Source organism: Coloeus monedula, assembly GCF_965178545.1.
Source record: "Coloeus monedula genome assembly, chromosome: 1".
NCBI classification, from domain to species: domain Eukaryota; kingdom Metazoa; phylum Chordata; class Aves; order Passeriformes; family Corvidae; genus Coloeus; species Coloeus monedula.
Genome location: NC_138781.1, coordinates 123733849 through 123805937, shown reverse-complemented (window position 1 = coordinate 123805937; position 72089 = coordinate 123733849).

The window sequence follows — 72089 nt, the reverse complement described above, 5'->3', positions numbered from 1 at the left end:
CTGCACAAAAAAATTTAATAGATCCTACAGCCATAACGGTATAAACTTGAATAAATGGTAGATTTATACATGAACAAGCAAAGCCTCTCATCATTAAATAGTACTTAGTGTAAGTGGATCAGTAAAGCTGTTTGTGCGTTTTTGTTTCTTTTCAAAGGATTGTAGTTAGGGGGTGCCTAAGTGTATGATTCAGAAGGGAAGGAAAATCATTTATTGCAGCATGTGGACAGGTTTGAGTGAGAGCAGATTTCCATGCAGGAATGAAATATGAGCCAGGGAAAACACCCCTTTTTGAACACACTCACAAGCCCTGATTACACGGTCCACAGCTGGAGCTAATCCAGATTCCTGTTTAATTAAATAGTAGCAGGCATTCTGCTGCCTTACATCAAAATGCACAAGGATGGAGGTGAAATGCAAAATGTGGCACCCACCTCTCTTCATTTCTCCTGAAAAAAGAGAAGATTTATTTTAAATCTTTTATTAAAAATCTATTCACTGTGCAGGACAAATTTTAAATGTGCAGGGTGAATTCTAACTGCATAGAGAAATGTATATGATGAAGTGATGGCTTGGTACTAACATACCAAATTTACTTATTGAATAACCTCCCTAAGAAATAACCTGTGCTATAATTTGTTGTGAGACCATCCTACTCTGTGCCTGCAACCTGTTTCTGAAGGAGAATAATCCAAACTTTTTTTCCTTTCATAGCAATAAGAATAGAACCTTCAGCTGAAGGATATCTATATGAAAAACTGTCCCATTATATACTGTGCCATTTTAAAGCTGGGCACTTAGTGCAGTATCTATCATGTAGCATCTATATATCTATATTCAACTTTTTCCCAGGTGAGAGTGGAAATTTCATCAGTCTTTGGGGAGCAGGAACTCATCTATAGTGCAGGTCAAGTGAGATGTAACAGGCACCATCCAAGGTTAAAGGGTATAATAGAAGTAAACAGGTGACAACTTTCTTACAAACTTAAAATAATATATATGTTCTACTTCTCCCTAAAAGGATGGTCTTTTCTTTATTATTCTGTTAATTTATGACACAAGTACACTGATTCCATTTCGTGACAGAGGCTGTCTGATTTAAAAAACACAGATACACTCAGGGAAACACAGAACATGTATATTTGCTTTCACTGAAGAATACATTTTTTTCCAGTGTATCATCCCATGTAGGAAACAATAAAGATACATATTATGGGGCTCTGTATTTTTATAGCATCATATGGTAAACATGGATAGCATCCTTGATGAAATAACAACAGCAACAACCAATACCCTCTTGGTTTTCTCCTGTCAAGAAATATAAGTGTTGAGTTGGCTTTGTTATTTGGCTGAAGTCAACAGCAAAGAAGACAGTTGACCATAGACAGCAAAGAGGTTTTGGCTCCTTGAAGAGAAAGATGGGTATTGGGGTGGTGAGCAAAAAGTGGAGATTAGAGAAGCAACATTTTCCCCACAAACACGTTGGCCCAGTCTTTAAAAAAATAGTTATTTCTATACTTTTCCTTAAAAGCATAAAATGGGAGCATTAAATGAACCTGAATTGCAGATACTTTAACAGTGATCAAAGTTTAATGTTGTCTTTATGTAACTCCTTGTTAACTAATATAACACCTTTCCTAGATATTACTGAGCCAAAAATCAGCAGGATTAAGCAAATATATAAAACATTTCTGTGCCTATTGAGAGCATTCACTCATGTTACATTAGAATAAATTATTTTCTAACAGATGAGTACTACTATCTGTCATAGATTAGCATAGGTTAGCATTAAAGGAAATGCCCTGACTGCCTGCTTATCTTGGCTAGCACATTATTTCCAGTGCAGGAGATGGCTTAATATGCATTTTTAAACCTTGCTGTGACATGTCAGAGGCCAATAAAATGGACTGTTGGTTTGATGTGGCATGGTTATTCCTATATTCCTTCTGATGGTTCTTAACTTTGTGTCTGTTTTAGCATTATTCCTCTCATAATTTAGACACATCCTTGAGCACAAAAAAAAAAAAAAAAAAAACTTCATATGCCTTAGCTGCCCCTATCCCATTTCCCTCTGTGCCTTCTCTGGCAGTCTGAACACACATTCTCTCCCCAGAGTCCTTTTGTGTGTTTCTCCTTAACTCTTGACACCTTTCAACTCTGAAAAAACATGTAAAGACCAACCTAAAGGCTAAAATACTAATTCATCTCGTCTTTCTCTGCACCTTAGTTCCATAGGTTTGTCACTGTGGCAGGCTTCACAGGGGTGGAAAGGATGGCAATAAAAGCATTCAAGGTCTCCTGACATCTAGAAAACAGAGCAACAATTCAGAGGAAGAAGATGGCAGCTCTAAATTTAGCTTAACATATCTGCAAAATCTTTTCAAGGTGGGTACCTGTCTGGTTTCCAAATCCAGCCTCGATTTGCCTCTTTCCTCTGTTTTTTGACCCCAGGGTTGTATCCCTCCTCACACACGTGGAAGAGAGTCCTCAGAAGTGATGCTTTGCTTCAGGTTTCCTCTCCCAGGCAGCTCTTGGGGGCCGGGGTGCAGCTGGCCTCAGCTTGCACTACCCCACTGCTCCTGGCTCCCATTTCACCCTCCCTGATGTTCCTGGAGATGGAGCTGTGTTGGAAACAGGCTTCTGGGCACTGTGCTCTGGGCTGTGTGTGCTAGGATACAAACCACAGGTAAATCATGTGCTCTATAAAATGAAGCATTTGGATCCAGGAGTAGAGGGACATCATTTGCTTGCCAGCCACATCACAGCCTGTGCAATACATTTACTTTATGACATTTAAAAAGGGTGAGGATCTGCCATCACAGCTGCTTCATCTACATGCATTTTGTGTGTGCTCCATACATGTATGGTCTGCAGCCAGATCAGGACTCCCAAGAAACCCTACAGGGGTCCCGTGATGGGATCATCTCCCCTGAGAGATGGTGGTTTTTTTCTGGCATGGGGATGCAGATCACATCCCTTCTGCAGGAAGGCAGGAGAGGCAGGGATGCCCCAGACTGGTAAGGCTGCTCAGTCCTATATGCTGGTGCTACTGGGGGATGTCTGGAGCACCCTCTCTAATTCGTGTTTTCTCATTGCATCATGGCTGTTTTAGATTCAAGTTTTTCCTCTCTGCTTTTTTTTTTTTTTTTTTTTTTGCTTCTTCAGACTATATTTGACCACCTTTACCACTCTCCATATATTACTCCTACTTGCTTCCTTTTCCTGCCATGGTCTTATTTTTCCAGCTCTTTATAGGCACATTTCTGCCCAAAACAGAGAACTGAATTTTTTAAAGGAAACAAGCTCTAATCTGAAACCTAGTTTTTTTTGTTTTCAAAATGGAGATTCCATTCCTCGTGGCAATTTCCCTCCTTCCCCCAAATTCAATATTAAAAATTATTGGAAACATTAGCCAGACAGGATTAAAAAGAAACATTTTGGTAAAATGTCGTTTGGGTTTTGAATGACAGAGCAAGGCTGTGTATATAATATACTATAAAAAGCCTTAAACACCAGGATATTATGTGAAAAAGTAGCAGCTATTCTTTGTGAAGGTGCCATTTATCAGCATCTGAGGAAGTTATTTGAGTAGTTTAACAAACATAACTAAAGTGTAATGTTTATCAGCTGTCCTGTTTAAACAACATAGAAGAAGATGGCTCTTAAAAATGAAATGGACATCAATCAATATACATTGCCAGTTTACATGAGAGGTTGTATATAGCCCTATAGAAACAACGCATGTGAAGTGTGCTGCTGGGGGTCACTCCACCAGGCAAAGGAGAGAGGCTGAATCATACACCTTGGGCAGGCACAGACAAGCACTCTGTCATTTTAATAATGCTCTCATTGCAGAAAGTTTCACCAGTTATGGCCATGATGCTTAATTGCTCTCATTTATCTCCCTAATAAGTGATGTCATTGAGTTAGAGCTGTTGAACACATACAACTGGCAAGTCAGTAAGTAAACCTGATATCCACACCTACTGATGAGAGTGGGGGGGATAAATGGGAGTAAGAAATGCAGCAAAGGCCTTAAAACTACACATAGTGAAATTTAGAACAGCAAAACAGATATTTCATTGTCTTATTTCTCTACATGTCTGAAACCATCCACATTTATTGAGAGGTTAAAAGCCAGAAATACATACACAGAAACCCCAAATTCTCTGAGTATAGAAGCAAACCCATTTGTACTGCCAGCTTGAGAGTTTAAGGGGTGACAGCTGTCCTTTGGTCCTGCTGCATCTTCATGTAGGTAGAGATAGCTGCAAGTCTGCACAGTGGATTGTCACTCTGTGCATAGAAAAAAGAAAGTGCTTTCAGCCCCATATTTTCATTTGTAGCAAGGCTTTAGTTTTGAATGATGTAGATGAATGAAAGGAATAAAAAGAAAAAAGCAGTCAAAAAGCTTCCCGCATGGCTTTACTCAAACTGAGGGAACAAATAGAGAAAAAACCCAAATACATTCTTAGCAGTGACTCTGCGTTATCTCCATAGGGTACAAATCACTGCCATTTCCAAGTCTTTATCTCCCTTGCAGAGGTTACCACCTGCTGCATTTCCAGGAGGTCTGGATGGTGTTGCTGTGGCCTGGCCAGGGGCCGTCAGTACTGCTGTGCTTAGGCAGGATGATCTGTGAGCATGCAGGAAATATGTCCACGGTGGCTGGAGTTTTGTTTGTTTACTCACTTGTTCTCCTATACTTCTAGGTGAGGAAACGTTCTCTGAAAGGAATCTGTTCTGACAGAGCTCAGCTTTTGGAGCCAGTCTGGAGTTTCTTCTCATCTCAGATTTGCCCCTTCATGGGGGAAAACGTGAGGAGGCTGTTAACATCCGCCTAAGAAATTCTCTTTTCCCAGTCTCAGGAATTAAATGGCTGGAGTTTGACAATTAAGAAAAGTTGCTTAGTCTCTGTTAACCTTTGTGTCTACAAGGGCAGAGAGCAGCAGGACTTTACAAGTCTGAGCATGCTAAAAGTGGTCATGCAAGATGATGGGAGTCTTGGGGCGTCCTGTGCTGCTTCATGCAGGAAATTAGGTGATTATTGGAAATCAACTTCCTGGGAATTGCTAGGAAAGCATAAAGGGAGTGAGGGAGGCAGAGCATGAGCCGAGAAAAGCCAAGGGGCTTCTGCAGGACCAGAATTAGGTGAGTGCTTACGTGAGAAAATGAGAACTAGAGCAGGGGAGGATCAATGACCTGCAGCAAAGCCAGTCTCCTCAGGCTGCTCCTTTCTCAGAACAGTTTGTTTCTCTTTCTATTATTCCATCCTTTTCCAAACTGGGGAAAATTATTTTTAAAAATGCTTCTTGTTTATGGCATGGCTTTAGATTTTTTTTTTAAGGTCTTGCACCTCTATCTAGAGCACTTAAACTGCCTGTGGGCAGATAGCTTGCCACCACAGCGCCGAGAGACTTCCTCAGCAGAGTTCACAACTGTGGCTAACAGTTTGGGTGGTTCTACTAAAAATACATTACACCTGGAGATACTTGATGACTCTTTTCCCAGAGCTGATGAAAATTACTGTTACTTTTTTGAAGGGAATTTTCAGGAAGTGTTAAACGTATCTATAATAAGAGGAGTTGGCTTTAAATGTAATATTCACCACAGCTTTGAACTGTTGGTAAATCCAGTTTGCTTCCTACAATACCCCCACATTTCTTTATGGAAATAACTTCACACAGTTGGAATCTGTGAGAAAGAAGGTGATACGGGTCATGAAATTATACCAGATTTTAATTTCTACTGTATGAAATTCATAGCGTGCAGGATCTCAAACAGCAGCTACCAAGTTAGATTGTATTCTTAATATAGACTCTCAAACTCTTTTATGATTAAACATTGACTTTTCCTACATGAAAGCACAAAAGGTTGATGCTGTGTAGGAAGTTCAAGGTACCCAGATTACAGGGTGTAAAAATAAGGAGAAAAGGGATTTTTTTTTCATTTTAGAGTCCTTTTAAAATGTTGGAAAAATGTTCCAGGCCATTTCAAAACCAGTGTTTTTGAAATGTTGTTAGCATGATGAACTGTTAAGAAAATTATGGGATAAAACCTTTGTTTTCACTGGTGTTAAAGAGAATTTTAAACCAAGAACTAATTATTACAAACCCACAAATGCAAATTTATGTTTAAAATGCTGAAGAAAAATACTTCAGTATACCTTTACAACATTTTAATATTCCTAAATGAAAAATTTAGTAAAAATAATGCAACTTCACAAATGTTTGAATTTTATTGACACAAATTTGTAAGAATTTCACACAGGTGTCTGGTAGAGACAGACACTTGGTCTGTGAAGGGCTAGGGATTTACTAGGACCAGAAGACTGCAGTAAAAGTAGAAAATAGAGACATGAAAGAAAAAAACCCTACTGCACAAGTCAGAAAGTAGTGGAAAATGGAAATGCCAAGAAGATAGACTTGGGGCATTGACCACCTCCTTTGGAAGCCTGTTCCAATATCTGACCACCCTCTCAGTAAAGAAATGCTTCCAGTGTCCAGTCTGAACTTCCCCATGTGCAGCTCTGAACCATTCCCATGTGTTCTGTCACTGGGTACAGCGAGAAGGGATCCACACCTGGCTCTTCACTACCCCTCCTTAGGAAGCTGGAGAGAGCATTGAGGTCACCCCCCAACCTCCTTTTTTCCTCCAAAGTAGACAAACCCAAAGTCTCAACTGCTCCTCTCAGTCTTTCAACCCTCACACCAGCTTTGTGGATCTCCTCTGGACTTACTGAAGGATGTGACCTTCACATCCTTCGTAAATCATGGGGCCCAGAACTCCAGAGAGTATTCAAGGTTTCTCATGTCTGTGCCTTTTGGGGATTTTTTTACTCAATGTGTAGATAATATAAAGCAATAAAGGAGAGAGTTTTTAATGAGCTGTGAACTAGGTATAGTCTTACCACAAATGAAATATCAAGGTATGTTTTAAACTAAAAGGACCTTTTAGAAAGCAAAAGGGGCTTTTTGCTGAGTTTCAGTGAAGTTGTTCTTGATGCCTAAGTAAATATCACAAGGCAATATTAGCATAACCAAGGAGGGTATTATTTGAATCAAAATATAGATATATACCAAACGATATGATTCAAAGAAAGCTGCTTTGAGTGATATCAGGGTAATGATGTTGTAAAACATTATTCCTGACTGGTAACCTTATCTTTCACACCCTTTGCAAGATATCTAAGATGCCATATTAAGAGAGTTTTTTAAATAAATAATTTCTTCTACTTCCTGAAGTGACGGGCTTTTCATCAGAGCATAAATTCAGTATAAAAAATTTTAAAAAACCCCTTTGCAATTTTTCTGCAAAATTAAACACTGCTATCTGAACCATTGAGAGAAATATATTTACATATTTCAGGCTAAAGATCTTTTGTAAATGTTTAGTTACCACATTCAAACCTTTCAACACTTCCCCCGAAATCACATTATTCTTATGAAGATACAACAAGAAGTCAAAGAATAAAATGTAAAAAGCTCCACTTCAGTAATATGAAGGTTGTGAAATGATCTGACAGCATCCAGGAAGCTCAAAGTTACAGCTGACAGCCTGTCCTTAACTCATGCTGTGTGAAAAAAGCAAATGGCATTAATGCATATTAGCTGAGCCCAAAGTTTGAACCCCTCAGCCCATCCCTCCTTCTCTATTTGAGTTATGGGAGCTGTCGTTTTGAGGTCTGATTTTCAAACTTGGCTTCAGTGTTGCTGTTAGAAGGCGTGCATGGCACTTACACACAACATAAATCTTTGCTCAAAAGCTCTGTTTTGTCCAGGCACGTGCCAGTGCAGCAGCCAGGACGCAAGATGTTACTTACAAACATCAATGTGTATCTGCAGGCTTTGAAGACTTTACCAAAGGCACAACAGCTTGCTGTACTCCTCCTCAGAAAACATTTGTTTGACACGCTTTCTACCTTTCACCCCGCTATAGTTTATTGGCCTTGTATGCATTTCTAACTTGTGATGCTCAATAAGGATAAATTTAACAAGTGCACCATGTATGTTTACAACCTCTGTGGAAAGCAGAGATGATCCATCTGTGAAATCTCTTTCTTTCTAGAATCTGGTTGACACCTGGGACAGAGAAGTCTTCCTACACTGGCTCCATTCCCAAAGTCAGCTCTGGTGGTGCTTGGGGGAAATAACTGCATTTCAACATACTATGTAGCCAGCACAAAGGAAGCAGGACAGACTTCCACTTATGACTTGGGAATTTTAAGTGTAGAAACAGGTTCCTTGAAAATTGAGTAAAGCAATTTTTTCTAGTCCACAGCCTAAGAAATCTCTCTTGCCCTTCCTAATATACTACCAAGAACACTTTCAGGTAAAAAGAAACTTTCTCAAACTGTTTAAATCCTGCTATACCTTTTAAAAACAGAGTTTAAGACTAAACAAGGTGGACAGAAGTCTGTGTCTATCTTCTAGAATTTCTTTTTTCCAAACGATCAAAAATTCAGTACCTGCAATCCATAAATCTGAAGGATCCCACATACTTCAGTATAAGCAAGGTGTCTGCAGGATTCTGATGATTACTTTCTTTGAATGCTCCTTTTCTTTAGTGATGCTCCCAAGATATTGTGCACTGGTATTGCTGTGCTCTTGTGCTGCAGATTAATCTGAGCAGTTTCCGTAAGAGTGAGCTTTGACAATGTTCACCGGTCTTGTGGGATAACACATCAGTGACCCCTATTTGTGAAACCTTCCTGCCCATTTCTGACAATGTCTCCTGAATAAACCTGAGCTCAAACCACTAGTGGAAGGTGCTGGTAGCAGAATAATAACAATAATAATGTTTTTTAAAAAAACCACTGACCAGTCCCCAGACTAGAGAAGGTACTTAAAAAAATTAGAACATTTGAGATAAAAAGGTGTAGAGAACATGACAGTCTGTCAGCAGAAGTCTGAGCTGATAAAGGCAGCAGTTTGCTGAAATGTAATGGCCTTCTACTAAAATGCTAGGAGAGTAACAAGGCACCCATGCAAGGAAAAAAAAAAGCTGAATGAACATTTTAATTAACTCATGTGCAATTTTAATTAAAAACATAATGTGTCAGGAAAATGAATAATGCCTTGGGGCAATAAAATAGCTAGATTTTCTGTTCAGTCTTCTGCTTCATATCTGTTATGGAAGAAAGATATTATTGTTAAAATGAAAAAAACACTCCTTCCAGCCTCCTGCCCCTTCTCCACACACATCTAACAAGAACACTTAATGGTTCAAAACCCAAAGGTGTGGACAAAAGGAACAGGATTAAATCAGAGCATGGTACAAAATATTCTGTGTTACCATCATGTTGGTTGTGTCACTCTTCTGGCTTTTAACAGAAAAACTTTGACCTTCAATTTCAAAGTTGATGTTTTGGTCATAATAAAATATGCTCAGAAAATTCCGATGCCCATATTTTTTTATGTGTGAAAACTTGAAATATTTGACTATTATCAGGCCTTGATGACAAAGTGGTACAGATGAAGCCATTTTAAGCCATTGGGATTCTATAACCTGAGATTCCAGTAATCACATGACTTTTTAAATGTGAAAAAATAAGGCTGTCGAATATTAGAAAGGCAAAGAAATAAAATAAAGCAAGGGGAAAACAAGTTGAGGAAATTTAACTTTCCTCAATGGAAAATGTATAATGTCCAAACCTATTTATTTCTTTTTTTTTGCCCAGATACCAGTCACTGAAAGAGATTTGAAATTCTAGCAGCTATAGCATAGCCTGGGGCAAAGGCAGGGTCACAAGCACCATCATGTAACACATTTTAAAGGCTGTCAAAGATGTTTCTTCAGTCTCTGTGTCCTCAGCAGTCCCAGAGTCACTGGTTTGCTGCAGGGACTTGCTACCTGGTCATACCTTTTCTGTGGCTCACATCATTTTGACCGTAACTCACATTTAAACTGTGAGAAGGCTGTTTGCCTTAATGTGCTCTGAAAGCACATGAAGCTTTGTGTGCAAACAGTCCTGGGCCACATCCAGTCTGCAGCACGTTTTGCACAACTCTGGTCTCATGGGCTTCCATGAGAAGTCCTGACACCCAGGATCTCCTCTAACCCCCGCCTGTGTGTATTCAAGACCCTCACAGGAAAGAATTTTTTCCTTATATCTAATATAAACCCACCCTCTGTCAGTTTAAAGCCATTTCCTGTTGTCCTATCTCTACATGCTCTTGTAAAATGTCTCTCTCCATCTGTCCCATAGCCCCTTTAGATACTGAAAGGTGCTAGAAGATCTCCCCAGAGCGTCTTCTTCTCCAAGCTGAATAGCCCCAACTCTCTCAGCCTGTCCTTGTAAGAGAGGTGTTCCATCCCTCTGCTATTCTTCATGGCCCTTCTCTGAACTTGCTCCAACAGGTCCACATCCTTCTCATGTTGGTTGCCCCAGAGCTGGACAGAGTACTCCAAGTGGGGTCTTCCAAGAGCAGAATAGAGGGGGTTAATCATCTCCCTCAATGTGCTAGTCATGTGTAGGTGTCTTTAAGGTGTGTTTTAATTCTTGTTTTCCTGCTTCGATTTTGATTCATAATAAGTTCAATTAATTTCCCCAAGTCAAGTCTGTTTTGCCCATGACAGTAAACAGTGAGTGATCTCTCCCTGCCCTTATCTCAACTCACAGGCCTTTTCTTAAATTTTCTCTCACCTGTCCAGCTGAGGAGTATTAGAGCACCTTTGGTGGGTACCTGGCATCCAGCCAGAGTTAAACCACCAGATCATGCTTCTTTTGATGCAACCTAGAAATGTTCAGGGACAAACAGATGCAGTTTGATTCAGCCCCAGGGCAGAGGGTGGTGGGAGGCTCATCTGATCCTGGTGCCCACCCAGCAGAAGCACCTCTGCCTCTGGAGCTGCAGTGGTGTCACTTGCACCCTCAAGCATCAGCACATCACCACAGCTCACAGACCAAACTCAAAAGAGCAAAGCCAAGCTGGAGTTTTCGGTCATCCAGAAAATAGTGGAGGGCTTGATGCAGAAGCATGCAGGGATTAGAAATTTAGAAATCTAACAAACAGTAGGTAAAAATCAGCCTTCAAACAGGTGCCTCTGCCTTTGAGGTCACTGCATTTAGAGTGTGCATATGTCTGCATTTGCATAAAACACTGAAATTCCTGAGTGCAGTGTTGTAATGTTTGTTTTCCAGAGCCTGAGGGGAATACCTAAACTGATTTTAACTGTACAGAGGATTCCTTTTCAAGAATGCTTTTTTTAATGCCTCCTCAGACCTGTTACTTGTTTTTTCCCCTTTTTGTTTCCCACCAAATTTTAGGCTGTAGCACAGATAATAAATAAAAAGTGTAATTCCAGGTTGCATACAATATCGCTGAACAAATGCATTTTAACAATATGCCTGCCTGCCAGTTATGCGTGCATCTCATAAATGAGCTTGCTTTGTCATGGCAGGAGTGCCCACCATAAGAGTTAATTTATGCAAATTCTGGATAATATTTAAGTTTAAATCTCCTTTTTCCCTTTCTTTTTCTCCCAGTCATTCACTTGATTCTAAGACTGTCATTCACTGAAGGAATAGTAAAACAGCATTTGATTTAGGAGAGCAATCACAGTTCATGTTTCAAATCCTGAATATTCACAATAAGCTGAGACAAATTATTACAGAATTATTCATCAAATTGCTTTGAATAACAAATAAATGTTGTGGAATTACAGTCTGAAAGCAGACTTTCACAAAAAAGCAAATACAGTAAAATGATTTAAATAAGTTCTTCAGTGTTAACTAGGGTTTAGATTGCTATACTCCCAGATCCTATAAGCTGCAAGTTCCTTTGTAACTTATCCCATTGATTTCAAGGGGATGATCAGTACTGGTTCAATTTGCAATATAAAAATTTTGCTGTGAAAATGCCTAACAATAGAAAAGAAAAATAATTTGACAGCTTGGCCCAGTATCTTTGTTTCTGGCCATAGGCTAGAAGACCTGAAAAAATGTACTTACTCTCATGAGCCATAAAGCAAATTTATTCACTTGGGTCTTGAGTCTGTTTAAAAACTTACACCAAGTGCTAAGGAGCTGGAGTTTGACCACTTAATATTGAATTCTCTGTCCACTTGGCCAGCCTTACAGGACTGGGAAAACCATGTCCTTGGGTGAGCTGGGATGCCCAGTCTGTGTATATAAGACACAAGCTACCTCTGATAACAGCAGCTACAAGGATTTGTACAGCCTGAACTAAGCAGGCAGGGACTGAGCAGAGGCCCAAGAAGGCTAATTCTGGATACTGGCTGACAGTTATTTTATCTAAATTCCTACTTAAATCACTTTGGTTAAAAACTATCAAAACAATTTATTTGTATTTTGCTTTGTAAGGATTTTTTTTGCATCAAAACTGGAAACAAAATTCAGTTGGTCACATTTATTTTGGTAGAAGTCCACATGGGGACACTGCTGCAATAAATCTGCCTGGTTTTGAGACAGATCAGTATTGAAGTGATATAAAAGTACAGCTAATTGCAAAATCAGATCTTTTCACTGAAGTCTTAAAAAGGTAAAGGTATTTACAATTAGTCTGCAGCACAACAAAACACAGTGGTCTTCCAGGTTCCAGCAGCAAGCTCTGTTGATCCCTCTTAAATTTCCCTGTATCACAAATACACATAGTCAAGAAAAAAAAAAACCCGACAAAACTTTTCAAAAATTCAGAGGAATGAGGTTGGTGTCGATCATTAAATGTTCTCTGTTGCAGATGCAAAGATAATTAATGTAATCTAGCACATCTTGAGGTAAACTAATGTGCATACAGATATAAACAACAATTCCAATCTTTTAAAGAGTGCAAGGCTGGTGCTTATTAGAAGAGTTCATAATCATTCCTATTTCAAGTTCTGCATGAGAATGTGCTGTAATGAGGAATTTAAAATTTTCTAATTAGACATGATTTTATAAAACAGACATAATTAAAATGGTGAGGATTACACAGAGAAGGATGAGAAAACACTGTAAAACAGACAGAAATGAAGAAAAAGGGTATAAATAAGGCAAAAACCCAAAAAGCATCACTGATGTATCAAATTTATCCTGCAAAATTTGTAGTGTACTGCAGTTTTAGGTTTCATGGAGCAAAAAGCTACTATCAAACATTTTTTATAAGGTTACGCTAGCATAGGTAGATTCATACTGACAATTTTATTTGATTAAAGGATGCTTAGTAAGCCTTGGAGTTTATTTTCATAAGTTTTAGCACTTCAGAACAGGAAATTGAGGTCTATAGACCATTGCTGTTAAAACTGATCAAAACACATAGATAATAGATCTTAGCTGTAGAGCCATTTCAGAGCTATTTACCCTGATTTGTATTCAGTGAGAGATCGGAACAAATCAAAAATATTTTCTATATAATTTAAAGAAGGAGGGTGATGTTCTTCTGCTAAAAGATGGGAAGGGGGAAGAAGCTGACTCTACAGTGAGCAATTCTTTCTCTTCCACCACCCAGTGTGGGTGCCAGGTGGGATGCTGAAGGCTTGTTTATTCCCCAGCAATGCACAAAAACCACTCTACAGAACAGTCTGTTTGAGAAGGAAGGTGACAGAAGATGACTAACCCTTGCTAGCAGGATATATTTGCACCCCAAGGGAAGAGTGGTCCTACTTCCTTCTTTTTAAGGCATTTAGGAAGATGAGTTCATTTTGCCTTTGTAGAGTTAACACAGACATTTTTAAAGGCTTGGGAATGAAGCTTTAACTGGGACACTCATTCTGTTTTGTGTTGTCATTGAACCAGCTGATTTTCCACAACGGTTTAAGCAATTTCCAGATTGTAACAGGGGATGCCACACACTAGATAGATACTGAGCAAGCGCCTCTCCACAGAGTCACTGCATTTCCAAATGCTCCATACCAGTGGGAGAAATTCAAGGAAGTACATATGTTGCTTCTAGCTTCCACAATATTTTGGGTGTGACTGACTAGGCTCATATGTTCCCGTATTTCACCAGCAGATAAGTATTGGACTCAGAAACAATTCCACCCTATCAATATGAAAGTGATGTGTGAAGCCAAGAATGTTATTACTTAAGATCTTGCCAACTACCCTTGATCAATAGATGAAGGTCAGCTCACTCAAACACATAAAACTATTTCTGATCAACCAGTTCTAGCTGCATAGCTGGGAAATTGTTTATTATTTAGGAGCTAATCTGCATATATAAAAGCGCAATGTTCCTTTTACTGATAAATAAATATCCATCAATGTTGGAAGTGATAATGTTTATTTTGTGAGGATTTATCATCTTGACTAAATCTATAAATGATAGCAAACAGAAAACATTAAAAACTCATCCCAAAGTGAACTTGCTGAGTAAAGAGATCTTAGTATGATGTTTTGATGCACTTGTTCAGCAAAAAAATAACTGATTTGTTGTGGCAGATAAAATCTATCTTTCTTCTTCCTCTTGCAAATAAAGATAAAAAATCTTGCTTTGAAAGAAAAGTCTGAAATTTGGCTAAAAAAGACAATAATAGCTAAACTAGAACCTCTTGAAGGAAACCAAAATGATGTGGAGGAAAAGATTCTTTCCTTTTTCATACTGTAGCAGGTAAAAAGTAGAGACATTAGACATGACAATAGTTTTACTTTTGACAAGGATGTAGAATTTCATGAAGCAAAGTCACCAGCACCATTTTCCCCCATCTGCAAGCTAGTACTGACTTGCCATTGTCTTTTCTCTCTTCTTTCCTCATCTGTATACTGAAAGGATGTCTCTGGCTTCTGACACTTTTATCTTAAGCTTCAACAATAGAATTCCTGTACAGATCTGGTATTGATGCTGGTTAAGGTGTAAGCAGTGGCAAAGGCCACAGGTTTCCATGTGTGCAGTTCAAAGGATTGATGTACATGTTCAAAGGATTATCCCATTTTCAGTGGTCAGATCTTTTAGATTGTCTTAGTTGTGTGTGTGACTGTACCAAACTCCATCACAGATTGCAGAAGTACCATCCGTTTCTGCTCCAGCATGATCTTATCAGGGATGCCTTCTTATGTCATCTCTCTTCCTCAGAGAAGGAAAATAAAGTGGTTTTGACCAAAACTGAGATAAGAAAATTGCTCCTTTACATAACCTTAATGCCCTTCAGGTTTGTCAAAAGTGTCAGAATTTATGGACATTGAAATTTTCTGAGGCACTGAGGTAAGATGATACTTGCCCTGGCTCAGCAGGCTTTAATATGGAGTAACTTGAGGTGTGGAGGAGTGGTCTAACAATGCCATGCCTCATTCTGTCATAACAGGTGGATTCTTGTATTTGATTTCTCTATTAAAAGAGTCTTTCTGCCTCAAAGGGCAGAACAGACGTGTATCATGTGTATCTACTTCTCTCCTTGTTGCTGAGATGTATCTACGATGGCCTTTTAGCAATCCAGGCCAGGTTTCAGTGGCTTGCTCTTCCAATATGCCTTGGTCTAAAAGCAAGTGCCAGGCACCACCCTGAGAGCCATAGTTACATGCTCTTCAATTTTCAAAATGAACATTAGTGGCTTTAATCCCTAGAACTCAGAGATGCCTCACTGGAACAGGGGCCATCCAGCTTGACCTCTATGTACAGATGTGCAGGGCTGACAATGACAAAATCCTTCCGCTATCGAGAGATGCAAAATATTTCTATATCCAATTGATACTAGAAGCTACATCTGGCTGCACAGGGATTTTTGACTGATGGACCAAGGAAGGGAACTACCTAAGACAGAAGATGGAAGGTAGAAAAGACAATCAAAGATGTGTGATAAACTGCAGTTCTCATAATGTTATGGTTTATTATATTAAACAGTGTGTTTATGTGGTAGGAAGAGCACAAAAATATCATCCTTCAGTAAAGCATTGTTCTGCAATACTTTATTTGAGAATTTCATCAGGGCCAGTGAGACCTAAATAAACCCCAAGATGCAAACAGCTCATCTGTGGCTTGTACTTTAATGTTACAGTAGCATGTGCTTTTGATGGTGTTATTTTATTAAACAGAAGGTGAGTGAATTCTTGTTTCTTCTTACTCAAATGCCAAAGATTCATGAATTAAGCTTTGTTCAAGGTGAACAATAATTTCAAAATTGTTTTTCTCCTTAGTGAACATCTGATCTGTTCCTGTCAAAATGCATTCTTAAGATGTCTCTTCCTGCTTTTTCCCAGTAGATGGTTTAAATTGGAGTATGCTTTGAAAGGTTTTCACACTATAGATGGGCTATTGGGAGCTTTAGAAGGTAAGACCCGATTATTGAATACCCTTGGAGAATGTGTCAGCTCCACATGGAGAAGAAGAAGGAAAAAAATACCAAAGTCCTCTGATAGAAATAATTTGTAAGTAGAGAGACTGGTGAAGGATTATCTAAGAAAGAAAAATGTTGAGTCTTGGACATCGAAAGTCATAATTTCACACTGTAAGCAAAAAAGGACTCTGTTTTTTAGCAGAACAGAGAAGCTGGCTTTCATCACTGCTGTAGTCCCCAGCTAGAGAGGTGTGAAATGTTTACTTAGGAAGTGCAATTTTTCACAAACGACAATGTAAAAACATTCATACCTATGGGAAAACCCCATTTCCATACATGTGTGAATGTATCTAAACATCATGAATTCTATCCACTGGGTCTGCTGCAGGAAGAAATATTTCCTGGACTGACGTCTTTCCCTGCATCTCACTGGGGACATTGGCCCCACAGATGAATTCTGATGTGGATCCCTGTTGCTTCTGCTCCCATCAGGAGCTCCTGATCTTGTGTGCCATCCCACCACAGTGTGGCCCTTCTCCTTTCCAGTTCTACCTACCCTGGGGCCAGGATGATTGTCTCCATCACTGATTCAAAAAAGTACTAAGTGTAGGCAAAACAATAAAAGGCAAACACTAAATCAAGTTTGGCAAAACTGGTGTCCTACCCATCTGTTTGCTTTAGACCTTTGGAGAGCAATGACAACCCAACTGGCCTTGGATTATCCATTCAGAGCCACATCTCACCTGATAATTGAGTTAAACAACTAGTTATTCCTATAGCCAGAAAGCATGAACGGGTTGATAAGGGAAGACTGATTTATGATCACTTGGTATCTGAAAGGTGTAGCATTCTATTTAACAAATAGTATTCCTCTAGATTGGAAAACATCATAAACACATTGGAAAGCCTTCAGCCCAGACCCATCCACCACATGTGTTTTTTTAACATTTTAATTTAGCTATCTGTTTTGGATTACATAAATTTAAAAAAATGAATTCTGTATTTTCTTTCTAAAATAAATCAATTCTGCTACATTGGAATTACCGATTAGATTGAGCATTAGGGAATGTATAAAACTGCATCCTTAACAGACACGACAACATTTCTCAATGAGAATCAAGCAGTTTGCAGTGACCTTCATGTTGATCAGTGGGGGGTCAGTACTGGCATTAAATCATTTTGATTCACAGATGAGATCAACATATTCATATTTGTTTGCCAAATGTGTATTTTAATTTAAGCTTCCTCTGATTGATGCATGTAATTTATGCTGCTTAGAACTAAGGCATCATATTTTTCTTTTTTCCTAACTAACCGGGGGAGACTTTCTTGGAAACAGATAAAGGAAAGAGTCCAGTAATTTGTAGCAATGTGACTACAGCCACACATGTTCTAGAATTAATGTTCTTCATTAGGGTGAGGAGTATCAGCTGTATATATACATCAGGATTTTAATTAACTTGGTCCCCACAACAGGACACATGATTCAAACTGCTTTTCCTTTATTTTGCATTAGATAAAAAAAACCCCCAAAATCAACATGAGGTAAAGTTAAAACAGGAAAACAACAAAAAAACCCCAAACCAGCGCACATGCAAGAAAAAGAAACAAAATCTAAGAGTTTTAGTCAAGGTCAAGAATATTTCTGTAAATCAGAGTTAATCCTCAGGAGTAACTTGGCACTGACAGCTCACACAGCAGTGCTCTGACTGAGAGGTTACCAGTTCTACCTACCCTGCGCAGCCCAGTCTCACACAAGAGTAGTGACTCATTTGTGGGATTGTTTAAATCTTTTTTATGTATGTTTGGGATGGACACAATTTCATTTACAAAAGACTTGTAATTGGCTACAAAGACTTGCAACTGCCCTGTCCTCTGACAGATGGGTTGCCTTTTAAGTGAGCTCTGAACACACTGTTCAGGGCAAAATGCATCTAACACTGCAAGTGACTGGCTCATATTTCCCCTGACCTCTGTGTAACCAAACTGATGACTAGAGTTGCACCCGTATTGGACAGGGACACCTTTCACTAACCAGGTTGCTCAAGGCCCCATCCAGGGCCTTGAACACTTCCAGGGATGGGGCATCCACAACTACTCTGGGCAATGTTTCAGTGCCTCATCACCCTCACAGTAAAGAATTTCTTCTTAACACCTAATGTAAACCTACCCTTGTTCAGTTTAAAGCCATTACCCTTTGTTTAGTTCTAGACATGTTTGCACGTGTGTGTATTCAAGAGAGAAAAACAGATAAACTCACAGTCCCATACAGACCCCCCCAGAGAGCACATATTGCTGGGTAGAGGAGGCAATTCAGGGTGAAGCTCCTTGCTCGCTGAATGCAAGGATTTGCATTTGAGGCTCACTGGTCTCAGACCAGCTCCAGAGAAGGTACTTCCTTCTCTGCAAAGATGATCTTTATGCTTCCAATAGAAATTGCTATTGTGCTAAAGGATTCTTGGGCCAGGCACTAAGATGGAATTAGCTTAATTTACGCGATTTGTGTAATATTGTTGGTTGGGAGCCAAGGCAAGGTAAGCTGAACTGTTGCACCTTTTATGATTTGTGAAAGAGCCCGTGTTTGAACACAAATGTCAGCACTGGTGTGGCTGTGGTCCTCACCTCTAACAAGGATCGCATCGCAACAGTGAGACACAGTTTATTTAATTGAAGAAATTCAAAATACATGGACAAAGTGTTCATGCATCTAAATCTTTTGGAGTCAGCTTTGGCATAATTTTTGCCTTCTGACACAAATTCAAACCAGAGTCTGACTTTTGATTACATACCTCCTACCCCATCTATTTTAGATATCCAAGATGTAATTCTGAGCAACTAATATCCTAAATTCTTTATACAATCAACAGAACAGCTATATTGCTGGAAAGAGGTAGATTTAATGCTAAAATTAGGACAGATTCCCATAGGTCTGAACCAGTGGAAAATACATACACTGCAGAGAAATGTGAAGGATCCTAACATGCTGACAAAAAATCCTAGGGAGCTTGGCAGAGACTCTTAAAGAGTACAATTCTGGTAAAAGAACACTATTCTTTGTTTATTATTTTCTGGTAAGTCTTTTTTATTTGTGTGTAGTACCTTAAACTGTCCTGATAACCAGAGTAATAGAAAAGATGACTTTTATCAGTCTGGAGACACTGGAGCCAGCTGATGCTTTAAATCTTTGCATTTCTGATAAGATAAATTCCATGTTTAAAGGACAAAAAATTACATACAATTATGTTTCACTATGTTACAGTGATTTAGAATACCACTTCACATTATTCACTTTTTAAAAATAATTATGCATTTTGCTATTATAGCACACATTTTCAGTTGACAATAAAAGAAAAGCTATTTATTTTGGGTTTAACAAAGACGTTTGAAGCTTCTCTGAGAACACAGCACTCTTCACTTTATTCTAGGGGAATAATGTTATTGTTTTGATGGCAAGAAGAAATTGAACTGGGTGGTTATGTCTGTTATATAATAAATCAAGATGTTACAGTAAACCTTCAGTACATCTAGAGATGTATGCCTGGAAGCAGATCTGGCAGCCAAAATCCAGGTCGCACAGCCCCTTTGTTTATGAAAATCACAGGTCTTCAAAAGCCTGCCTATTATCAAAGCCATTTATCAGCTGATTACTCCCATACCATTATTTCTTGCATCATTCTATGCACCAATAAGTTGGAAATATTGACAGATATTTCTTAAAAATAGAAGCTCATGCTGTCTCTGCAGGTTGATCAGATGAGCTCTCTCTCGTACATTGGAAAGCTGACTACTTTCCAACAACTTGATTTCACAAATGGAGAAACAGCATCTGTTTTCCTGCAGCTCCACATATGGCTCTCACTGTTGCTGTGCGGAGCTAAAGCAGGTAGTCCCCATGAGCACCGCCCTCCGGAGCCCTGCAGCCCCCCGGGACTGGCCCCGCCACTCGGCTGCGAGGGACACTGGTTCCCCGGGCTCCTGGAAGCCTGTACTTCATCAGCATATGCAAAACATCCCTCCCAACGTCATCTCGTGGGGAGAAATGCTCAAAAGTGTATTTAGGACTCCTGCGCTTGTCTATTTGGTGTGGTGATTTCAGTGTATCTACTCCAAGACCTGACTGCTCAAGGACTTTAAAAAATGTCTAGCTGTCATCAATGGAGCATGAGGGGACCTGAAATAATTTGCAGGCAGAGGGGTGTGGGCATGTGGAGAAAGGAAACAGAGTAGCTATGCTAGAATTAAGATAAAAAGCATGTATTTTTTCTGCATGGCACATGATTATTTTTGGCTCTGTAATATATCCAGCAGCTCTTCATGGTCCATTCAGGAGTTTGAAGCTGAAGGCAAATAAAAATATCATGGCTTTTTTTTGCCTTTTTTTTTTTTTTTTTTTTTTTACCTTTTCATAGGCTTTGTGTACTTGTGAAGGTCAAGGGACTGGCAGCATCAGAAATTGAATTTCTGAATACATCCACAGTCCAGGTATATTTCAGACAGATGCTCTCATTCTCAGACTGCCCTGCCAGTGACCTTAACCCTGATTTGGAAGGACAACTCAATCTACTATAAAGAGGAAAGGTGATTTAGTCTCCAGCCATGCTGACAGAGTCTTGGACCTCTCTGAACACAGTTTGTCATTTGTGCTGAAACATCAAATCATTTGGTAATGTGAACTATCTCCCACTAGCGATTAAACTGAGACTAATTACTAGTCTTTCCCTCTAAAATCTGGCTCTGAATAATCCCAGTGATAAAATTTTTCTCTCTGTATTTTCCATCTCTATAACAAAATGTAATGCATAACTATCTATTTAACCATCTATCTATTTTTTCCAACCATTGCAGGCAAGACGCAAGAAAAGACAAGACAATTTTCTGTGGGCATTGTTGGAGACTGCATTATATCAGGTTAGAACTTAACAAAAACCTGATTTGTTCAAAACTATCATTCCTTTCTTCAAAGCATTTATCCACATCTTCAAACCCACCAACTGATCCCCAAAATCTTAAAAGCAATTTGGGTAAAATCTAACGTTGTTAAGTAACTGCAAACCCTCTGGTGAGGTGGCATCTCAGCTCATGGCATAAAAAAATCACCATCGTCCAGAAGAAATGCCGACACATGGCAGCAGCAAGGCATCTTTAAAGGAGAATAGCACAAGCTTGGAAGCCAGATGCAGTCCACCTTTGGGGAAGGAGGAAGTAAATAAAGCCCATGGTTATAGCTCCCACAGGAAAAGGACTGCCAGCAGCACCTCAGGAATGACCTCAGACAGACAGGGCCAACAAGTGGGTCTGGAGAAGGTAAAGGCAGTCAAGTAAGAGATTAAGAAAGAGCGAACATGAAGAGAAAGTGGAAAGGAAAGGGAAGACAGAAGAAAAAAGAGAGGAAAACAATGGGATTAAAATCGGTGAGGATGGATATGGGAGAAAGATAGTGTCAAATGTGCTATGTGGAAAATCAGACAATTCCTCCAATCTCTTACATCAGCTGAAGGAAAACAAATTTCAACATGATTTTGTTTGATGCAGGGAAAAGAAACAACCCATTACTGAAATCTGTGACAGGCTACAGCATTATTCCACTCTTCTGTGTCAGGAAAGAGCTGCTAGTGTTTAACCAGTCAGGGGAGACATCAGACTGTGAGGGACAGGGAGAAAGAGAAATGCCAGCTAGGCTGCTGTTTTGCAGGAAGGTTAAACTCTTCATTTTCAGTAAGGCAGGAAGCTGAGAGAAACTAGATCTTGCCATGGCTCCATGGCAAGAAGACAGATGTATTGCTTTGCTTGACTTCTTGTGGCTTTAATCTCACCTTAACTTAGTTAAATGTGTGTTGTGAAGCAAATGGTCTCTGCATTCTCCACAGACTGGGGCAGGTGAGGAGTCCGCTGTTCCCCGAACTCAGAGGGAAAGACAAGTTCGGGTTTTAGGGGGTTGCACCCTCTCGTATTTAGGAGGTGGCAGAGTTTTCCTATCAGTGTGTAGATATCTGGGTACCTCATTTGGAAAAATACCAGGACCTACACTGAAACTGAAAGGCCAGGAGGGAAGTAGAGTCCTGGCATGTTCTGTGCCTGCCACAGACAGGCACTGTGGCAAGCAAGCCATGGGTGTCTGCTTTGCATGGCTGCTGAATATCTTCTAGTGAACTGAAATACTGACATATGGAAAATTGTTGGAGCCATTTAATAGTGACCTTCAGCACTTGGAGAGTCAATGCACTGTACAGTAAGTACAGAAATCCGGTGCTTTCCATAAAATTTGCAGAATAGCACAAATGATCATTGTACAGCTGTCCTCTAAGTGCCAAAGTTTCTGTTTGTTTAAAAACCTCCATTGTGAACATATTCTTAAAGATATGTTTTTATTTGCTTTGTGGTAGAGGTGGCAAATGGAGACCATTATCTCTGTCATGCCAGTTTATCCTCTTTGAAAAGAAAATATCCAGGTCCAGTTAAATATAACAACAGATTATAGGAAAAACACTGACACATAAACAATGTAAAAACAGGCACTGCAATAATTTTAAAAATCTGATTCCTCTTTCAGCACTGAGGTCTGTGTTTTTAGGTTGATTCAGGCTTACATGTAGCACTCCATTTCACTTAGTGAAATGTTGTGGATGTATTCGAAAAGAGAAAATTTCTCCCTTAGAGAGCAGTAAATTTTCAAAGTGTTTGCAGTTGGTTCTTTGCAGATGGATGAAAAAAGGAGGGAATCCACCTCAGAAATTATTAGAATACTGTCATAGTATCATTCATCTTGGCAAAAGTTGACTGAGCAGATGATGAAGATCCACTTAACTTGGACTCAATCAAAGGTTTTGCTATTTTCATTTCACAGGCCAGATGTAGCTCATCACCAGTTGGAGCTGATTTCAGAAGAGGTGTTAGAGTTTGCTGGTCCAAGAGACGATCTGATCCAGGCATCAAAGGGAGCCACGAGAGAAGTGTGTACTCTCCCCCCTGCCTGCAATTGTCTGCGGTGCTGCCTGCTCGTTCCTGACAGCTCCATGCCACCATCCCGGAGCAAGGGCTCCTTCCCTCCCCACCCCAATGTACCGTCCTGCTGGCAGACAGCTAAAGAGCACAGACTTGGTGCCTGCACAAAAGTGAGAAGGAATTGCTAATAAACACAGTCTTGTGCACTGGGAAAATCTGAAGCCAGCTTCCCGCTGTGTGTTCGCTTGACTCATCCACACCCATACACTGAGCAAGGAGGTAGCTATCTCCTCTCACTTCTCCTTTGTGCCTTTCAAACTTTTTCACTCCTTCATGGGAAACACATTCTACCTTATCTGTGCAGCATCTGTTGCCTGGTCTTTCTGCCCTGTGCCAGAAGCTTTACTAGTCTAAAATGACTGAAATGCTTTATTGTGATGCCCACAGCATTCAAGATGTAAAAGCTTGATCAATACCCCAGCAAGATGCAAAAAGTGTGTGAAAATTTTTCTTACCCTTTCTTATGTCCTAAAAAAGTGTGCCTGAAACATTATTTATGCCTACTCTCTCCTATTTCTATCACTGATTCTAATCAGACTTCAGTACATTTCTTGAAAACAAAAGCCCTTGCAAGCAGTGATAAATTGATAATGTCAATTACTGTGCTGTTGATGCAGTAGTGTTGTTATTTTCCTTTTTTAGATTTTGATTCAGCTTTATACAGAGGGTCCACCTGAGACACTATGAACTTCAGAACCTAACCAGAATTTCTCTGGGATTTACATTTTTCCTGATGCTTCACACAGGGTGACTTTTATCTCTCTCATAGATTTTCTGTGAGTGGGTCATGGGAGTCTCAGACCTGTTTATAAAACATTTATAAGATGTTTATAAAAAGCACTAGTAACTTAAATCTTTCTATCTGATAATGTTTCTACTATTTTCAGTCTCTGACCGGATAATCTTAAAAAATCTGGAAAACTTCATTAGGATGTCACAATCAAAACAGCTGAAACAGCTGTTTGGGTTTTCCAGCATATTTCCAGCACAGATTTATGCTGGAGTCAAAAACTGTAGTCCAGTTGCAGACTTTGCCTGGTTATAAAAACAGACTTCATCATGGTTTCTCACAATGTTCTGTTCCAATAAAGACTATTTAAATCTACCTACTCCATGTGTGTGAATGGATGAACCAATCGAAATTCCCATTGTAACAATACTTTATAGTATATTAGAATAGCAAATATATGTATCAATGTTAGAAAAGATGGGCTGTCAATTTTGTGCTTCTCCTTCCACATTTCTTCATTTTCTTCCTTATCATCATGCCAACGACAGCAACCAAAATAAATTCAAAAAACGAAAAAAACCCAAGTCACCATTGCCCCAGCAATCACCATTTGGAAGATTTTCATAAATGTTCTTTTTAAGACATGCCCTACTCAATGAAATAGATGCCTGAAATCATGCATACTTCAACGTATTTCCTTTTCACATTCCTTCTGGACGTGTATTTATATGCCAACTCGTCTTCATAAATTTCAGACTGGCCTTATAATAGCACAAATTAATGATGCCACTAGAAGAGAACTCAGCTGCTTTCAAAGGAGCAATAATCATGTCAGAGGTGCAGTTGGCATGAAGATGATTGAGTTGCACCTCTTCTCTGAGATATTTTCAGGGATGAATCATCCCTTACATAACATACAGCAATGGACAAATTTTCCATGTTACTCTGATACCTCATGCCATCACATTTAATTGTGTAACAGTCAGTCACTACTGCATAAATTTGCTTCCTCAATGATTTGTTGTAAGACCATGGTAGATGTGTTTACAGTAAGCAGATCTGAGATTTCAGGAGACACACATCTGACCCTGCACTGGATTGCAGGAACTGCTGGACAGTGATACACCTTTCTGGAGACAAACTCTCCTTCTGACTTTTTGATGTGAGCTAATTGGAACTCCTCTCTTGAACATTAACTCCTCCATTGTGAGCACTTAAATGGGAAAATTATAGACAATAAAAAGTCACTTTACTCTAAATAAAAGGTCCTTATTACACACTTTGCCTAACAGACTTTTTCATATCCTCATATATCAAAATTTTGCTTTACTGCTTGTGACATTTTCCAGGCTATGCCTTGCATCTCTCTTTAAGAGAAGTTTAGATTAATTATTCATCTAATATTGCAGCTAAATACACCCACCAAAAGCCAAATGCTCTTTCTGTACCACAGTGCAGCTACAGCATTGCTGATGTGACACAGACTATTATCAGCCTTTCAATTTGGTCTGCTAGAGCATTCTTTGGCTTACTGGATATTTTAGTAAGCCAGAGTTCACTTTACACCATGAATATTTTTATGGAAATTTTGCATTGTGGACTCTGCTGAAGAATGAAAATACACAGAAGAAGTTTAAAATCAATAGTTTTATATTAATTAGCTATTATTTAGGTGGGATCCATCCCCGGAAAGGCCACAAATATTGGCCTTCCTCAGAGAAATATTTTTGATAGGAAACTGTTGATCTGGCACGGTGCATCAGACTGGTGTTTCACACAGTGCTTCACAGAGTATGGAATACTTATCAACCACCCATTCTTCAGGTCTCACGTCAGCTTAGTGTGTGACACCCAATACGCCAGGGAGTTTCCAAGTGTGTTTATATCTACACTGACTTTTACCTTACTGAGGCCAATTCATTCTGTTTAAGTTTAGACTTGTAATTGAAGAGACTAAGTTAGGAATCGGTGCCCTACAACTTAGGTTAATTGAGCCTAGCTTATCTCAGTGAGGTGCCAAAAGCTACATGGGATAACTTAAATTAAAATTCAGTGAAATTCTGAAAAAAAGTTAAGATCCTGTAACTATTAAAGGAGAATGCCTGTTAACAACTGAAATACCAGATCAAATCTCCTCTGATGAAGAGGACAACTGATTGGACTTCTACTAACACTGATATTTCAAAATCTTCAACAGATACCAAGTTCTTTTTACCAGGGATGTGGGGATACACAGATACATTATCTAACATGTTCCACTCCATATACACCTCCATGAGAGGTCAGAGATGCTATCTAGTCCTGGTAGACATTTACTCTCCATAACGATTTTAACATAAGCCTTTACTGAATGAGTACTGAACAGAGTTCAAACGAGGGTTTATCTAACCTACAGCAATGCTGGAGAAGGGAAAATCTATAAAACATTTACACAAGATCTTAGGAAACCAAAGTCGTTCAGTGTACATGGGATCATATGTCGAATCTTTTGTATATCTCTCTGGATAAGCAGGGAGAACCAAAGCTGAGTGATGGTTACAAAAGACATCTGACAGTAACTCGTTACATAAAATAAAAGGCAAGCAAGCAAGCAGCTTCTTCACTTTTAAGTTGTTTCTAAAGTAATAGACAATTGCCTCAGCTGGCCGTATTCCTTTGATAGCTTGCCCACAAGAACAATTTGAGAACAATTACTGCAAATGGTTGGACAATATTTTTCTAAAAACTATTACTTGAAGAAACAATCACACTTCTACAAATGACCAAAATGATTTTACATTCTCTGTTTAGATAACCTGCTTTTCCTTTTTTTCTGAGTGTCCTTCTAGGGCAATCTGGTCCCAGCAGATGGAAAGATCACATATTTCCATATCTCTGTGAATAAAAAACCCCCTATTTTATCTTTTTAAAGCAATAAATTAGAACAGGGTTCTGTATTTTCACTATAATGCTTTTGCCTGTATAGTGAAACTCAGTAACTTTCTATTTTTATGTCTTAGTGGATGTTACTGCATGCAGAAAGCTTCCTAACTTCTAAATACTATGGATTTTTTGGCTTTTAGTGCATTTCTTGACATGGTAATCAATTTTTTATTCAGTTTTCTTTTTAGAAAGAAATGAGGACTTTTTAAAGAAAAAAAAAAAGAAAAGCCAAACTGAGTTAAGGTCTGGATCCACACACAATTTTCTTTGGGGTAAGGATGAGGAAAGACATAGGGCCTGAGTGACAGCTATGTTATCAGATGTGTGAAATGGGCTTCTCTTGCTAGACTCTCTCAACCCAACTGTTAACCTCCCATTGCACAAATATTCAAACTGGTATGTAAACAAAGCATGGGTTATTTGTTTCATGTATTCTCTCTTCTTGGACAATCTATTTCTTTGCTTTGGAATTTACTTTTGATCTTTATAGTCTGTCAGTTTAACCAATATATTGAAAGAAGTTTGTAATATCATCTTTGCATAAATTTACCAAAAACTTCAGGTATCTTATTTCCTTTGTTAACAAATATTCTGGTACTAAATCCAAATACACAGCACTGTGCCAGATGCTAAGAAGAAAACTAACTCTGTCCCAGATGAAACCAGAACATTCAATAAAAAGAACAAAACATAATGCTCTTTGGCAATGCAGCCTCCTCACATGGCCTGCAAGACATTGAGTATTTCTATCCCCAGTTTGCGGAAGCCTGCACAAACTGGTAAGCTGGCATTCAGGATCTGATACAAGGGGCTCAGTGTTTATAATATTAATTAGGTTTTGAACATTCCAAGATGATTTTAGGGTCTTAAACTAGAATTTATTCCTTTGGCAACCCATCATCTGCATTTATTTAAGCAAAAGTATATAAAAAATTGTTATTCAAGAATTGGAAAGAAATGCTTCTTTTTCTCTTTCCAAAGAAAATTTGCATTGAATCTATAATGTGAGCCTTATTCAAACGAGCTGGTTTTATTTCCATGGAGAAATAAAATTTTCTATGAATATTTGTCACACAGTAGGTATTTTCCCCACTGTGGTGGGTTGACCTTGGCTGGAGATCAGGAGCCCACCAAGACACTCTATCATTCTGCTCCTTGGCTGGATGAAGGTGGGGAGAAAATAAGATGGAAGGTTTGTGGGTCAAGATAAGGACAGGGAGATTCCTCAGCAATTACCATCATGGGCAAAACAGACTCGACTTGGGGAAAATTAATCTAATTTATTACCATTCAAATCAGAGTGGGGTAATGAGAAATAAAAACTAAATCTTCAAACACCTTCCCCCCACCCCTCCCTTCTTACCAGGCTCAACTTCACTCCTGATTTCTCTACCTCCTCCCCCTCAGCGACACAGGGCGATGGGGAATGGCAGCTGCAGTTAGTTTATCACACATTGTCTCTGCTCCTTCCTCCTCACTCTGCTCCTGTTCCAGCATGGCGTCACTCCCATGGGAGACAGTCTTCCCTGAACTTCTTCAGTGTGAGTCCTTCCCACAGGCTCTTCACAAACTGCTCCAGTGTGGGTCCTTATGGGATCACAAGTCCTGCCAGCAAACCTGCTCCAGCGTGGGCTTCTCTCTCCACAGACCCACAGGTCCTGACAGGAGCCTGCTCCAGTGCAGGCTTCCCATGGGGTCACAGCCCACTCTGGGTACATGTACTTGCTCCATTGCAGTGTCTTCTGCAAGCTGTAGGTGGATCTCTGCTCCCCCATGGACTTCCATGTGTTGTGGGGGCACACCCTGCCTCACCATGGGCTGCACCACGGGCTCCAGGGGAATCTAAGCTCCAGCGCCTGGAGCACCTCCTGCCTCTGCCACTTCACTGACCTGGGGGCCTGCAGAGATGTTACTCTCATATAAGCTCACTCCTCCCTCCAGCTGCTCCTACTCCATGGTTTTCTTTTTCCCTTTCTTAAGCAAGTTATCCCAGAGGTGCTACCACCATCCCTGATTGGCCCAGCCTTGGCCTGCTGCAGGTTCATCTTGGAGCCATCTGGCATTGGCTTCTCTGGACATGAGGGAAGCATCTAACAGCTTCTCACAGAAGCCACCCCAGTAGTCCCCCTGCTACCAAAACTTTGCCGTGCAAACCCACTCCACTCCCAAAATTTCAAAATAAAACTGCTGTTGTATACAGCATATAGAAGTCAAAAAGCACTCAGTTGTTTGGGTTTTTTTTAATTGAAGGCTAGAACTCAGATAATACAGCATTGAGTATTTTGAATTAGGTTTTTGTTAGAGATGTGACTCTAACAGCTGGGTAGCTAGCTGCTTTTAATCATATTATTCTCACAACTTGTGTCAGCATTGCCCAGAGCCGCAGAAATCTGCTCAGTATTGTAGAGATTCTAGTAAACAAAAATGACTGTAAAACGTGAACAAAACTACACCAATGCGGAGTTAGACAAAAGGAAATGGGCAAGGGTAAACTCCTACTTACCCTTTAACCCCTGGTCTGCAAATTAGAGAGGGAAAGGGATGCAACATTGCAATGGGCACCACTGATGGACAGAAGTGAATGTGATTACAGAAGCAAAGGTAAATGGAGGAGGGGGGGAGGAACGTGGTAGCAGGGAAGATGAGGAAGCCAGATCCCAGCTGCTGTGTAACCATGGGCAACTACATGGACTCACAGGGAATTTCAAAGGTGCCAGCGCAACAGTCTTTGGGGTCTGCCAAAGAGCCAGATGCTGGTGTAGAGTGAATATTTTAGACTGTTTGCCATACTGTTTTCAGAATTCTACCTGATCATCTTCCCGTCTCCTTTGGAAAACCCAGTGGTATGTTAATTATCAACTTCATAAAAGAAAAAATATCCATGGTAAGCTTAATTTGTTTACAGAACTTTTGCTTAAATGCAAGACAAAAAAATAGGACCATGTTACAGCGTGTTAAAATTCATGGGCAATGTATAACATTCATGGCCTCTTTGATTAAAAATGAAATTCCTTCTTTCTGTAACACCCAGGGATTTTCATTAAAGCAAAATGAAGATCTTAACTGCAGCTACTAAAAGCAGCAGCTGGCGCTGAAACTGGTAGATCTATATGGCCTGTGACATGTTCTTTCCCTGCTTCTCACCTCTAGTGAGGCAACACATATCTTCCCCATCTTCCTTTCTTCTGAAACCCCTCTGACCACTGGAGAAATATGAGAGTCCTGTAATAATTCGCGGTTAAGTTACTCTGATGAGAAGGGTAAACTGAAGGTATAGATTTGCAATTGGTAGATGCCTGTCTGTTGATTAGATATAACTGTGTTTTTATTTCCACCTCTCCTCCAGAGGATATAAAAGCACTCACCTGTCAACCCAATCCAGCAATGAAATTCAGCAGCCTATTGTCCCAATCACTGCTTTCAATCACTCTAAACGGTCTCCAGAGACAATCATTATTATAGGACATGTTCCTAAGAGTAGATAAATGGAGCTCAACCTGCCAGCCTGCATAGGGAAAGATGGACAGTCTTGGCCAAAAATATGAAAGGGCCTGGAGCTTTATTGACATTTACATCAAAAATAGTTAGCAATGAAAGCAGCTGTTGTGGAGAGCTTTCACCACAACGTGTTTGGAATATGCTGTGAATTGAAATACAGACCTCCTGACAAGCAATTTACCTTCTGTCATTCTCCATGTGCTTGCAGCATTACTGGGTACTTGCTGTGATAGCCCACTTAAAGCTGCACATGTGTACAGTTTGGATGAAAGATTAACTGCAATTTGAGGCAGGAAGTAACGAATTGTGGAGTGTCATTCATAATGGCCGACATTGTCATCTGCAGGGTGACACCACAGCAAGAAGGTGCCTCTGTTGTGATGAGCTTATAGATTCAGATGTCATTCATCCTAATGAAGATCTGCCTACAGTTCTAATAAGCAGAGTGTGAGACAGCTCAGGATTATAAGCATTAATCTGCCTTGTTTGTTGACATTAACATGATGACTAAAATGCCATTATGCAAGAAATTCTTTTGAAAGCTATTAAAAAGGGGCAATCTTAAAAGGAGTATTACAGCCCAGAACAAAATATGTGCCAGGAGTTAATTTGCATGTTTACTCTTTTTATTTTCTACGCTGTATTGATTTTTTTTCTCCTCTAAACATCTTAGGCTGCACAAAAGTTTTTGGTATTTCATGAGCATAGTACCACTTACTGTAGCTGAAATACAACCCACATGCTGGTTTCCCCTAATGCAAAACGTAAATCCATTAACCCCTGGTGCTGATGGCTGATTATGTTAAATACAAATAACAATGCAATAAATATTTAGCCGGTATCTTGTGAAAATAACAAACCCAAATCATGCCAAGAATACTTAAAAGGAAGACATATGATAATATTTAATTTAAATAATTGACCTAATATGTAAGTAGATTGGATTTTCTTTTCAGGCACAGAAATAAGCCATTTCAAACTGATGTGGTGCTCTTGACTATGGGGGTCAATGGAGAACTGCCAAGGCTGATTTTTCCAAAGACATCAAGGCTCTTACAAGTCATTATCAACTGGAATTGAAATAAATCTGTGTGTAAATCTCTGTTTAAAGAAGGCTAGAAGAAGGATATTAAGGATTTTGATCTTTATCCCTGCAGAAGTGGATGACATACATAAAAATGGATGTATGCCTGTCTTCTCAACTAAGCTCAAATGAAAACTGTATTCACCAGCAAAATCCAGACAGCAATCTAGTATATGCAGATATGGCATAAGATATTTTCTTTCTGGCTGCACCTAAGAGACCCAGGGGACAGGTTTTAAAGGACAGTGATGTAGATGGGGGATCTCTTTGCACTTGTAGATGCTTCAGCAATTTTTTTCTTTACACCCAGCCCTTAAAACCAACTTGAAAATTCTTAATTTTTAATTTTTATGTAAGACATTTAATCAGAAGATAGATATTTTTGCTGTCTGGATGTGGAATAAATTACACTCAGCAGTAGGAGATTTGGATTGGGGATAGGTTAGTAGAAGATCTTCTAAAAAGGTTAATCGAAATCTAGTGGCAGCTATTACCTTTGTAATGTGTTGGTGGAGGATAAGGTGAAAGATTTATCTTGACATATGTTTGCCCATTTATCAATGGATACAGGTGAAGTAATTTAAAAACAAGGAGGATCTGGGAGACATGCCAAGGACCAAGGAAAATATGGACTGCATCTTCTAAGTCTTTTGTACCTCTGTGGAACAGACAACACTAAATAGTCATATCTACCACAGTTTAGCAAGAGAAGGGTGGAAAATAAATCCATGTTATGTGTGGGACCACTGTAGGCTGCTTCTAATGTGAGTTGGTATGTGGGACCCTTATTGCATTTCTGTGAGTTAGTGACTGAAAACTGCATTCAACAGCATGGATTTTCATTCTCCCTTTGTACAAGGGTTCTTTTTGCTAATGCGTCAGGACAGCCTTAGAAAGATCCTTTTGTTACACTAATCTAACCACATCTGAACTGGAAACTAAAATTACCTAAGAGTGCATTTATTCCATAGGAGATCCAGCTTCCTTCAGGAGGTAAAAGAAGTTTCTGTTTAAGGTGAAGGATAAACTGCCCATTTGTATCAGACTTATATTTCTTGGCCTACAAGTCAAATCCAGTACAGCATCTAAAAATGACAGAAGCCTTCAGGTGGGGAAGACACTGGACTCCAAATGCAGTAAGTGGGATGAGCCGAAGTCTTGGAGAGGTGTTTAAAAGGGACACAGCTCAAAGTAAGGAGCTGAGAGAAGTCATGGTGCAGTATTTTAAGCCCAGACAAATAAGGGAATCCCATGGATGGAAATAACCCTAGGCATTAGGTTACAGAGGTCTCTAATGAAAGCAGAGATCTGGTCTCCTTTCGAACAGTCAAAGTGAGCATAGGTTTATTAAATGACAGGATCTGGAGAAGGTGGCACTTCCCTTCTCCCCTATTTCTAGGGCAGAGTAGAAGCTGGCAAGTGTGAGGTTCAGATCCATCACATTTCCCTTATTTGATGGATGCATAAATTCCCCCTTAGACCTTTTGGTTGGTCAGGATTTTTGGTGTGGACTCCAGTCTTGCTGCACATGCTTGGGCTTTTTCTTAATAGGTGAGAACCCCATTTCAAATGAGAAGGTTGTGCTGAATGGGCTGAGCTGCCAAGCATGAAGCTACCTTGTGCCAGGAACTGGCAGGAGGGCAATGGGGAGAGCCTAGGGGGTACACAGGGGCTGCCCCTGTCTGCCTCTCGTAGTCTAGGTGGGCTACACTCTGAAGGGTCTGAAACACAGGGCTGCACTCACACAGAGTGATCCAGTGCTCCTCCTTGTCTTCTCCATACCTATGCACTGTGACTCCCCTGGCAGCACTGCCAGGCAGTCCCCACTGGCTGTTTCAGCAGGGTGGGACTTCTGGTTCAGACAGCACTAACTCCCTGACATATTTCTGACTAGAGATATGCTCAGTCCCGAGGGGAATGCACCTCGGAGAGCAGCTGCTTGCTGCTCGTCCTACCCCCTGCACCAGCTGCACATCTCCAGAGCACCAGATGCACACAGGAGCTCTCATGGTGTCTATGCAGTGATCAGAACATTTTCAGTACTGAACCATTTTCCTGTTCTATTTGAACAAGACTACTATTCATTTCTTAAGCCTGTGTCAGGCTGATGAGGACAGCACACAACTACAATTTCAAGTCCCCCTGAGAGAATCTCCCTCTTGCAAAACACTGTGCTCCTTCATGGTGGTTACCTGCCTGTTCAGTATCCTAGAGGTAAGCGTGAAATGCCAGTTTTAAGGGCACTTCTAGACCTTTTGAAAACTATCTCACAAATTTTTTAGGGTTGGAAGGGACCTCTGGAGATCATCTTATCCAAGCCCCCTGCCAAAGTAGGGTCACTCAGAGCAGGTGACACAGGAATACCTCCAAGTGGGATTCAAATGCCTCCGGAGAGACACGACCATATCTCCACAACCTCCCTGGGCAGCCTGTGCCAGTGCTCTGCCACCCTCAATGTAAAGAAGTTCTTCCTATTGAAATGGAACTTCTCTTGATTTAGTTTATGGCCATTGCTCCTTGTCCTGTCACTGGGCACTGGCTCAAGGGAGTCTGGCACCATCCTCTTCACACCTGCCTTTGAAATATTTATATGCAGTGATGAGATCCCCTCTCAGTCTTCTCCTCTCTAGACTAAACAGGGCCTTCTCCCTCAGTCTTTCCTCACAGGAGAGATGCTCCAGACCCCTAATCACCTTTGTGGCCCTCCCCTGAATGTAATCTCAATCATGTGGCCATGAGAGTTAATCTGGCCCATGGAAACCCTGCTTAGGCTGCCTGTACACCAACGTGTGGGTCTCTGCCCACACCAGTGTCCTGCTCCTCCGCGCAGGGGAGGTGCTCTGAAGCGCACTGTGCATTTTGTCCAGTCTCTATACACAGGTAGCCTTTGGGGGTGGGGGTGTGGCGTGTGTGTGGAAAGAGGCTCTGGGATGGCAAGGTAGAGAAGATGAAACCCCCTGAATCTCACCCAGAGAGAGCCAGCTCGCTCTGGGAAAACTGCCTGGGTGTCACAGGCTGGGCAGAGGCCTGCTGAGTCCAGGCTGGCTCCGGGGGTCTACACACACCCCTTCACCAAATAACAGGCACAGCCCAAATCCAACAGAGTCACAGGATCTCAATTCAGTGGGAATAGTATTTATGGATTCAAAAGATACAAATATTTTCAGAACCACGTGTTGGAACTTTTTTTTTAGTTTATTACATATTTGTTATCAAAAAGGCTTTTGAAATGTGTACACACTTAACATTTGTTTATGTTTTTCCAAGGAACAAAAAGAAACATTCCAACATTCCAAAAACAGCTGAGATTTGGGATGAAATGTTTCTTTTCTGGGAAGAAATGAGTGACATATTTTTATTTACTGGTAGAATATAGCTGTCCAGAAATGTCCACAAGTTTTAGGTTTAGAAGAACTGAGTCTGCAAGAACAGTATTCTCACCACACTTTTAATTCTGGACTCTGAGAGCAAAAACAGAGTTGATTAATTAGACACTTCTAGAAATGTGAGTTAATTATTGGCAGCTAACTACAGATTTTGGTGGCATAAATTTCCCACGGATCAGACTGACTGAGGAGGTGTGAACAGGTTAATAATATCCAAATTATTGATTACTTTCTGTATTTAAAATAAGAGAGTGGAACATTCTTATAAGGCAAAGAAAAATGATAGCTGAAAGTGTGAGGAGAATTTGAAGGACAGATTTAAAAAAAAGTGAGCAGGAGATTTTTTTTAAATAAAAGCAGATAAAATACCAAAGTATATGTTTTTGAACAGACCCGTAGTATTTTTAACTGAGAGTTTAATGTTTTGAATTGATTCACTGAATAAAAATATTGCCTTTTTAAAGAAAATCCTGATGCAGTTTTCACAGAGCTTGGCAAAATTTCCATCAGATCACTTGTGTCTTTAATTAGGCCTTTTGCTGGGAAGAAGCTGACTGTGACTTTAGGGGTCAAGATGGAGCATCTTATTTTTAAGAGAGAATAATAGTGGGTCATTGAACTGCTGAGTATGTGTTCAGAAGGCAGGAGTGTTTGAAGTTTCTACTTGGATTTAGGAGTAAATCAGAAAAATTCCATGAACCTGGATGGAAAATATTTAAATTTGCTGCAAGGTTAAGGGAGGCATGTTTAACCAGATGACCTCCAGGACTCCCTTCCAATCTCAATCATTCTGTGAGTCTGTGAATCTTTGAAGTAACCAAGAAAATTCTCCTGGTGAGAAGACTGATCTGACAGAAATTCTGCAAGGGCTTTCTTGAATTTTTTCACATCAGAGAAAAGTACTGGCCTTAATAATGACAGGGAAGAAAACCAAAACTAAATGTTTGAAAATTGTTTCTTTTCCCACAAGTATTAGGAGGACCAGCCAAATGAATGCACTGGAGGATTATTTTTTCTCTTCAGAGTGCATTAACTTTCAGCCGGAGCTATGTTGGATTATTTCTAGCTCAGAAGCTGGACCTACTTTTGCCTTCTCTAACACTGTCATTAAACAGTAACACTATCTGGCAGCAACAAACAGCACAAAATAAGTCTAAGATTATCCAACAGCACACACAGCTGAGAACATTCAAAACCAGCTGGCAAATGTTTGGAGTTACTCCAGATTCTCATAGTTGTCTTCCTTAATGCAGGCAAAGGTAACAAATGTGTGAGAGGGGCCAAAGATCTCTGGTTTGCTCCCATGCTGTGCTTTCACAATCAACTCAGAATATCCGGTGGTTCTGTGAAACTGATTATTGGGTTAGTTTTGCTAACAAGGACATTCAGCAATTTTCTTTCCTTAAACCCTTGAATTCTGTTGGATTTCAGCAAATGGTAGAATGAAGTTTAAAAAAACCAACATCCATGAGCACAGTGTGTGACAGAAAGGAAACGTTCTTCCTACATATCAAAACCTTGCAAACCCGTTGTGTGACTTTTCTTCATTCTGCTCAAAGGACCATGCAAGACCAGTCCTCCAAACTTGAAGTCTTGGCTTATTGCCATGGGAAAAATCCAGACTCAGAAAAACAAGTCCTTAAGCAAAGGACTTGTCTCTTTCATGCAGCTCTTGCAGGAGAAGGAAAGACTTCAGACAGGCATTGCCTGACACTAAAACCTGTTTCTCTGCCTCGTGGTAAATCTGTGCTTGATACACAGATACGGATGTCCCCATGCTTCCCTCTCACTTGAGACTGCTCATTGCTTGGAGCTGCAGTTCAAACCAGCAAATGGAAGAAAAACTGGATTGCCCCAAACACACCAAGTACAGGCAGTCCCTGCTCTGCAGTACACCTGGCAGCCGTTGGCTTCTCCACGTGACACTGGTAAAAGAAAAATTGTGAATGTTGTATTATCAGGTATTTCTACTATTTCTGGTTGTCTTCACAGGGGAGGCATACTTTTGAGATCAAGCACAGTTCCTTCTCCCCCATCTCCCCAGCCTTACCAAGTTCCTCCCAAAGACTTGGGAGCTGCAGGAATGACATACCCAGGGAAATATTGAGGTTATCAGTTATTGTGAGCTTGTGCCCTTTGGCCAGTATATTTTCTATGTGAGTAGCTAGATGTGAACATAATTTTCTGGCTAAGTTCAGCAGTGAAATGTTAGAAAGTGTAGGTGAAGTCCCGCAGCTCTTGGTCTCAGGGCTCTAAAGAGCAGAGTTAAAATGTTCCCTGGTCAGGGAGGTCTTGCTGCTCTGGAATGAGGTGTTCTGTTCAGCATGGCCACAGGGCCTTTGTGGAGACCATCTGTGTCTCTTTCTGAGAACAATTTGGACAGAAGCTGCTGATTTCTGTGGGGGTAACACCCCACTAGGAGTCATGCAGCAGAAAACGGAGAGCTTCTTATTTCTGTATGCGCCTTCTAAGTGTGGTCAAGAGCCTTAGTATCTCCACTGACAAGGGCTCTGAGAGGAGCTGTGTGTTGCAAGACAGAGGAAAAGATAAGCTATTGTTTAATATTCATAGTATGGCAGGACCCAGGAGCCTCAGTCAGCCTCAGGACTCCCTTGTGCTAACCTTCATTCAAACACTCTTTGGCCTTTATCCTATTTACCTGTTAAAAGGTCTCCTCTTACATTTTTAGCCTTTCACAACTTCGTTTGATTTTTTTTTTCCTCTTTCTTTCTCAGGGGCTTGTCACCTCTTTCTTTGTCTTGTTTCTGAAAATCGGTAGAGAAAAACAGGAAAAATATTTCATGTAATGTGTTTCCTGGATTTTATGTGGTGACTAAGTTACAAAGAATGCCCCCTGCTAGATTTCCTTTGAGATGTTCCTTTCTTGTAATAGGGATGGTTTGAACGAGCAGTAATTTTTGTTTCTTTTTAAAGGCATTTTCTGAATAAACAATTTTAGTTGGAAATTTTTGCTTGACTCTCTTATGACTGTGAGAGTATTGGTTGCAAAACGTACCCTCTGAACAAATTAGTAACTTATTACTCTGTTTTGCAGACTTATCTTTATTCTGACGTTGTAACTTGGCTATCTCCAAGGACAGATGAGGGCTGCCTCACTGCAGGTATAAATTGCCCCAAGTCTGAGTAAGGAATTGGAGGAGACAAATAGGCAAGGAGAGAGGGTTAGTTATAAATTTGGCTGAGACATGCAAGGAAACATCATTTCCAGGCTTTCATTCCAAGGTACCGATGTGCAGACTGAGAAAAACCTGAGTGCAGTGGAACCAGCCAGCTCCACTATGCTCTAATTTGATCATTGCTATAAATTGTAAAGTCTTTAGGAAGAAAAGTGTAAGTTAAGCACTGTTGAAGAAACAGCTGACAGTCTGTACTGTCCATTACACAGTCACGGCTGGGAAGCTGCAGATACTTGTTTGCACACAGTGAGACAGAGGCGGCACTGCAGTGCTTCCTTCCATACCTGGTGCCCTCCTGCTCTGGGGTTAGAGTTTGCTGCTGTTTTATGAATTGAGCAAACAGATTGAACAGCAGCTCTGGATGGCAAGGAGCCACCAGGGACCCACTCTCTTCAAGAAGTGACCTAGTGAGTGCTGGATGGCTGGGAAAACCCTTAAGATGAATCCACACAAAGATAGACTTGCCAGCTGCATCATTCTCCTCGCCTTCAATCTCATCCTGTCCAACTACCTGTGTCCCCTTCAATCCAAACCCCTGGTGTTTTAGACCAGGCTGGGTCTCTCCTGTATCATGAGGCAGAGACTGGATCCAGGCACAAATGACTAAAGACAGCAAAGGGGGTGGGGCAGGATCTGGGTTTCAAAGTTAAGCTCTGAGATAATGGAAGTCATGGCCATTTAAGCAAACAAACCTTGGACAAGTAAGGAGAGTTCTGGGGAGAACAAATGAATTACTAAATAAATAGATAAAGTGCCTGTGTGAAGTTTTAAATAGAGCCAGCTGCTCCACAAAACCAGGAAGCCTTTAAAATATGAGGAGAAAGAGGCATTTGTTTTCTGCACACACAAAAAAAGCCTTGACACTTTTATTTCCACTTGCGGTGCACATGAGTGTAGGAGCAGGTTTCTGCTCTAATGAGGCCAGGGAGAGACAGTTCAAGCTTGTAGCTTGAGCAAATCCCTGTGGATGAAGGGTAGAGCTCTGTGTGTGTTAAGATGAAGGCTGAATCAGGCCTCAGTACTACTGAGATCATTCCATTTTCTCTCCTTGCCACTTGCTTATTATTTTTTCTTAATTAACTTTTCTTGAACAGAAATACTTTTAAGCAGCAGGAGTGGCTGTAAATAGCTCTGAGTGATCAGTTTGAAGGAGTATGGAAAAAGAGAGGTAGCTGCATTTATCTGCTTTTGCATTTCAATGGCCTGTTTCAAGTTCAATAATGTTTCCCAGTTCCTCATTCATATAATAGAAGGGAGTCCTCACATAAAGATATTTAAAATATCTTCTTGATACAGACTTGATACAGACATACAGATATGCCGTTTCTGATATGAAACAACATATTTCTCTACTTGCTTATTTATTCACAAGAAGAGCAAATAAAACTTAATTTTTAAAGTGCATTGCATTAAGAGAGTCCTAAGAATCTCTTTGACAATATTTGCAAGTGTTTCCTTGTGAAGAAAAGTTTATGAAATGTATTTAAATATTTATGGAATGTTAAAAATGAGGCATTAATTGGCAAACAACTTAATTAAAATGCTTTCTCGAGTAATTAGGAGCAAATACCTTCTTCTCTGTTTTGCATACCATTTGTCTTATTCTCTGTTTGATAAAGCCTGCCTGTCAGTCAAACTTTGCTGCAGGTAATTTTTTAGCTCTGTGGGGAAAATCTTCAAAAATTACATCTGAATTTAAAATATTTTTATTATCATTTTTGTCTGACAAATTCTCCTTTTTAGTTCATCTCCTATACGTCCCAGTAAAGCAGCATCCTGGGAATTTAGGGCCTGAAGATGAAATTCTGCATCAAGGCATTACTGAGTTTCCAAAAATGCTCTCCTGAGAACAAACTGAATCAATCTAGAATCAACAAACAGTGCAGTTAATTAATGAGTACACCATAAGGGAGCTTTTTTAAACAATGTTGACTGCTGCTGCCTCAGGACCAATAGCACCAGAAGTTATTGCTGGTTTCAAAGAAGTGATTCTTAGGGTTCCCCCAAGGCACCTTTTGCTTACATTAGCTATTTACTACAACTTTTCCTCTTATTTGCACCCTAGGGAAAGTATACTTATTTGCTAAATTACTTTTTAAGTGATGCTTCTTCATGCCAGTAGCCTGAGGTATATGAGGGAAGATGCTGCAGCATAAATAATAGCAGAAACTGAGCTGCTTTAAAGCAAAGTGCAAAGAAAACCTCTGAGCTGGACACCACCCAAGCAGTGCTTCCAAGCCATGCTGAACCTGGAGGGCTGGGGAGAGTCCCAGGGACCAGCTGCACACCCAGCCAGCTGTGTCTCACCAGGGGTCACAAACCCACAGAAGTCCCCAGAGGGAGCAGCCCTGCAGAGCACTTCGGAGAATCCAGATGGAATAATGGAGAAAATCCCCCAGATTTCCAGACACTACAAACCAGAGAAGCTGAATCGATCTTAGGAGAGTGATGCAAGTTTGCACCAGGTGAAATTGTGGCTAGCAGATTGTCTCCAACAATAACCAAAATGAATGGAATATTCCAAATACAGCCTTCCATGAAAAAAAAATCCAAACAACAAAATATTAAAAATGGTACTGCATTTTTTTTGAGGTCACACTGCTACATTATGGGGATGCAGTGATTAATTTTCTTGTGCAAATTTTGGAATTTCCCTTTCAGGCCACTCTGTAGGAGGAGAAAAAAAATATCTAAAGTAGTAGGCTGTGTTTACCAAACACCCTTCAGAACATAAGCTGGGTAGATCATCATGTTCTTGCAAAATTATGTTTTCTTATCACAGCTATGTGGTAAGAGTTTAAAATTGTTATTAAGTAGGGTCAAACTATCACTGGTCTGGGATGAAGTTGTATTTGCATGTAACCAATTTCAGACACTGGATGAATTGCTGAAAATACTTTTTAAAGATGCTGGCTGGAACTTGTCCTTACCCCAGCCCTGCTTGAAGCTCTTATAAACGTAACAGCATCTGTGATTCACACAATTTGAAGTGTGCCATGAAATCGTTGTGTAGAAATGTTAATCTAAATCTGAATGGAAACATTATATATTAATATATCCAAGAGACTGTACCAGCATTGGTTATAGCAATAATCAGTTGGTATTATTGATGGGATCTTGCCTGAAAGGTATTTCCAGCCTTTTCATGCTTTTAGTAACATTTACTGACAAACTACCACTACCACTAATATTTCAGTGGGGATTCATTGGTATAATGTAATCTCTAAAAGTTAGGAATGATTGAAGTTCAGGTTTGTTCCTGCTGTAGAATTTTGGCCAGATTTTTGTAGGACCAAGGAAAGCGTGATCATGAGCAGGATAGGGTGAAGATGGAGAAACATTCATGTTTCTGGAGGGCTTGCTTTGCAAAGGATTCAGGCAGACTGGAAAAGAAAGTATCCTGCAAAATGCAGAGCCTTTGTTCCCAGAGAAGAAACAGTGAAATCTGTGCCAGGAGGGCAAGTGCAATCTAAACCCAGGAAGTTAAACTCAGTCATTTAATAGTCTTATGTTTATGTCTGGTTTTGTTAATTTCCTGTAAATTTGAAGGGACTTTGCAGCACAGGCACCATGACAGGGTTTGACCCGAGCAACAGCCATCTGCTGGAAGGGAAAGACCTCTTGCCACAGAGGCTCAAGCACATGGCACATGAGCCTTGTGCAGCTGGCAGCTGAACATGGGGATGCTGTTTCTTTGGAGCTCCTCCTGGCATTTCCACTATTTATTTATTTTTTGGGTTCCACTCTCCCCAAGTGAGCGTGGCTGTGTGCTGCACACCAGAGAGGCTTCATCCTGGGACTATGACCAGAGCTGGGGTGTGAGGCAGCCCCAGACCCTAATCTCAGTGGTGCTCCAACAGACTTGGCCGCAGGGAAATGTTGACAAAAGTTGCCATTTCCTTGATACTGTTTTGGAGTTAATTCTGCTTACTTCAGACTGTAATCACTTTGGTGTTGACATCAGGAAGCAACTTTTAATTGTATTTTTGATGCTAATAATTAATATCTGATTAAAAACATAAACCATATCCACAGATTGCTTAAATACGAAAGAAAAGTTGATTAAAATGGATAGTGAGGTGGGAAGCTGAAGTACTTCTACTAAAAACAAGCAGAAAAACTGCATCAGATTTGTACTGTTACTAGTGAAAATTCTGATTTCAGCAGGCTCTCAGAGCACTTTATGAAGCAACTTGTACATGCTGTTTTATATTTCTCCATAATAAATGTTGCTCCTTTCCCTCAAAACTCAAGTATAAATGTTTATTACACATAAAGGACATGACTTTACATCAGGAATGTTCATACCAAGCCTTTTTATAAACAACACTTTTTGTACCAAATATAAACAAAAGCAATTCACATTTGGCATTGATGCATTGAATACTACCTCAGTAAAAAAAACCACTGGATCATCTCTATACCTGTTTCTTGATATTTAGTTAAAATTCACCATATAGATATGTATCAGATAGCAAAAATGGGAGATGTCTGCAAAAGTTGGAGGCTTCCTGGTTATCTTATATAATACTGTAGTATTAAGAGCCACTAAAATCCTGGGACTGCTTTTTTTCTTTTCCTTGCAAAAGTGATTGTTAGTATCCGCTTTTTTGTTTGTGTCCTTGTATCCTTTTTGTTTGTGTCCTGTGTATCAGGTAAAGTACAATACAGCTTGACTCTTGTGATGACCAAAACCCAGGACTGAGCTAACAAATGATGATTCCTATTTCTACAGATAAAGTATTATAATGACAACAGCAAAAAAAGTCTTTTCAGCTCATGGATATAATTTCATAGAAGTAGGTCTAGGCAGCGGAACTCTGACAATATGAGTCAAGATAGTGTGGTGAAGAAAATGTTCTATAATGATCTGTATGTATACTATACATTTTGTTTTTTCTATGGAGCAGCCAACCACCAGTGCAAGGCACAGGGTTTGATCCTTCAATGTGGATGGGAAGGAGTCAGCTATATTCAGTTCAATTATCAAATTACTCAAAATTCTTAGTATGTGAAGAAGACTGTTAGCAACATTCTTTCTGGCATGACCTGCTCTCCTGTCTAGTCTATTTATAACAGCATTCCCACCCCAACATCTCCAGCATTCTGTAGTGAATATGATATAGTCATGTTCCCAAATCCTTGTTTTCTCTCCTACTGGATGTGGGAGCCTGTCACTTCCTTTATAATAACTACATTAAGTTGATTATTTGTTGTGGGTGGGAGTGGGAGCTTCAGACAAAGTTTATTAGACAAGCCCAGCCATTGAGCCATGAGGTGCAGAGTGGACCCCCTTGCTTTCTAAATTCCTTCTCAGAGACGAGCCTGGGGGCAGGTGGATCCAATCTTAGCCCCAAACTTTGCCGATGGTTTAAGTAACCCTGTCCTGCAGGATTAAAGATGGCAAATCATATCTATTTATAGAAAATGAATTATTTATTATGGCAAATGAGTAGACAAAATATCTTAATCAGAATTACTTACTACACAGTATAAAACCTAAAATTACTAGTAGTGTATAGTATATAGGATATCATATTGCACTGTACCACAGCAATTACATTGAAGCTAGCAAAAAGAAACAATTTTTAAGTAGAGATTGATTTAACTCACCGTGCCAATGCTGATGGGCAGATCTCTTTAACCTTGAGGGGTACAGTTGTGGGATATCCCCTACCCAAGGAAGGAATCTCCACACACTCCAAGGGGAAATATGTTAGAGGAACATAACTGTACGAAAGCAGACTGCACTTGTACAGTGTAAAATTATTGACTGCCAGTCATGTGTCTCCAGGTCAGTTTAGCAGTTTATCTGCCAAATCTTTGCCTCACTATCAGGATGTTAATTCAGGATTAGGTAGCCAGACTGGTTTTAGCATAACTCAACACCAAAACCATCACATGTCACCCCTCTCAGCCCACCACTGAGAGCTCTCCAAACAGGACATTGTCTCAGTTGCTTGATCACATTCCAGGACAGAGCATCCTGCAACATTTGTTCCCAGTGCTGCAAGCAGTGTTTCTGTGCTTCTGTCCGGCTGTGTTATTTGGCCTATGGTAGCTGTAAAGCCTTGGAAAAGTCTTAATTTGCTGTGCATCTTGGTCAGCTGATTCAAGCTGCTTTGTAGCGGATCTGGTTCTCAAAATTACCCCTCAGTTTACAGGGGTATTTTCCTCCTTGATGATCTTACTGACTAACTGTTTAACAATTACCATTAGATCTTGCTTGCTCCATCCACTCCAGAAATGTCTGTTCTTCTCTGTTCACAGTAACTCTATCTGGCGTGCAAGATCCGCTGAAGGGTTCTTGAAAGGTTTGGACTTAGACACTGTTATTAAACTGCACACGTACAGGCAGTTTCTGGATATACTTCAGTATAAATCCTTGGTAGGGCCAAATGATAGCTGTCCCTGGATAGTTCTACCTCCAAAACATTTAGAAAAGTGTGAAGCTCTCCTTATCTTCATGAGAGTGAAGATCTCAGACAGAAAAGAGAAAAACTTAGACTTCTGAATCTGCAAGCCAGGTACCCAAAAGATAGGTATGATGCTGGATCCAGTTCCAGATTCTATATGGATTGATAGTGATTCACAGCTTTTGGAGTGCCTAAAGATTTGGGTCTTGACTGAACACAAACTCTGGGTACTCTATAACTTTAGAAGTGCTGACTTAGTATGAACTGATTCAACCAGTTCAAAATCTCCAAAAATTTTTTGAAGAGTTGTCTTTGTACAGCAGGTTTTATGACAGATCAAGTACTGTCTATGCATTCAGCTTACTAAATCTGGCATCATCTAGCCTCCCCCAGCTGCCACAGACCTTCATAAATATATGGACAGAATGAAATCTGTATTCTGACTAACATGACAGGTAGTTGTGAACACACACTTCTCCTGGATCAAGCTTGTATTAAGAGTTGATTCTATCGTGACGATGGCTGTTGTGAAGGAATGTGCTGTCTCTGACCTGTTCATGGTGAAGTCTAGAAAAAAATATTTTCACATTTTCTGATGTCAGTTTGTCTGAATTAGTGGAAGATGATGTCTACTTTAAGCTGTTGCATGAACTATCATATTTTAATTACTGATGTAAGTGAATATGAGTATTTATACACAGCTCATTTCTAACTACGAAATTCCTGAAAAACCTGAGCTACCAAGCCTCAAGATATTTCTGGAAAATGTATCATCATTGTCTGTGTTGTGGAAGGAAGATTTACAGTGCTGGATCTGTAGGGATATTGTGAAAACAGAGTGTGGGACTGCTAATTTCCATGTATTCCTCTGCTATATTCAAAGAGTTTGGGTGATGCTCTTGCTGTGTAAGCTTTTTTTTTTTCTCCCTTGTACAACACCAGAATGCTTAAGCATTATAGCTGGAAGGGTTTGAAATGCTGTTTGCAAGTCAAACTGTTTCAAAGTAGCCCTTAGGGGCAGGAAAACAAATATTCCCTTAACCTTCATTCTAATTATATCAGTCATTAAAATACAGGGAACAAAGAACAGTGTTTATTAAAATTCCCTTCTGTTGATAGCTCCCCTTTATAGTGTGGTTCATACCAGCAGATGTTTAGAGGAAGCATCCTTGTGGAAGGGAGGAATAGTATGCTTATGAATTGAGATCACTTACCCAAATATTTTAAAATATTCTGATACTCCCTATGATCTTTTATAGTATATGCAGAGGAGTTATTTTAAGAATGCATTTTCAGTACAGTTATCTCTGTGGTTGTCCAGCATTGCACAGTCCATTAAATGTAAAATCCTGATGAAATAACAATGTCTGATACTTGTTGATTAAGATCCAGAACTGGCATTGTATGCTCTGCAGATAAACAGAGAGAATAGAAATGGCTGTTTTCAACTGAAGACCTAATTTCTCTTTGCTATGAGAACTCTTGATTCTGTAATGATAAATTAATTAGGTTAATTCTGAGGTTATTAATACAACTGGCATCTACTTCAAACGAAGCCATCTGCTTTTATAGGGGCATTGGAGAGGTACAGACTTCTGCTTCAGATAATTTACTTTCTTCATAGATCTTTTTTTCTTCCCTGTGGTGTGAGTTTCAGAGTGGGTTTCAGAGCATGTGTCCCTATCCTGAGTTTGCGACCAAGGTGACTATTCCACTGTGTTCAAAATACTCATATTCTGCCTAAGAAAGATTGGTCTCAGGTTGCCTGGTGATCAACAGAGATAAACAGAGGAACAGGAGTACTCTGTTTTTTAGCCAAAATTTGAACCTGAGTGGATGTTTTTCTGCAATTCAAGTGGCTTTTCATGATGATGACTAGAACAGGATGATGATGTAAAATTTTTTTTTATAGATATCAGATCTGGAACCATTTATTGGATTCAGCTTTCTCTTTTTACTTCCTAAATGATAATTGTTATTTAAATTGTCATTTAAATTCCTAAATGAGTATTGTTATAATTAAGAGTTTTAAAAATCCTTAAACTTCACCATTTATTTTAGGGGTAATTTCTGTTTTCTTTCATTTTTGCATTCGTAATCTACAGATATTAAAATCGACTGTCATAAAGCTTTAAAAACTGCTTAAATATTTTTAAGCTGTATGTTTGTCTGCAAAAATGGAAGTTTAGTATGATGTATGCTACTAGTCTGATATAGAGAGTAACAGTCCATTTCTCTTTCTTGGTGTTCATGCCACAAGGCCTCCAACTCATTTAAAGGATGATCCTGGTATAAGCAAAATGAAGTAGTCAGAGCAATCAGCATGGGACTAAGGGGCTCCAGCTCTCAGAAAGGTGCTGCATGCACATCTCTGCTGCACAACACTTGTCTACCTTTATAGGGAAATACATGTTGCTTTTGATGGACATGATGATGATAGCATATGTTACTGATGCAATCCTCCTAAGTTGGGGAATTCTAACAAGTAAACCAGGTTGCTGAGGCTTGTATGAAATTCAGGTCACACCTGACACAAGAAAGACAAAGGAGATGACTTCTGGGAAGCTTCATATCCCAGCAGTAAAAGAGAGAGCAAGAACAAGCTCCTTAAGTTGAGTTACCAAGGCTCCATGGCATGCAAGTGTCAGCTGGTATCCTGAACTCTGTCATGTTTAGTGGCTGTGAGGATGAAGACCATTCGGAGTGAAAAGAGCACAACAAGAGCAGCAAGCATAGGGCTGATGATGCAAACAAACTGTTCAGGGAGCAGGTGGGAAGCAATGGGGGCCAAGCACCTTAACCCCACTTCAAGCATGTCTGATGCTCCAGCAGCAGAAGGCAGCTGTAACCGGAGTGGGTCTGGAGGCAGCTCAGAGCTGCTGCAGTGACATGTAGATCCCTTATCACTGGGGTATAGGCTGTGACTGCCAGAGTATTTCTGTTACATTCGAAAAATTTTCTTTATTCAATAAAAAGTTTAAATTATTTCCTCAATTGTGCCTATGATATAGGTAAGGATTGAGATGCTGAGCTACCAGCTACAGAGGTATACTGAGGGAGAAATGACCAGAAACTAGTTTCAGCAGCTAATCCTACAGAGTTCTTCAGTAAATTTAACTTATCTCATTTAAGAGAATAGTGTTGACTCCTTCCTCTTTTTTTCCCTTCATCTGTACCTGTTTTCCTTTGGTAAAAGAAAAACAATAACTGAGTCTATATTTCTATTTTAAAGATAAAACTAGCAGATCAGGTAATACTAGTATTTTTGCTATCTGTTTTGTATGCCCAGGGGACTTGCTTCTGAAGACTCTTTCATTGACTTACAAGAGAGAATTCTCAATTGAATTCTCAATCCTCCATGAGTAATGCCACCATGCAAATCTGCTGATTTGCAGCACGTTCTGCTGGACTTTGTGTCTTCTGCCTCTACAATCTGTCTCTTGACTTCTTCTGTAAAAGCAAAAGCAGAGGAAATAATTTGGTTCTGGCAGACTTTTATTTTACCGCCCAATTAGTATACAATATATGGAACCACACAAGTATCTTCCTACCATAATCCACAGAAAGTGCTCCTAGTCAAAGTCTGAGTGAGTGGAAAAAAAGGAAAGCCTTATAGAAGCATCCAAAACTAAGGAAAAACTGTCACAAAGACAAAATGCCTGAGGTTATCAACATACACAACCTGCCTTCCGAAACAGGTTTCCACAACTTGTTGAATCACAAGTAAAGAATATTTGTTTTAAAAAAGATAAGTTTTAGATTATCCAAGCATTGACACAGACAGCAGTCATTGACACAGACAGTAGTACACTCAGTTCTAGATGGAGCAGAATAAACATCTCTACTCTGCACATTGCAATACACTCTTATAGAGTGACTTGATCTTTCCAGGTGAGGGGGCTAATTCCTTAAAATTAGATTTCCACGGATACTTCCTTACTGATAAAAAAACCCCAAAACCCCAAAAAGGATATTTAGAAATCCAAAGAAGTTGTAACTAATTTTTTTCCCTGGGGCTGTCATGCAAATAAGGCTTTCAGGGGGCTGCTATTTTGTGTGAAACTAAATATGTGAGGGTCACAAACCAGTGGTTCAGATTTGGTTCTGCGATACTGTAAATGCTTTTAAATGAAGGATATTTCTTTCTGTTTACACTCGTACCAGAGATACCGAGAGAGGCTTTTGCTCCTTGCTAGATCTTATGGAAGAAAAATTGAGGAAGTCATGAATAGTCTGCTTTTATTTCAGAGATGCACGTTCTCTCATTTTGCTTTGAGCATTACATAAAAAAAACCCCCCACTTCCACTGTTAAAAATCAACATCAACCACCTAATAATCCAGTATTGCACGTATTTTGGAAAATGAATATGACCTAATTAAAAATATAGAGGTAAAAGCACCAGTTGCATTCATAATTGCCAGCAGGCAATGTTATTGCATGCAGAAAATTGACTAGTATACCCAATATAAATTATTGATGCACTCATATTGACTTATTCTGACTCTGATGGATAGAAAATGTGACACTATTGTAATGTGCATATTGTATTAATAACATAACTAATCAAAGATAATTTTTAACAAACTATGACATAAGGCCCTAAATTATTGATGGAGAACAGTTTAGAGATGGTTAGTGCATTAGTTGAATGTGCTCATTTCACTGACCATTTGGTCTGGTCCCATCTGCCACAAGTTAGCTTCCTCAGCTCTCTAGTACCCATTCAGGTGCATTTGGAGCAGCTGGGATATTAGTTCTCTATGGAGAAATAAGATCTCACCATGACTCGCCAATGCTCCCTGCAGTTCCACACTCCCCAGCAGCCTCTTCAACAATAGGACAAGGCCCTTCTCTGTTCCAGGTCTAATAATTTAATCCCATAAAACAGTGTAACTTAGTCCCTCAGAGAGTCTAACCTTATTAATAAAAAATGCAGGCATACAATTTACATTGTTATAGTGACATTCCTCAATATTGCTTTTTTTGTTTTCATTCTGTCAAAAGCTGCTTAATAAAGAAAAGACTTATTCAAGAAACTAATGTGGCCATTTGAGGTAATTGGCCTACGATTATGGCATGAAAATTAGGAAAAAGTGGAGGCAGTGGTAGGAGGGATGTGAGAATTAGGGGAGTTTCTGTATTAAAGGAGATTGTTTCTTTAATTCTTTAGTTTGCAGAATAGTAACAACAACAACAAACAACAGAAAAACCCCCAGAGTATGGATTTCAAAACAATAAATGCTCACTTTTTATCCATTTACAGTTAAATGTGGTAGTATCAAATAGGCCATATCCTATTAGCATCATTTAGCAATCCCTTGGATAGGGAACCAGGACAATTCATATTGTGACTCAAAGCACTTAAACAAGTGGCTCCCCACGATTTTTATTTAAGTTTTGTGGTACAAACCAGCCATTGTGTATCATGCAATATTTGCAGGCTGTGTCCATTTCCACAGATGTTTTAAGTTAGAAGTTGTTCTTTGTTGTTAACCCTGAAATAACATCTCATGAGGAATGTCAAGAAGAAGCAAATGGTTGGAAGCTTAAAGAAAACATTACCTGATGGCAAGAATCTTTTGAAAGAAAATACTTTTCATACCAACCTTCATCAGGGGTGGTGAGAAATGACGCTCATTAGCAGACAACTTAGTAAACCTTCCAGAACTCCTTCCACCCTGCTGATTTTCTGCTGTATAATGACTTTGAGAGTGTCCACATTTTCTGAGATCAATTTTTAGACTAGGCAAGTTCTCTTTATGATAGCAGATTTGCCATGGTCCCACGTGGTCTTCTAGGCTGAATCAGCTGGTCCACCTAAGCAGCACTCTGCAATGCTTACAATTCGACTCTGCCTTACCTAATGCCTGGAGTGCTAAATGGGCTTCAGCAACTCCTAGCAGTAATCCAGGCATGAGTCAGAGGATGAAGTCAGCCTCTGAATGAACAAAAAGATATGTCAAAGCACTATTTGATTAACGTTGCCAAAAATGTCCTTATTTCTGATTTTCCATAATCAGAGGGCATACAGTTTTACTTTGTTTTTCCTTTAGGTAGTCTGCAATTTACTGTCCCCACGGAAACAGAATGAGGTAGGTCTGAAAAAGCAGGGGAATTTCAGGTAGTATTCATATAGCAAACCACTGTTTACTGTAACAACACAGACCCAGGACACAGTGATGAAAAAGTATCTGGATTTTTCATGGGGTTCCCGAAAAATCAAGGCAGTGTTTCTGTCTCTATCCTCAGCTCACTTGCCTTTTCTCTCTCTAAAACAAAGTAGGAAAGACTTCTCCAGAGCTAGGTCCTAGGTAACAGATTATTAAGGGCAACAGAGAAATATCACTTCCCTTTCCTGGTATGATTTGTCTTATGTGACTAACATATAACAAAGGAAGCTGTGATGAAGTTTCCAGCTTTCCAGCTCTGGTGGCACACACTGAAGATTTCTGTGGCTCTCCAGCTCAGTCATTTGCTGGGGGAATACTTGGGAACTTCCAAGAACCCAAGCTAGTCTATTTCCTTTTTACCGATGAAAACACCACATTTGGTTCCCCATCCTTGCCAGACGTGACTAACCCTCAGGACTCAAAAAAGCACTTCTGAAGAACTGTTTTCTCCAAAGGATTTCAGACATATAAAAAGAGAGGAGCTTTCTTTATCTTTTTTCTTTTTTTTCTATCTTTTTAAATCATACAAGGAGACTGTGTCCCATGAGACAGCAGTACCATCAAATTTTAGCTCAATATAGTGTTCTCACAGGTTGAACATGGCTGTGATACCAGTATGTGATTTTTAGGAAACATGGCACAAAGTACAGAAGGGACAAAAACGTGTTTTCCTACTGCTGCTGGCAAAAGGAGTACTTATTTTGGTATTCTAACTGCTAGAGAGCATATGATCTCCAACTGTTTCCTCCAGAAGAATTAAAAATTGTCAAGCGGCATTCTGCCTTCTTTCTGCATTTCATGGAAACAGCTGGCTTAACTTCTGTGCTCCCTCACCCTTCTGCTGGAGCCTGGTTTTTAGTCACTAGCTTGTTTTTTTTGCCCATCTATTTAAACATTGTTTACATCTTATTAATTTAGGCAGAGTAAGTCATTCTGCAAGGTTTTGAAATGAAGCACAAAAATTGTGCAGTAGATTTAACAAAACCCACTTGAACAAAGACTGAGATCTGACACTCCTGGTGTAAGTCCATATCCATATATTGAATCCCTGTACAATTTAACCCATGTAAAATTTCACAAATTCACAACATGAACAGTCTAATTTGTGAAAGGAAGCCATAAAAGAAGTCCTTTTTTCCCCGATCTATATATTTTATAATAAAATTGTTTGTTCCCATGTCAGAGAAAACTGTGCCTGTCTGTCTGCATGCTTAAACCCTCACTGAGGAATGCTTTGCATCGAGGTCAGAAGGCAGAAGTTTAGGTTGTACCATGCAACATCTCAGAGACTGCAGGGTTACAGGCCATAAAGCATCAGGAAAAAAATGGTAAATTTTTTTAGGTAGGCAGTGTCTCAGCTATGTAGAGCAAACAACGCAGAGTTAAAGATATCCCAGGGTAGGATTTATTTACCCACAAAGACTGTCCAAATTAAGGCACCAGAACCTAATTAGAGGCAATGGCCAAAGTGCTCTGCTGTGCCAGTATGGGGAATAAGGGCTGTCAAAATTTCACTGGTGGTCTCAACTGCCCTTCCCACTCACACAGTGGTGGCGAAACCATCTTGCCCATCAGCTTCCCATTGCTTAAGGATGGTACATTAAAAAGGTATGACTGAAAATCAGATGTGGTTTTATATGGAAATTTCTAAGCCTCTCTAACAAGTTTTCTGGAGGGACTTGGGTTTCATTGGCTATGGTTATATCACAATGAGTCTGTGTTTAAGCCCAGAGCATATGGACACAAGCCCAGGCTGTGGCATGGGCATCCCATGAGCTCCAGTGCTTGTGGAGAGAATGCCTGATTCCACCTCCCCCTGCAGAGAGGAGCCACGTCCCTCCTGCCTGCAGCATGAGGTGGCTTTGTGCAGCTGTCCCAGTCACCAGCCTGTACACACAGCGCCTTACGGTGACAGCACCTTGCTGAATTTGGGCAGTGAAGCTGGGCTGGGGTCACTGAAAGAGCCAATACCTTGGGTAGTAAGGACTGAAGAGGGGCAGCAGGCAGCCCAGGGGGGCTGCAGGGAGGTGGGAAATGTGCTGTGCCCTTGGTGGTGCTCTGGCCCCTGCTCTGCTGAGCAATGCAACCACTGCCTCTGACTCTGTCGCATGTGACACGTCCCACTAAGGCTACGTGGTGCCGGCTGGACATGCAAGTTAGAGCATTAATAGCAGGGGAAAATCTCCTGTTTCCTCTTTTTAAATTGATAAACATGGTGCTTTCTCCTGCTAAGTAGCATACAATTATTTCATCTTCTACCTCAAAAGCTTTTGAAAATATGAAAGTGCTACCTGTTTTATTTGGTAAATAGAAATGCAAACTTATAAGGAAGTCAAACTTTTGTTTGTGCACTATGCCCAGTTTACTCATCTAGAAAGGTGATGCATAGCTATTGAGCATTTGTCTGAAGACTGGTTTATTTGGCACTGCTTCATGAAATATATTGAAACAAGAATATATCTACAATTAGTGCAATGTCAAATTACTGATTTGTTTTAATGAAATTAAACTCCTCACAAGACTGCCCCAGAACTATATAATGATTTGAAGTGCTAATGCTTGCACTGGGATGTTTACATTAGCAAATAAATCTGGGAAAATAAATGTATCCATTTGTCTGCCTTGCAGGGATATTCCTGAGGAGGCAGCTGCATGCTGTTTGGTTTCATTGTGTTGTTTTGGTTTTACCCAGCTTGGCTTTCTTTTCAGCCATGCTGCAGGACAGGAAGGCTCCATTTCAGTGGTAAAAATGTTTCCTTTTAGCCAAAAAAATAAACATGTCAACTCTATCAGAGAATTTGTAAGACTACACAGTGAAGCTCTGTTTACAGTAGGATAGACTACAGCAGTTGAGAGTTGGTCTTCTCAACCTCCCTTCGGAATTCCACCCTGAAAACACCCTGTAACCAAGGTGGGTTTTGGTGTGGTAGCCTTGCTGAAACCACTAAAAACCCATTTGCCAAGTTTAAGTTTCCCAAAAATATTAAACATGAGATCATCAAGTGGATATGAATTCTTCAGAGACAGCTGAAATTAACTGCTCAAATAAATCCTGCACTAATCTAAATATAACTGAGAAAATCAACACTCAAAATAAACAAATAAAAACATTGGGAAGTCTTAAGCAGATGATGAGATACATTCAGCAGATAAATTATGTATCCCATTCAAGGACCAAGCTTCAGACTTTAGTGGGGAACAAGAAGAAAAATATCAGAAATATATTACGTAGAGATGTAAATTCATTTTTAAATTGAGATAATGTATTTGAAATTCAACAAATTTGATGCTTAGCCTCAAGAATCCCTCCTTTAGGAAAAGTTTCACTGACCAATCATATGCAACAAATGAAGAAAACAAGAGCTGTAGGCAGCTGAGAGTGTTGTGTCTGACTTTCTTCTGATACCAGCTAAGGTGACTGAAACCATTTGGTTCCCAGAAAGCAGGTTAATAACAAATCCTATTTTCAAGTAATTGTTTGACCAACTCCACGAGGGAAAATCTTGGGAATGAGATTCCACAGCTGCAAAAACATGTATAACTGCTACACATCTCACCTTTTGACTCTGCCAAGTGATATACCTTTCTCTCCTTTATCAGTCTTCAGAAATGCACGAAATATGTAGAAAAAAACCCAAACAAATTCTTATTTTTCACTTGGAAATTGGAGACTTCCCCCATTCTTCCATTACTTCACATGAAGATGCACCTATGTAAAAACTGTTACATTTTTTAAAGGATATCTAGGCTAGCAGGTGATTCATCTAATTTTTATTTCAAATTTTAAGATGCTTTGAAGAGAAAGAGATACTAAACCCCTTCTAAAACAACTGTCTCAGCTCCCAAGATGGTGAAAAGAAAGAGTCATTTATAGACAGCTAGCTTAGATATAGAATCTAACTTTTGGTGGCTTAGGTTAAATGAGATAAATCCCATCCCCAGCAAAGCTGTCCTGCCAATTGCAGATAAATAAATACTCTGTCTAAAACCTCCACTGTGAAGAGAAACTGGTGTTTGGAATATATAGGCATCTTTACTGTTTCTTCTTCTCACAAATATAATTGTACCTGCCAACCTGGGAGATATGAGTGTATATATATATATCTATATATATTTATATATTTCCCACTTTGCGTCTAACTGCCATTACTGCTAGTAGGAGATGTACATGGCTATTGAGAGCAGAATATACCCGAATTTCAAGTACCTGTATTATTTTTACTTTGTATGGAAATATGATTAGTTGTAATGAGAATTCAGGATTCAATGTAGGTGAGGTAGCTTAATGGTAAGAATTTAGTGCAGTTTTACAATCTGATTAACTTAAAATATCTCAACTTATAGCTTTTTCAAGCAGACATAATGGACCTTATTCAATAAGTTTGCTTAATCAGGTGTTACTTTCAGAGAAATATTACCATTCTTCTAAAAATAAAAGATTGTGTTTCTGTGTGTTACTATTGAGTTTGTTCCTTTTCTTCCTATGAAAGGAATTTCTGATACAGCCCTGAAATTATTTTATTAATGTTTTTATTTCACTGAAATCAAAATAGCCTGGAGAACTAGCTCCCCTGTGTTCAGGCTTTCATATTTCTATTATGATAGTAGTAACGCAGAGCTATTTTAGCTTCCATAAACATGACTTGGCAAAAATAACATAATTAACAAACCATGGCTTTGTAGGAACCAGAAAAGCCACAATCTTGAGGGCAGAGGCACTGAAGAATGGGCCTCCTAAACCTGCTTTGTCACTAAGTCATCACATTGTTTCAAGCAGTTTGTCACTCCTCTGCCTCAGGGTTTTTACCTTTAAAATCCAGGCAGTGATACCCATATCGCAGGACAAGCCTTGAGTGTGGCCAGTAACCTGCCTGAACAAGCTGTGTGAAAAAGCTTAGCTGGTGTCGATGTTCCAGTGCATTGTGCATGCCTTTCCTCGTGTGAAGGGCACAGTCTCTTTGTTCTGTGTGCAAAAGTGAGAGGAAGCTTGCAAAAATGGCCTCGCAATGTCTGTGTAAGGGCACAACTGGGCCCACTCTGCTCCTTTGGGAGTGCTGCACCAAGCATAGTAAGGCACAGGCAAAGTTGGAACACTCCCTTTTGTGATTGTAAAAATTCAAAGCTTCTCCTAGGTGCAGTTTTATGCTCAAAATGGGATTAAGCAGTCTCAAGTAAAAAAACCATAATCTTAGGAAGACCACTCAGGGTTTTGTTGTTTGCGGTTTTGTCAGGGTCCCTTCCCTCCTGCCATGTAGCCCTGGGAGAGGGGCCCTGAGGGGACACACGGGGTTTCCCTGGCCCTGGTCAGCCTCATTCCCATTGGTTGTTTTGTGTTCCCCTGCGCGGGCAAGGACCCTCGGGTCCCGTGATTGCCTCAGTTCCTCGGCAGAGCCCCGGCCATGCGGCTGGAGAAATAAACACCTCTGAAACAGCTATCAAGAATCGGCCCATATATATATTCTTTCCACGGGCCTCATTGTCTGAAACACGTGTTGCAGTATCCCCTCTGTAACAGGGTTTTTCTTCATTTTACACATATTGTGCATATGTATACACACAACCATTTGAAGCACCTAGTAAAAGCATCCTACCTCATTTCCATGTTTCATTGTCAAGACAAAATCCATACATCCCATGTAACCAATGTAGGAGGGTATGAGGAACCAGGAAAGTCTCTCCCACATGCGATGCCTTGTGGTATGCTGCATACTTATCTATCTGGGTGAACTCAAGCTGTCTAAACAGTAATTTTCCAGTCTAAGCCATCTGAAGCTGAACACAGCACTTCATCTCATCTGCAAAACATTGTTTAGGAAGGTGTAGTGTACTGTGCTTTGGAAACATTTATCTTTCCACTGAGTATACAGGGGTCTAAATGAACACTTTAGTTTAAAATTAAGGAATAAGTTGCAGTAGCATTGAGAAAATGAAGCCAATTTTCACGTTGCTCAAAAGTATTTAAAACGTAAAAATTATGTGCAAACTGTAAATATACAGAGTAGCTTTAAATATGTAATTCATTTTCAGCCCCATAAAAAGCAAAGCTGTTAATGTTATGGAATAGCTATGGTTAATTTTTAATGACTTTTTTTTTGATAGAAAACACAGATATTGCTGGTGATGGCATGAAACATAGAGATTTCTGATGGAGGGTATATCATGTGAGAAACCCACAATGATTGAACATACTGATATCCTATGCAGAAATACTAGGCCAAACAAATGACTAACATGTTAGGAATAACAAAAATCTGTCATCTCACTCTATCAGCATCTCACCACTTTTTTTTTTTTTTAGTGCTGCTATTTAGTATCAAACAGAAAGCCTATGGAATGTAGAAGATTAAAACAAAAAACATTTTTGAAAGAATAAAATTATTCAGAAAACATCAGGACAGGGCAACATTGTAGTAAAATTTCTACTCATTTTTCAAGCTGTGATAGAGCTACTTAAAAAAAACCAAAAAACCATGTAACTACAAAAAAATTGAAACATTATAAGTCTTTCCTTCTTCTGCATTAACTGTACAAAAGATTCAATTCTGTAGTCCACACTCCAAGTTTTGTCTTAGAAAAATCACATCTTGACATCACTCGCCAAGCAATACTTTTTATGATGAATATAGAAGGTTGGTTGTGCCATTTCAGTCTGTCAGTTCTCAGACTATGTATAAGAAAGAAAATCTCATCTGGGACTGAAACGATAAAACCAATGAAATCCAACACAGAATGAAGAAGTTTGGAAAAAGCTAAGAAGAAAGTATTGTGGTAAGTGCTTTAACTGCAGCAAGTGCCAAATGGCAATGTGACTGAAATAGTTCAGAGATCATTCCATGACTCTTGGTGCTTGAACAAATTTAGGGCTATTTTGGATTGTGAACCAGAAGCTCAAGTCTTATTCATACCCAGAGACGTACCAGAGCTGTTCTGCCCTCACTGGCAATGTTGCTGTCACCCCCACCTTTTAATTTTCTTCACTTGATGATATGAGTTTTCCTTTGTCTCATTGTCACATACATTGAGAATTCACTTTTACTGTTGCAAATGGTTGTCATTAGAAATGACAGTTTGTGGAGTATTTGGGTGATATTCAGGGTACTGTTCTGTTATTGTTGTCCATTTTGGAGTCTGCCATAGCCTGAGAAGCTTCATGCACGTTCAGAGAAAGTCACTTTCCTATAGTTCCTGTGCCATACACACATATAGATGTGTATATGTTTCTGAAAACTAGAGCTTTTAGAGATTGGCTCAGCTAACACCATCCTTAACAAGCTTGTTTTAGTCTATTACTTCAAATTAATTTTTTAAGACTCGAGCATTAGAGAGGATGTCTGCTGGGGCTACAGTTGGAAAGACAAGTCTGAGGACTAGTTTATGAAATAAAAACAGCACATAAGGGAAGAAAACTGCCTAAAGGAAACATACTGCTGTTCAAAGCAGGCAAGAGTTGGGAAGCAACCTTGTTAAAAAAAAGCAAAAACAAACAAACAAAAAAAAACAAAACAAAAAACTGGGAATAAAAAGGCCAGATCCTCTTGAATATCCCAAACTGAAACTGAGGTTTTGCCCATTTTAACCTATCCCACACATTTTTCTTATGGTTGACTTCTGAGACTTGCTGGTAAGAAACCCTCAAAACTTGCAAATGTTTTAGGGCTTGCATCCTGCCTGATAACAGATACACACTGAGGACGTGAGGCACAGAGGGTGCTGTTGTTGTCTCTTCTGTGGTTGCACCCTTTCATTTGATAAATCTGGTATGGCACATGGCAGGAAAATATAATTTTGAGTACAGCTTGGTGCACCCATTAAATTTTGCAAGTCAAATTCCAAGTTCCCAGAAAAGTCCCCAAAGCAGAGAAGTTCTATTTGTAAGATAGAAAAGAATAAGAAAGCAGGTGAGACAACCAGGAGATCATCATAAACACTCTGAGACTGTCAGTGCTGGTTCCTTTTCTTCCTTTTCCTTTTTTCCTTTTCCTTTTCCTTTATGATTTTTGGACTTCAAAAGCTCACCTTTTAGTTAAAATCTACAAAGTAAATTATTATTTCTAAAAGAAAACAAAGATTCTTCTGTGGCTCAGAGTTCTGGAGCATAATGGAAACACTGTTCAGTATCATGAGGTTGTTGGTTTTTTTTTAACTCTGTTGGGCACATTGCTGGCAGTTTGCCAGGATTTGTTTTGATCTGAAATCTCCAAATTTCAAATTTACACCTTCATCCTCATGCTAAATTTCTTTTGTATCTTTAATAAGTTTCCCACTAATTTAGCTAATACACATCATGCATGTCATTCTTACCAGGTCAAAAACACTAATTAAGACTGAACAGTCATTAATATGCCCCTCCTGGGTAGCTCTATTCTGGAGCAAATTACAGGCAGTTTGAACTTATATTGTCAAAAATTAGATATGAAATCAGATGCCATCAAAATGACCAAAAATGGGTAAGATTCCTATTTTACTCTGACAAAGAAACGCTCCTAGAAAAACAAAACCTGTGAAGCTACAGCCATCCTGCAGTGTGTATCCTTTGTGGGAGAATCAGACAATCAGAGGAATTCCATATTGGCTCTGTAGGTTTGTGCATACATGCATGCATGTAGAGTTACCTTAAATGTGTACTACTCTCTCTCCCAAAGGTAAAGTGGGAATAAGTTGAACAGTTTGCTGTCAACTGAATGATCTTTACATTTAACTCTATCTCTACAACATGCTGTGCTCAAAGCAGAACAGAAATATTATTTTCCTAAACATATTTAAGAAAAAATTGCTGAAAATTGCCACTATATCAATATTTTAATTATGTTTAACAACATAATTGCGACAAAACATCATCTTTCCTCATCCCCCAAAAAGAAGTACATTTGAGGATACAAAATGTCACTGAAACCCTGAGAACAAAAATATTTCAAACTGCTCTGTTGCTAGCATAGTATGGTTATAGCAAAACACATACTAGTGAGTTGGAATCATATCATCCTGAGCATCTGCACTACTCCTCCTTGGAGAGTGCATACTAATCATCTCTCTTCATGGTCAGTAACCACATAAGGACAACACCAGACGATGCCAGTGGTTTTGGTCCTGTAGCATTTATATGCTTTCCTGCAAAGATAGTCATGCCAGAAAATATTCGTCAACCTTGTCTTTGGTCTTCTCTCTTGATTGAGGCAGATGTTTATTTTCCATCTGCACTATATGTCAGTGCAACTGCAGCCTTCATCTGGCAAAGGGTGCCTGTAATATTATGAGGCCATCGCATAAGCTGCTGGAAAGATTACTCTTGTGAATAAAATCAGTTTATGGCTAAAAACATTTATTCTTCATTTTGATAAGCCCTTAACAAATGAAAATTTGCTTCCTTACACTTTTGCCAAGCATAGGACCATGTTTATTTCTAGCTATATGGGTCACGAAGGATTCCCAGCTGTTAGATAGAGTCAGTTGTGCATTGCTGCACTCAACAACATCTGTTTCACAAAAACAGTATCCAGCTTTTAGCGCTCAAATGGAGGTTATACCATATGCCAGCAGACCACTTAGTTTTTACCTTGGGAACCAACTTTACACAAGTCAAGGTAACAGAGGAAGTACTGAGTATTTAAATGCTACCAGGCTTCAGTCACATCTTCATGTGCTCTTGTCATTTCCAACTATATATAGTAAAATTAGTTCCAAGCATATACCGCAAGCTGTTCCTCTGTTTAATTATTAACTGGAAGAAAGTTTGTTTGCAAAACAGTTGAAATGTTTTTTGTGATAGACTCTGATGTTGAAAGTGGTGCCATAAGATGCTTCTGCAAATACAGAACCTTGTTAAAATGTCAAATAATATCAGCTATCAACAAAGGCAGATCAGGCTGAATACCCTTTAACTACTGAGCAGGATGTTAAAAAGCCATGCTACCGTGGAACTCTTCAGAGCCTCGCAAACCATTCAAAATGTCTGGCGGTGTTATACTACCAGGATGTTTTCAATTATGATTTATGTTGTGCTACCAACTGTCTGCTTTCCTCTCATTTGGTTTTAATCCCTTAATGACTATCTAGAAATAAAGTTTTAAAAATATGTATTTTTGACAGCAACAGATAAATTAGGTTAAAGGAAATGCTTCTGATGGGTGAACCACTCTCTCAGGAGAATACCAAATAATTTTACGCCCTTAATGGTAGCAGGAGGACAGTTGTTCCTGGTAAAAATTGCATAGCATTGTATTGCATTCAGTGATACAATAAAGCAGATTTGTTTGCCGATGATTCATTTCTATTATAAATGCTTTGTTACAAAATATATTCCTTAATGCCCAGTAAGATGTTTTCAATAGCACATGGATTAAATTTGGTATGTACTCCAGACGAGCTACAATACTCCCATTATAATTGATTCTACCAAATTGTGTCACTGAAAATGTGAATTATGCCAGTGAAGTGAATGAGTTAGATTGTTAACACAGACAATACTTCCTTGTATGTAATTCAGTTGACTGCAGTGGAATTATTCTTTACCGAAATCATGCAAAATGCCAGTCATGGTGCTACAGATTAGTTTGCTCCAAGTCCCATCCTCACTTTGTAAAACTGAAGAATAAGATGAGTCAAGATGCACTAAGAAACTGCTTATATCTATCTCCCTGCCATGACACAAACAGGTAAGTAACAGATTTATATCACCAAATAGGTTCTGTCCTGACAACTATCAGTAGAGTAGCAATAAATTCACTTGGTCCATTGTAACTCTTCTGTGAGCATCACTTGTACACATTACAAGTTGTATCTTGCTTAGGCTTGTCTCTTTACTTACCTTCTGAGCTTTGCTATGGACATGCCTCAAGCTCCTCTGGTTCCTTTCTACTGTTCATGCTTTTATTTTGGATGAAAATACTGTGGTTTTCACATGCTGATATGGAATTTACATTTTGATATGCAGCAAGGTATAGACAGAAAAGCAGCCACCTCCAGTAACAGATGCTTTAAGTTCCATACTATAGACAATGCCAGAGCCTGACAAATCCATGCTTTTGGGAAATGTGTCAATGAATCTACAAAAGAAAAAACAAAATTCTAAGTATGCCAAGTCATAAATTATACTAAGAACTCAGGGAGATTGTTCCCAAAAGGGACACCAACAAAAAAAAAAAAAAATAATTCCAGGGCAGATCACAACCTTGGAGGCTGCAGATTTATGAATAGGATGATATCACTTCATGGTTTAATTTTCATATCCTTTTGCAAAAAACACATATTGATGCTTCAGAGAAATAGGGTTGGAAGAAAAATAAGGTTGCCTATTTTTAAAATTCAGGCTAAGTACTTGATAGATTGAAAATCTTCCCAGATAGCTAGGTCTAAAGGGGTTGAGCAAAACTAAAGTCAGAGAAGTGACATCCATTTATACTGCATCAGGACTTGGCCTCTAACCTACAGCTTCTTTGGGGGTTTTTTGTTTGTTTGTTTGTTTGTTTTATTTTGCTCACTGTGGTCAGATATGGAACTGAGCTACTCCTGAAAAAACATTTACCTGAATCATGGGTGGAAAATTGAATTTTTAAACTTGTTTTCTGCTTCCAAACCTTTAAGAAATCATCCAACTAAGAATAATTAACTCAAAGGACAGTATGAAACACTTCATGCATTATAAAACCCCAACAAATCCTTGAAATGATCAGTTCTATTCATTTATGATGGAAAAAAACCACCCTCTTTCCTTATATTTTGAATGTTCTTTTTCCTATCTTCCTCAACATTAAGTTCTTCAGGACATGGATACCCTTCTGTAAGTGTGTATAATGCCTGTGTTTGGCTAATTCTGTATTGCAAATAGTAACAGTTTAGTTTGTTCTTCCCTCAAGGGCTAAAATTACTGAGGCTTTGGATTTCCCATTTTTGTCACCACACTCCGCAAATTAAAACAAAGGTTTTATTTTAAAATAAAGTGGCCTTTGCAGAAATGAATCTTTGGGGATTTCATCCTAGAATGCACCTTATTTTCCAAAGAAGATGGGAAGCACTAGTGTTTCTGGTTTTAAGTGATCAGAAATTTATAAGTTGCTGGAAAATTTTCCCTTCTATTCATTATTGTTCGGCATCCAGTTCAGTTTTGAAGTGTAGACCCTTGCTCCACTTGGGAAACAAGAGGATTCATGAGGATGAAAATAATATGGAGACATCTAGGGTGCTGTGAATATTGCTTTTCCAAATGAAACAAAAGCAAAAATTGTTCACTCCTCAATCCATGACCTTATCACAGATTTTTTTTGCAATATTTCTGACCAATCAGGATGAACTTATAACAGCAACTGTGCAGACAGTATACAGAGGTGCTCCTGCCCCCATTGATTAGACAGGAAAGCTGGTGAGTTCATTAGACTCATTCTGAACACTGAAACTTTGCTCTTTCCTCCTAGTGAATCAGGGCCAGGAACAACTCTCTGTGCTCCTTTTTAGACCCTTCACTTCTACAGCACATCTGTACAGCCCTGCTCCACATGAGAAGAATTTCGTGGGTACTTTGAAAGCCCATCTTTGGCCTGGAGCATCTGTGCTGCTGCTGCTGCAAAGCCACAGTTTCTTCACAGTTGCCAGCTCTAAAGTAACACTCTTCACTTGTCATCAGCAGACACAAAATGTCCATGTTGAATCTGCGAGTCTCACTGAATCCTTAGTCCTAGACTGCCATTTTTCAGAGTCCAGCCTACTTCCCACGACCTCAGCAGGTTGGCAGGAGTGCAGCAGGTGTGTATCCTCTCTGGGGCAGAGGGGTCAGACAAATTCTTGCTCCACCTTTTGGTGGTTCCACTGTCCCATTCTACACTCTTTGTACATTTCATCTGCAAAATCAATGATGACTGGCACCGTCTGCTTCTGATTCCCCATTAACTCTTTGCCATCATCTTTTTACTATGATTTTGTACTTCTGCTTCATGAACCTTTCCACTCTCCCCCATTTAAAACTCTACACTGGTTTTGTTTAAGCTCTCCCTAAGCCTACAAGTTTGGTAAGCTATTCTGAACAAAATATATTAAAAAAACAAGCTGGTTTTCCAGGTGGGTTTTCCCAAGCTCTCACAGCTCCCATTCAAGTAAAGTTTTTACAGTTACATCTGTGCAAACAATGAAAACAAATACAGAGTAATGGCACGGAGCTGAAGGAAGCTAAGTGCACCTCTCCACCTGCCAAGGCCCAGATGTGGGAAATAACACAGCACAAAGACCCCAAATACTGGGACACAGCAGAATTATTGCTACAGAAGGCTTTGGTACTATGTTAGTTTAATTTCTTGAAGCATAATCTTTTCTGCAACCATTGTTTTCCCATTCCTGCTGCAAGCAGTTTTAGTACCAAGCATGAGGTAAGATTTATAACATCTCTAAAAACAGAAATGAGCAAAATGTCTGCAAAGAAGAATGTCCATCATTAAGAGAGACCATAAGGAGAGATGTTTGCATCTATTACTAGAGATAGGTAGGACATAACTTACAGCAGGACTTACTGCCTTACAGAGTTTGGATGTTTATTAAGAGAGTGAAAGAAAAATCTGTTTTCTGAAATTTCTGAGATTTTCTAATCTCCCTCCAGTCCCCCAAACAAGGCCAGTAACAGTCACTGTTAATCTTTTTCTCTTCATAAAAACCTCTTCTTTATTCTTACTTGATCTTAAGTGATCCCATGTGGCACATGAAGGCAGTGTTGTTTTCTTAAAGATGTTTCTCAAATAGAGAAATCCCCAGCTAGTTCTAGACCCTTGTATCTACCAGACAGGCACAAACTGATATTAACTAGAGACGATAAAAGCCAGGAAAGCTTCTGGGATGTACTGGACTCTGTACATCTTCTCATACTGGGTCAGGCCACAGTTTATTCTATCCAGTACATGTTCTTTAATACTGTATGACAATGTTAGAGCATGTTCATCACAACACTCCCTTCAAACACACTCCCATTTTGTGCAGTCTTACGTACTTTATGGGCTGGATGTGCCAGCCACATCTTTCCATTTACACAGCCCTATTTTAACACCCGTATACAGAGTCTATGGTATCCTTGAAATGAGCTTTACACTTAATTACCATGTAAAAAAATAATGTATTTTTGTTTTGCTGCCGGTTATGCACTTTTTTCTATAACAGAGAGGCAACTGCTAGCTGTTCCTAGGTCTTCATCTCCATGATGTTTGTGACTTTACAGACTTGCCCTCAAACTTTCCTTTTCCACATTGAGGGGAGTTTAGCCTATTTAATCCCTGTTCGTGAAGGAAGCCTTTCTCTGTTCTGATCACCATTTTCACACTCTTCTTCTGCTGTATCCTTCCTGATATGGAAGGAACCAGAATAGCACACAGAACTCGTGGGACACACGGGGATTCATGATGGCATAATGATCTTTCTGGGGCTTTTTTTTGTTCCTTTCTCAATAATTTCTAACAATCTATCTGGGATTTTTTTATTGCCTCTGACTTTTAATACACACAATGAGTGCTCTTTGCTGAGCAGTAGCAGCTAAATTAAATCATCTCACTGTGTATGCATAGTTCATGATTGTTTTCCCCTATGTGCATTATTTGATGTTTATGGATATTGAGTTTCCTATATTATTCTTAGTCATTCAGTACTGTGAGATCCTTTTGTAACCCCTTGTAGACATTTGCTACCATGAATGGTTTAAAATCATCTGCAACTTTGTCACCCCTCTTTACAGATTATTTATAATTCAAATAGAAGGGGCTCCAGCCTCTTCTCCAGCCTCCAGTCTCTAGAAGAGGCTCTGTGCAAGACTCTCATGGCATTCTCTCCTCATCATGATACTTGATACTTCTTCCTACAACTTGTTCCCTGTTTAGAAAAGTTCCTGTACAAGAACCTGTGTGTCCTCTTCTAGAGCAGCTATCAACACAGAGAATTCACCCAGATTTTCTCCTGTGGTGTTACGATTCTTGATAGCTCTATTCATATTTGAGTAATTTCTCAGCCCTCAAAAGCTGTTTCACACAATTTCTTCTCTGTTATGACAAACATTCTTGTTACTGATACAAGAAAGGCCATTTAATAGTGTACCGCTAAATGTGCATGAAACACGGCCTTATATCAGTGAGTACTGTGGAACCAGGCAAGTGTTCTCCATTTGTATTCAGCTCGGAATGTATCCGTCTTCGTTTGAAAAAGCAGAATGCTTTAGAGAAAAGAATTGTGTACTTAAAATCTTGTGGCTCTCTCAATGGCTTTCCTCAATGACAATTTCCCAGCTGCTCTGATGGGAGATATTACTGCTGCCTGCAAACCCTGACTTGTGCAAGTCCTTAAATCTCAGTGGGCAGTGATCAGCAATAATTCTATTACTTGTTTTCTTGGCAGTTTTGGAGGATGCTGATCCTCCCACTGCCAAAAGACTCAAGACTAATGATATTTTATTTGTCTACACTTTCTCTGGAAAGTTTGAGACTGAGTTTTCCTTTCAGTCCTCATATTGCTGTTGTCATCTAAATGGACTTCTAAAGACCCCATTTAGTTGGTGAACACCTTCTCTTTGGGTTTTATTGCTTAGTGTTCTCCTGAGTCCAGTTTCCCTGAACATTAATGTAATAAAAAATGTGGTCTGACTTTCTTAACATAAGGTATAAGGTATAAGGTGTAAGGACTGTACAATCTCAAAAAATTTGGACATCTGAAGTAATTCATGGGATTGTTCTTCTTGGCTTCTTCAGTGGTCAAGAGAAAAGGAGAATGTATCTGACCTGTCTTTGACATCTGCTTTATGATAGGATGGATCACACCTTGAAAGAGTATGTCTCTCTGTTGCTAACAAAGGGTTTAAGTAACTCATATGTAGAGTCTCCTCTGTGGATATCTATAGGGTCAAATGAATCCCACACAGTGTGGGCTGCCACTTTCAGAGTTGAAAAGTTTCAACTGTTGCAAAATTTCAGAGTTGTAATATTTCAAGCCAACTGAAACCTGGGCAGCATCAAAAGGAGCATGGCCAGCAGGTCAAAGGAGGTGACTCTCCCCCTCTACTCTGCTCTTGTGAGACCCCACCTGAACTGCTGAGCACAGTTCCAGTGCCCCCAACACAAGAAGAACACAGAAATGTTGGTGCAAGTCCAGAGGAGGGCCACAAAGTCGGTAAGAGGACTGGAGCACCTCCCTTACACAGACAGGCTGAGGGAGTTGGGGCTGTTCAGCCTGGAGAAGAGAAGGTTGCATGGAGGCCTCAATGCAAACCCTTCGGTATCTGAAGGGGCCCACAGGGAAGCCAGAGAGGGACTCTTCATCAGGAGCTGTAGCGATAGGACAAGGAGCAATGGGTTCAAATTGAAAGAGGGGAAATTTAGGTTCAATATTAGGAAGAAATCTCCTCACTGTGGGGTGTGGTTAGGCACAGGAACAGGTTGCCCAGAGAGGTTGTGGGAACCCCAACTGCAGCAGTATTCAAAGCCAGGTAGGATAAAGCCTTAAGCAACCTGGCCAAACGTGAGGCATCCCTACACACGGCAGTGGGAGGACTAGAAAATACTAAAGTCCAATCCCTTAACATTCTGTGTTTATATAATTCTATGATTAACAAAAGCAGTTGAAGGAGAACATACAGTATTTGAAAATCTGTTCTTTTACCTCCAGCTCACTGATTTGAATGCAGACTGAGAATGCTCACAGTCTAACAGCTGTTCAGTGACCTATGTGACATGCTTTGAGTCTTCAGATTTAGGTTTTGCAAAGTCCTAAAAATAACCTTCTTTTTGCCATCCACCTGCTACATTGCCACTGCCTGCATGCTTGGGGTGTTTGCTCAGGCATGTTAAACATGCTTTTTTTGTACCTCCTTGAAAACAAGCTCTTTAGGTAATTATTATGTCAAATGCAAGAATAAGGGGAAGAATACAGATTTATCTGGTCATGACAGAAAACTCTACTGTCAAGAGCTATTACCAACCAGTAAAGTACCCGTCAGGACAGCAGGAGACAGGAACTTCCGAAATACAGAATTGCACTTCAGCTCTCCACTGTCCTGATACCATTTTTTCAATGCCAACTAAGACCTTTGTCCTAATTTTGAAAATAATTCATGGTTTAACCCCAAGTTGCATCAAATTTGTATCTATGAATCCTGCTGACAGCTAAGCTCTTTGGAGACTACACTGACCAGAAAGCTAAGAGTGAAGCTGGGGACACAGTGTTCTCTGTTCAAGGCATCTAGCTAAAGAGCAACATCTCAGAGGAAAACAGCATTGGGAAATGTCCAAAAAGCCATGGGAAAGCCTTTCAGCCTCAGAAACTAAAATACACAATTTGAATACCTTCTGCTTTCTCCATGTCAAATTCTTATCTGAGAAAGCCATACCCCAACAGAGTTTTGGCCTTAGATGCTTTGGAGATTCCCTGAATACCTCTTTTCACTTTGCTACTGCAAATGCCTTCATATAGTGCCAGGACTTCTGTGAGTGGTATAAAACCCTGAAACATACAGAAGAGAGAGTGTTGTGCTTCCCAGAACTACAGCCATTGAGAGGGCAGGTGGTACAATTGTACCAGGACCTGCAGCTTGAAGCAGACATGAGTGAAAGTGAAGGCAAGGGCCAGAGAAGTTAGATTTTTTTTCCCTCATGCCAAGGCACATGCCAGTCCCTTGTGCTTTGGGTTGTTTGGGGAAGATAGTAGTCTTGTTGCCTCTTGAAGAAGTTTACATTATTGTCTGTTCAATTTCCAGGGGATGTTACTATGTGCCTGGCAGGACTAGAAGCCAGTAAAAGGATTAAAAATGCAACTTTCCTTAAAATATTAATGCAAAATCTGTATCTATCTAGTTGAATGCCTAAATTACTTAGGCTTTCTGAGGATTATATAACTATACATTTTCCATATACAACACTATTTCAAGATTTCCTGAAAAGGCTGGCTATCCACAGCCCACCACACTGAAACATTAATGTATTAATAGTACCTGTTTGTGTAACTGAGAAACAAAGCTGTGTAGTGTTACTCAATCAAGTGATATTAGACAAGTCAGAAAACACTTGCAGTGACATTTTCAAATGCTTTGATTCTAAGTGTTCATAATGCAATGACATTGCCATTAAATCCCTGGTACATATTCATACCACTCTCACACAGACGATCTGGGGACCCCATGGGAGTTCAAGGGCTGTTTTCTGTAGACAGTGAGACTTCACAGGTACTCACACTGGTTTTGTTCTCTTGAGACTGCAACTGATTATTAAAGAAAAGAAAAAGGCCTCTTAAACCCCCCATTATCAGTGTTACTCACCAAAGGTTCCCAGCCCTTTCATTAGTGCAGACACACACAAGCAGTGAACGTGAAGTTTGTAACAGCTGCAGGGGTAGATTTCACAGAGCAAAAGTAGGAAGGAGGAGGTGGCTGGTGAAGGAAACTCCAGAAATCTATGTAATAAAAATGTTTCCAACCATAACCTTAAAATAATAACTATGCTGCTCATCAGGCATTACAGCCAATAGCTCATGCTCTGTCCCATTGCATCATACACTTGCATCCCACTGGTAATGACTTGTTCTTTGAATTGCAATTAACCTATTTAAGACCAATTAAGAAACAGATCTTGAATAGGCCTGCAGTATTACAGCTCAGTACTCACAGAAGATGACAATGATGTTTTAATTAAATATGGGAGCAAAAGGTCTCAAACTGAAGCTTACAGCTAACTAAGCAGCAGTCATTTGGTTACTGAACAGGCAAGGAGCTTTATGGTCTCCTTCCACATGGTTCAGCCTCCATAGCTCTCAAGTTTGCTTAAGGCTAAATAGCTTTCCTAATCTATTATTGCACAGAAGAAGTCCCTCCCGCCCCCATTTTCCAGATCACAGTTTGGTATGTTTTAACAGACTATGATAATCCCTTGGTTTTTGCAGGGCAAGAGTATTGCTGATAAAGTGATTTCATTTAGGCAAATTAACTCTGTTAGTTACATGAAAGATTGAACACTGTTATCTTATGCTGGTATGTGCAAAGTCTCATAAGTGTAAAATACACATTAAGGGCCAATTTTGCATGAAAAACTCCTGATAGTATAGGAGCTGGTTAATATTTCTGAATTATTAAGTCTGACAGCATAATCATGCTTTTTTGTTGTTTAGGCTGTTGATACCAGATGTTTAATGCACAATAAAATGTAATAGTATAATAGGAGGCATTTTAAGGAAGTGCAATTTTGGAAAATGAAGAAACTACTTGGGGTAATTTAAAGCATAAAAACAGATGCTGGAATTTGGAGCTGTTTTAGTTTTACATAAAGAGAGGAAGCCTTCCTTTAGAAACCTGTAGATATTCCTAGTCATTTGCTTTTCTCTCCCAGCATTGCTGTGGCCAGCTTAGGCTGGGAAGTCAGGTCATAATGTTGAAGTGTTGGTTCTCACTCTTACACAGTGTTCAACATTGTGCCTTGGCTGTGGTCATTGAAAACGTGATGCACGGATCACTCCCACTGTGACAGGGCTGATTGCTCTGCATCTGCTGGTTGTTTAGCACATGAAGACCACAGGACTGAATGTTCTTCCTGGTGCAGTATTGGATTCTGAGAAAGTCTTGCAGGTGTTTTCAGGGACACCAGATTAAAATTTGGGTGTGTTACCAAGTTGGATACAAAAGCTGGCTGAATTTAGACCACATGATGCTTTTGTTAACTATTATAAATAGAGTTTATTAAAAATACTGCACAATAGGATAGAACACTGTTATATATTTATTTAAAATATATACTTCATAATATATATATGTCAATGAGTTGCACATTAAATACTAGCTTAATATGGAAACAGCAGACAGTACTAAGTGTTGACCAGTATTTTGGGATTGTTGAGTCTAATAACATAGCCATGCTTCCCTTCTCCATGCTGCTTCTTTTGGCACCAGATGTTTTAGGCACAGTAAAATAGAACCTTAATATTCTCTGTAATTAATGGGTGAAAGCACAGAAATATATACAGGCACATTGTGCTTCTATTAAGATGTTGTCATATAATTTATGAGACAAAACAGATGTTCCTTTAAACAATTTTCACTTGGTGTGCCTGGAATTCCCCTTGAGAAATGAGAAGTTGTGGGAATTTTCCACGACATAAAGGAGTGAGTTTCATTCTTAAAAAATAATTGTTAACACACACAGCCAGAAACTTTGTCACGGCAAGAGCCATTCCAGTTTGATTACAGATCTCCTTGCACATTTCAAGAGGTCCAGATTGACTGAGGGAAAGAGTTTAGTTACAGGAGATTAGGTCTGTTCTGATCTCTTACTATTTAACATCTTGATTTCTTTTCTTTTCTCTGTTTTTTTTTTTTTTTTGAAAGTCACTGCTTCTTGTTGCCTCCAGTAAGCTCTGTCAGATCCACTTTGACAACCATCTGAGCACAACTGGTATTGCAACTCTCTTCAGTGGCTCTGATTTTCAGAGAACAGCTGCTGAGAGCTTTCTAATGACTGGGGTTTTTTGGGGCTTCATAACACAACCACCCAAAAGAAAGCAACCAGATAGGCCTTAGTTCAAATAGGGTTTGGGTCACTGACTTAATGGAACAGCGCATAACATCTTCAAAGACCTTGCAAGTATTTTTTAGCACAATATCTTTCACAAGTGAAGCAATTATTTTCAACCCATACAAAAGTGTGGAGAAAATGAAAGAAGGCAGTGAGAAGCTACACTAATAGACACTAGGCTCAAATCAGAACTCAGGTCTCAGACATTCCATGAGATTCTTGCAGCTTTTTTATTTATCTCATATGAGCTGAAGGGCAATATCCATCTGTGAGTACATGCCTAGTCCATGAGAAAGGAAAGGTTAATTAACCCACCTCAGTCCATGGTGAAAGAGGAGGCTTAGATTGTGGACAACATTCCTCTTGTCACTGGTCTTCAAATACTATGTTTAGGCCTCTCAATCACGATTTGTAAAATACATAAGCAGCTAATCAATGTATTTGCTATAGTTTGCTAAATTAGGATAAATCTTCCATTGACTTTTCTTCTGATCACTTGTCTCCCCAAGCTTCAAACAATGTGACCAAAGGCTGCTGTCATGTGTCTGATCACTAAGCAGGACGGTAGGAAGATACCAATCATTACTTGGTCAGCACTGTTCCACAGCAAAGCAAAGATTCAGGCTCAGATACTGGATCTAAGACTGCTGCACTATCTCATTTCAAATTAAAACAAGGTTCCCTAATCTCTCATTGCACAATCTGGTAATACATTTTGTAAACAGATGTGTAGTAGACAGCTGTTTTGTTTAACAACCAACTGAGAAAACCAGACTCTGGCTTGTAGTAAATAAACTGATGAAATGTTAGCTTTTGAACTGCTTCTTTCAGAAATACCAGCCTGAAAGTGTTGGTGGAGCCATGTGTCTTCTCCTTAGCATTCACATTTCTCTTCTGGAACACAGGTGAACTTCTCTGTTGCCAGCACATGTGAATGAAAAGTAGAAGCCATCCACTCCCCAGTCTGTATGC